The following is a 72,089-nucleotide window of genomic DNA, read 5'->3' on the forward strand; positions in this document are numbered from 1 at the left end:
CTATTACATTCTTAGTCAGAGGCTGTTGAAAAAAGATTTCGTGGCCATATCAGCGTGCTTGGCACTATCATAGTCGATATGTATGCAAAGCAGGGGCCTCTCTCCAAATGCAATCACCTATGCGTGCATCTTGAAGGCATCTGGCTCTACGCAAGATGCTGATATGGGCACAAAATTCAGTCAGAGGCTGTTGAAAAAAGATGTTGGGCTTCGCATTGTCTTGGTCAATATGTATGCCATGTGCGGTGCGCTAGAGAAAGCACGGCAAGGAATGCCATCTGTTTTCAGCAGATGCGAAGCAAGGGCCTCTCTTTGGATGCAATCAACTTGCATGCATCTTGAGCTCTAGGCAAGATGCTGATATGGGCACAAAAATTCACAATTATATTGTTAGTTAGAGGCTCTTGGAAAAAGATGTCGTGCCTGGCACTGTCTTGGTCGATATGTATGCCAAATGTGGTGCACTTCAGAAAGCACAAAAAGTGCTTGAGGAGCTTCATGTTCGGAATGTCGCCTCTTGGAATGCATTGGTTGCAGGATTATATTGTTGATCCGAGTAGGTTGAAAAAGATGTCGTGTTTGGCACTGTCTTAGTCGATATGTATACAAGTTATGGTAGGCAGAGCAGCTTACCCGGAAGCGTGGCAACCACCTACATGTGAATCCAATCAAGCTTTGACAACTCGGTAGTGTCCTTCAGTGAAGCCTAGTTTTCCAAAAATCTCACATTCTTAAAGGGCTTCGGCTATGCCCTCCTTTGCATGGTCCTCTTGCAATCTGATTTCCACTTCCGGACTATTCCCTTTGACATGCAGGTGCAAGATGCTGATACGGGCACAAAAATTCAGGCTAATCTTATTAGTCAGTGACTATTGATGAGAAAAGATATCGTGCTTGGCAATGCCTGCTGCACGTTTCACAAGAAGGGCGTGTGTGGTCTTATGGAAGGCGTTGACATGGGTGAGAGAATTCACGATAAGAGTACTAGTCAAGGGCTGTTGGAAAAAGGTATGGTGCTTGGCAGTGCTTTGCTCGATGTCCTCATGAAAGCACAAAAAGCTCTTTGTCCAAAATATTATAGTGCGTTGATTGCATGATATACCCATCAAGAACATTCTGTAACAGACCAAACCTCCCTTGCCACAATGTCGTGCATCTTGAAGGCATGTGGCTCTACGCAAGATGTTGATATAGGCACAAAAATTCACAAAGATTCTGATGTTGAAAAAAGATGTCGTGCTCGGAACTGTCTTAGTCAATATGTATGCCAAATGTGATGCGATTGAGAAAGAACAAAAAGTGCTTGAGGAGCTTCCTATCCAGAATGCCGCCTCCTTTGAATACACTAATTACAGGATGTGCGCAACAAGAGCAAGGCCAAAAAGCTCTAGGCCATTTTTAGTGGACGCAAAGCAAGATTAGTCACCTATACTTTGGTCTTGAAGGCTATGCTTACATCTTGAGGACGTTCCTGTAAAAATGTCCCCTCTTGGAGTACACTGATTGCGGGATGCGATTAACAAGAGCAGGGCCAAAAAGCTCTAGGCCATTTTCAGCGGATGCAAAACAAGTGTATCTCTCCAGTTGGCAATCACCTATGCATGCATCTTGAAGGCATGTGGAATGCATATGCTTGCGCCTTGAAGTCCAATGGCCTTACACGAGCCGTTGACATGGGTGAGCATATTAACGAGAAGATACCTGATCCAACAGCTTGGTGAAGGATGTCATGCTTGGCAATTCTTTGGTTGACATGTATGCCAAATGTGGTACTGTCACGAAAGCATGAAAAGTTTGTGATGGGCTTTCTTTCCAGAATGTCATCACCTGCAACATGTTGATTGCAAGATATGCCCAATATGCCTATCGCAAGGGTATCAGAATCCACGATGTGATTGCTAGTCGGGGGCTGTTGAGAGTACGATGTTATGCTTGGCGGTGGTTTGATCAATATTGTGGTTCCCTCTTACGAAACGTAATGATTGGCACTGCCTTGGTCGACATCTATGCCAAATATGGCAGGGCCACGAAGGCCTGGGCTGGTGGGCTGTTTCCAACAGATGCAAAGCAAGGGCATCTCTCTAGATGCAATCACCTATGCTTTTGTCTTGAAGGCATGTGGCAATGCCTTGATGTCCGGAATGTCATCTGTGCCAGGAAGCTCTTGCTGGCTATTTTCAGGATGCAAAGCAAGGACATTTCTCTTGATGTAATCACTTATGCTTGCATCTTGAAAGCATGTGGCACTACATAGGAGCAATGATCATGTATGCGAGATGTGGTGTACTTGAGAAAGCACCAAAAAGTGCTTGAGTATGCTTTCGTCTTGAAGGCAGGTGGCACTACGCAAGATACTGATATGGGCAACAAAATTCACGATGATATTCATAGTGAGGGAATGTTGAAAACAATCCAGACCTTCCTGGACCCTCAATGCCAAGATTCCTGACGAGATTCGTGTCCGAAATGTTGTCTCTTGGAACATATTGATTGTGGGACATCCCCAACAAGCGAAGGGCCAATAATTTTTGGGTTGTTTTCAGTAGATGAAAGCGAGGGCATGGAATCACATATGCTTGCATCTTGAAGGCATGTGGCACTATGTAGGACTCAACTATCATCTCGTGGGGCACATTAACTGCAAGATATGCCCCTCATTGCTGTGGCAAGAAAGTTGTGGATTGATATGTCCTGGAGGTCAAAATCCAGATGCAAAGTGAGGGCCTCTCTCCAGCTGCAATCACCTACGCAGGCATTTGGAAGTCATGTGACTCTGTCACGCTTTTTTAGTCAAAATCCAGATGCGAAGTGAGGGCCTCTCTCCAGATGCAATCACCTACGCCGACATAGATGCAATCACCTACACAAGCATCATATGTTGCAAGCTTTTTTAATCACACGTCGATCACAGGCATTGACGACTTGCTCCTTGTCAGGTGTTCTGTTCGCAATGTCAGCAGATGCGAAGCGAGGGCCTCTGTTTAGATGCAATCACCTATGCATGCATCTTGAATGAAGGCATGTGACTCTATACAAGAAAAAAGATGTCGTGCTTGGCACTGTCTTGGTTGATATGTATGCTAAATGTGGTGTACTTGAGGAGCTCCATTTTCGGAATGTCTCTCCAGATGCAATCACCTACGTAGGCATAGATGCAATCACCACAAGCATCACATGTCGCAAGATTTTTTAATCACACATTGATCACAGGTGTTGACGACTTTCAAATCTATCATGCTCCCTGTCAGGTGTCCTGTTCGCAATGTCAGCAGATGCGAAGCGAGGGCCTCTGTTTAGATGCAATCACCTATCCATGCATCTTGAAGGCATGTGGCTCTACGCAAGAAAGAAGATGTCGTGCTTGGAAATGTCTTGGTCGATATGTATGCTTAATGTGGTGCGCTTGAGAAAGCACAAAAAGTGCTTGAGGAGCTTCCTGTCCGGAATGTCACCTCTTGGAATGCACTACTTGTGGGATGTGCGCAACAAGAGTAGCGCCAAAAATCTCTAGGTTGTTTGCAGCGGATGCAAAAGCAAGTGTATCTCTCAAAATTCAGTCACCTATACTTTCGTCTTGAATGCTACCCTTACATCTTAAAGGCATATGGCTCTACGCAAGTGCTGGAGGAGCTTTCTGTCTGGAGTGTGGACTCTTGGAATGCACTAATTGCAAGATTTTTCCCACGTGGGCAGGGGCAAAAAGCTCTAGTTTGTTTTCAGCTAATGCAACATGAGGGCCTCTCTACAGATGTAATCACCTACGCATGCATCTTGAAGGCATGTGGCTCTAAGCAAGATGCTAATATGGGCATAAAAATTCACAATTTTATTGTTAGTGGAAGGCTGCTGAGAAAAGATGTCGTGCTTGGCACTGTCTTGGTCGATAAGTATGCAAAGCAAGGGTCTCTCTCCAAATGCAATTACCTTTGCACATATCTTGAAGACATGTGGCTCTACGCAAGATGCTGATATGGCCACAAAAACTCAAAAGTATATTGTGAGTCGGAGGCTATTGAAGAAAGATGTCGTGCTTGGTAGTATTGTCTTGGTCGATATGTATTTCAAATGTGGTACGCTTGAGAAAGCACAAAATGTGCTTGAGGAGCTTCCTATCTGGAATGTCGTCTCTTGGAATGCGCTGATTCGAGATGTGCGCAACAAGAGCAGGGCCAGAAAGCCCTAGGTTGTTTCCAGTGGATGCAAAGCAATAATCCTTCATCCACGTGGCATCGTTTTTTTTATGGCCTTCATCAGTTGACTTGTCAAGACGTGCAGCTATTTAGCTATTCCTGCTCTAAACTACAGTTTCGGCCCTCTGACGTCTTTCTCATCGCAAACTGAGAAATCGTCAGAATTACAGCCTTTCCGTGAAAATAGGAGATCAGCTTCCTTTGTTCTTTCTTGGTACCTTCATAGAAAAACCACAAGATGGGTAATCACTTCGAATCGATGCAGGATGTTGGCAAGGAAGCTCATCAAGGCTGTTCTAAGCATATGCAAGCAGAAGGCCTTTCTCCAATGCAATCATTTATGGAAGCAAGCACCTATGCTAGCATCTTGAAAGACTTCGTAATATGCTGACATGGGTGAGAGAATTTATGATGAGAGTGCTAGTCAGTCACAAGCTATTGAGAAACAGGTTGTTCTTAGCAGGGACTTTCTTTATATGTATGGCAAATGTGGTGCCCTTACAATGTCCACAGAAAGGCAACAAATCCACTAACAACTCTAGGAAGAAGCAATACTCGTGAAACACATCAAGCAAACTCACAAAACCATGAGAAGTTCTCATGTCCAAACTGTCATCACTAATACAGATAAGCCCAACGTGGCTGTTTCAATATGAAAGATGTTGGTGAGGCTCGTATTTGCTGCTAATTGTGGCTAGAGCAGATTGCACACAAGTTTGTTTAGACTCGTATTTGCTATTGATTACTTCGCCATCTATGCATGTTCATGTGCAGTTTCGCTTTAATCCCCACGATGTTGGAGCAAATTGCAAAGAGTTTGATGAGGCCGGCTGGAGAAAATTGCACACGAGTAATTTGATGAGTTCGGTTGGAGCAGATTGCATGCAAGGTTCATGAGGCTCCTATTTGCTTCCTGTGATCTGGAGTGTGGATGTAAGATTTTTCCCACAGGGACAGGGTCAGAAAGCTCTAATTCTCTTTCAACAGATGCGAAACGAGGGCCTCTCTCCAGATGCAATCACCTATGCATGCATCTTGACGGCATGTGGCTCTACGCACGATGCCCAACATCATTGATGCAAGGAAGTGCATCAACGAGAGACATTCAATCCCGCGGTGAGTAAGCATTATTGTTTTTTTATTTTTGACACTGAGAATGCAATTAATGAATGCACTGAAAATTGCACACTGTCGTGGGAATGGCACGTTCCCTCGTATTATAAAAATTGGGGAGGATTGTGCAAACTCCCCCATGTAAGGAGACTTGCATGTTTTCTTTTTTTTTTGAAACATGAAAATGGAACAACAAACAATTAATAACATTGATATCTTCTATGATCACGAACATTGAGCTTGACAAAATTGATATCTTCTATGATCACGAACATCGAGCTTGACAAAATTCTAACCCTCCTTGTGGTTTTTTGCGAGGTACCCCGTTGAAGCACTACGATCGATATCCCATTTTTACAAAGAACGTCTCTGAACCACGACAACCGGTATCCCAAACACTCTCAGGTAAAAAAATCTAACACGCTTTGATGAAATCTCTCTTTGTGCTTCATTTTCTCTTGGATAAAAAACTCTCTCTCTCTCTCTCTCTCTCTCTCCCTCTCTCCCTCTCTCCCCTTCGTTTTGAAGTCTCTCCTCCCATTTAATAAATATCTTAGACATAAATTAATAGCATCAAATAAACATTTTTTTTTTCATTTGAGAAGTGCTGAAATGGCATATATAGTTTTCAATATTTTACTTAATCTTAATTCGATACGAACGCAGCTAACGAAGCAATCTAGTTAATAATCACGTTGATTTACTTATGCCTACGTTTTTTGCTTTCCTTTTTGGGTCCTAAAATAAGGGTTATCACCAACCTTTATGGTGTATCAAGAAAACGATTATTAACTTTGTGCACTTTTGTTTAGAAAGGAGAGGAGGGTACTATTTGTTTGTTAGAGCCGTTCTGCCTTCAAAATCCTTAGCTTAACCAAGTGGTGTCAATCCGCGACACTTGCTAATCGAACTCGACGTTCTAGCCGTAAGTGAGGACATCGTCAAATTTTCACACATGTTAGTGATGGGGAAAAGTTTCGAAATAGAGCTAGCCATGCCAATGGATGTAGGCGGTGGCTCTGTCTTGAGACCGATGCAGGATACGGAAATGTCAGGCTCCAGCTCGCCAAAGGTTTCAACCATGAAAGAGGACAAAATTGGCCCGACTGAAAAAGTTACCTCTGAGGAAACAAGAGAGAAAATGGGCTTAGTGCAAGGGTTCAAATTCGAGGTAAAAACCCTCAAAGACGGGGTTCCTCAGGGTCCCATCTGTGCGAACGCAAATAAAGCGTCAGGTGCATCTGTTACTTGCAGGCCAGGTATATCGTTTGCTAGCATACTCAAGGGGCCTAACTCTAGGGATTATGGAAAAGGCTCAGCAAAAGGGATGTCAAGTGAAGGAGATATCAAAAACCTGTAGATTGCAAAAGCTAGACTTCAACAAGAGCTCATGGAAGTCAACAAATGATTGAAGCCGGCCCTAACAACAACAAAAGAACTTGCTCCCATACAGAATTCAGTGGGCTGATAGAAGATGGGTTGACAGATCGAGCCTTCTATGCTTTAAAAAAATCTTTGCCACAGCAGGTGGAGGTTGCCGAGGCTGTTACTGTTGCGATTCCACCAACACTTATTAAAAAACAGCTAGGCAGGCAAGCTAAGCTAATGCTTGTATTTGGATTCAGTGGAAGAATCTCGCACAGGTTTGAGATGATTCAATGGCTTCAGGACCCTCAAATTCTTGGTCATGGAGGAGCAGTTGAAAGTACTTCCTACCTAGCTAAAGGTTTTTGCTCAGTGAGATTCAAAGAGGCCTCCGATGTGGAAAAGATCCTTGACAAAGGGCCCCTAGTATTTAATAGGACTACGGTGTGTGTGGTGACTTGGGAGCAGTGTTTGACTCAGCTGAATCTCTACAAGCGTTTCATCCGGTCTGGGTGGAGTTTGTGGAACTGCCTAGCTGGCTATGGGATAATCTCAGGATGCTTGTTAGCCAACTGGGCACTCCCTTATTTATACCTAACAAGAGAGGGTTTGGCAGAACCTCAAATAGGGTTTGTATAGGATGGGATGAGTCTAAAACGCCACCTAAAAGCATGGTTATCAATGTCGGAGCTGGGCTTGTTACTATTCTGCTAAACTTTGGAACATACTTTGGGGCATGTTTTAAATGCAACTTTGGTCACTTCGCCAAGGATTGCCCCTTGAAGTCTAATGATACTACAGCTCCAGCAGCACAGGTCCCCAATAAAATGGAATCCCCAATGGGAGGGCTGGAGAAGCAGGGAGACAATAACGAAGGGACAAATGCAGAGAAGTATAAAGGAGAGATGGTATGTGAGAAAATGGATACGAAGATGCAGGAAAAGATCGTGGAGGAATCGATTCCCATACAACAAGCTGCTGAAGGTACAAGAAATAATAATAGGATCATTACTACCTCTGCTACCCCCAAATTTATGACAGTGACAACGGCGACGGCTGTCCAAGTCCCTGGTCTGAAAAGAGCCAAAAGAGTGAAGGCAGTGGCAAGAGACTCCAAAGTGTTGCAAGTAGTGAGAACACTTGAGGTGAAAGGATCTGATTCATCCTACACCCCTTCCAAAGGAGGGGGGTTCATTGTTCCTCTGCACAATCCATTTGCAATTGCAAGAAAAGAAATCCTCTGACTTGGAACCCCCGGATTCTCCTGAGACCAAGGAGAAGGGGGGGGGGGGGGGGGGGGGGGGGGGGGGGGGAATGATTCGGATGCTAAAGAATTCTTTCCTCTATCCCAATGAACCCCTTACTAATGATGGAGTCTCTCACTATCCAATCTTGGAACATAAAGGGGTTGAAAACCCGTAAGTAGAGTATCCTATTCTGGAAGGAAATAAAAAAGGAGAAGTCAGTCAACTTTTGGGCCATCCAAGAACACCACCTAGATGCCCATTGCAAGAGAAAGCAAGTGCTAGGAAAGAAACTGGTATTCTACAGAGAAGGAAATAATGGCTTCAGTGGCATCCTCGGCATTGTGGATAGAGAATTGGAGCCAAAGTTGGTTCTTAACCACCCATCCGGCAAAATCCTAGGGATTAGAATCAAATGGGAAGGGCATCCCCTCACCATTGTGAATGTGTACGGCCCTTGCAATGCAAACGATAGAGCTAAACTATGGATGCATCTCAGAGATACCCTTATTGAAGGGGAGTGGCTGTTGGTTGGCGACTTTAATATGGTAGAAAAGAGCAGGGATAGAACAGGATCCTCCAGTATGTTGGCTGGCTCAGAAAGGTCTAAATGGCAAAGTCTGTGCGAAAAGTGGGGAATGATCGACTTATGGGAAGTTGGCCCATGGAACAGCACGCTTGGGTTCACCTACACAAGCCTCCAGTACGCCCGCACTGCTTCCAGACTGGACAGATGCTATTGCTCGCACGAAGCTGACTGGATACCGACGTTGATGGAGATGAAGGTAGTCCCAACAGAAACCCTTTCGGATCACATTACTCTACATATACATTTTAAGAAGAATAAAGAGGAGGAGCAGACCCCAAGAGGTGAGAAAAAATTATTGGTATAACAGGGGCACACCTATTCAAAGACCCTCTTTTCAGGAATCTAACCAAGAAAGCACTGGGTAAGCTAAAAAAAGATGTCGACCTCAACAAACACAATGCGTGGGACCTCTTTGCTCGGAGCATCCAGAAAGCAATCAAAACCTCGGGCCCCTGAATCAAGAAAGCTAGGGAGGATCATCTTTTTCATCTTACAACGGAGGTATAATAGCTTACCTCTATAAAAGCAAATGGGCATGCTACTAAGGACGAACACAAACGATGGCTCGAAGCCAAATCTAACCTTTCTAATGAGCAGTTAGAAGATATAAAAAAGGATCGGCTTCTGTCCAGGGAGATATTTCTGGAACCTGAAGCCTCCAATCAAGCTCAGTTTTTTAGGGCTTTAAAAATCAAGAAGAGCCGAGGCCACGTCCGCTCGCTCGATGATGAGAAAGGGACAGCAGTTCATAACCAGGATGAAATGGTTGGTCTGATGTTGAGCTATCTCAGTCAAATCATCGGATGGCTGGAGACCCACCAGTCCCAAGAAGTGGAAGAAGCCAGAGGGACCTTACTTCAGAGTGTCAAGAAGGAAATTCTCCACTCAGAAGCTAATAGCTTGGAATGGGCATTCTCAGAAGACGAATGTTCACTAGCATTGCAAGCCCTTGGCAAGAAAAAGTCCCCTGGTTGGGATGGGATGACGGTGGAATTCTATAGAGAATTTTGGGATGATCTCAAGGCCCAAATCACAAGATTGTCCAGTAAAGCCATGGTCGAAAGCCATGGTCGAAGGGCCGTTAGAGTTAAGTGTGAAGAGAGGGCTTATCAAGCCCATCCCAAAATAGATCTGTTGTTCTAAACTGAAACATTGGCGCCCTATGACGATGATGTCGGTGGCCTACAAAATTATAGCTAAAGAAGTGGCCCTCAGACTAGCCCCCTTACTAACCAAGATCATCTCTCCCCATCAACATGGTTTCATCAAAGGAAGGTTCATTTACGATAACATCTTGGTAGCAATGGTGATCATAGAATACGCAACTGTCACAAAGCAGGAGTGTATTCTGCTGCAGTTGGACCTGGACAAGGCCTATGACAGAATAACATGGACATATCTAGAAGCTGTCATGGAAGCTTTGGGCTTTGGGCTGCGCCTATGTCAGCTGGTACGTGTAATGGGGACTGGAAGCCAGTCAGAGCTCCTATTTAACGATAGAATTTTGGGCTCTTTTGAGGTCAAAAGGTCTATTAAACAAGGATGCCCTCTGGTCCCCTACTTTTCGCCATAGGATCACATCCTCTAATCACGACGCTCGAAGCTAGTGTTGAATGAGGGGAGGTGCAAGGCCTTGTCTTATCTGGGAATAGCCAACTCCTGGCAAACTTTTTGCAAACGATTCTCTCCTCTTCTTGAAGGCATGCCCCCAGGTCATTAGAAAATCTATGGAGATTGTACAAATATTCTCAGTAGCTTCGGGGTCCCATTGTAATATAGAGAAGTCAAGGATGATTTCCCTATCGAAAAATGACTCATTTAACCCTTCTATCTGATCGGGGGAGATTGTCACAAAAGGGAATATCTTTAGACATCTGGGAGCCCCCTTGGGGATGGACATAGCTCACAAGCAAAGATTCGAGTGGGTGCTAGAAAAAATCAAAACAAAAATGAGTAGGTGGGAGTATGCTCTTCTCCCATTCCCAAGTCGGATAAAAGTGATGAATGCCTTTATGATTCCTTATATTGCCTTCACTAGCCCGCTTCTGAAGATGGCTAAGTGTCACTAGAAAGAGTTCTTAAAACCAGTAAAAGGATTTTTATGGAAAAATAACACGAAATCTTCTAGGCCATGGCAATGGGCCCGTTGGGAATCACTTGCTCGGTCGAGGAATCAAGGAGGCCTCGGAATTCTCAACCCTATGACCCATGCAGAAGCTTGTTGCACCAAATTTCTGGTTTCCTTGGCTAAACAAGATCAAGTTTGGGCTGTCATGATCAGAGATATGATAGAAGCAGCTAAACTTGGCTCGAAGGGTGGAAAGTGGAGAGGGGTGGAGGTTCATGACAAACTGTTAGCCCCGGCGTGGTCTACTTTAAGACTGGGGGCGGGGTAGCTCAGGAGAATTGGTAAGAAAATGCAATAGAGCAGCAGGAGACTTAAGGTGGGGAGAAGAAGCCAGATACTTCAAGAACTCCATCCTACATTGGTCCCCCTGGCTCTCCAAAGTTGTGGATCCGCCACAAAGTCCCTATTGGATTGAGACAGCCAAGAAGCTGAATAATAAGGGTCTGAACCGACTTGAGCACTTCTGGGACAGTGGCAACAAGAGTTGGAAAACCATTGACCTTATGGTTACCCAGTACCAACTTAATAGCTTGGAGGTCTTGCTTGTCCACAAAGTGATGAAAGAGCTTGACAATCTAGTATGCCAATCTGTGATTCGGAGTTGGACTGGAATGCCTGGAAATGGCTCAAAAGCAGTCTCTTGTGGAAACCCCATACTAAAAGCATCTATCAGACAATGATGCCAAAAAAGAATTGGTCTAGCCTCCTTAACAAGATATGGAAAAAGAAATGGCCAGAGGAAAGGTGGGAGCATGTAATGGTGAACATATGGAAGCCAAAGGTTCCGCAGTACATGAAGGTTTTCTTATGGAAGGTTATTTGGGGTGCTATACCGACGGCGTTGAAGATTCAAGAGAGAGAGATTGGGTCATATCGATGCTTGGCGTGTAGGGTAGCTAGTGAAGATCTGGCCCACCTATTCATGGACTGCCCAGCTATCAAAGGCCTCGTAGGGAAAGTATGCAAGTGGGTCCAGAGAACATGGAAAATTAGTTTTTTCAAGACTGACCTATTTCTTAGAGGTAAAAATTCAGGTAGTCCTGCACTCCTCATCAACACTCAGATCGTCAGATACTTCTTCTTTCATAATATATGGCAGACAAGGAACCGCCGTATTTTTGAAGGAGGTTTTGAGGTGGCAAGCTTCGCAGAAATTATACAAGAAAGCAAAGTGCTAATATGGGCACACGGGCACAAGCATCACTCGGAGGATTGGTCTAGGACTACTTGTGCCTTGTTGTCAGCAGATGGAATGCCTAGGATGGGGGCAAATCTTGGCCATCGATAAATAAAAGATCTCAGAATGACAAGAGTATGGACCTTCTGTATGAAGGTTGTGGAGGCGGGTTCGTAGGGGTGGCTGCCCTGATAGTCGATGTAATTATGATCCCTGGATGTTGTCATGGCTTAACATGAGCATGACAAAACCTTGTAATTCTTTGGGGAGCTCAATATAATCCACTCACAATTGTGAGTTTTCCAAAAAAAAAAGAGTATTTTTCTAGCATTGAATCGGAGGAGAAACGTTCGAGAAAATAAAAGAGGGATGACGTATGGACGAGGTAGACGAATGTGCAAAGAGATCTTTTTGCATCGCACATTGAGTGGGTCTTCTCATTGCTTGCAGTTGCTAGAGACCAAAATGTGGACGAGCGTAGTGAGCAAGCAAAGGAGCTTACCTTGCGACTCTCAGGTAGAAGCATCTCCTCATCAGTGTTGTGTGTGTTGCGAGAGAGAGAGAGAGAGAGAGAGAGAGAGAGAGAGAGAGAGAGAGAGAGAGAGAGAGAGAGACTGATTTGACAGGGCGTCCCTGAGTTCTAGCTCCAATCAGGGCAAGTGCTTGTAGGTTGTTGTGGAGGTAAGGCAAACCAATCCCCAAACAAGTTTGCTGCTCCCAGTTGAAGCATTGACGCCCCATAAGTATGATGCCAGTGGAATACAAAATAATTACCAAAATTGTCGCCCTTAGGCACTCTTCCCTACTTGACAAGGTCATCAGCCCCCACCAACATGGATTTGTAAAAGGAAGGTCAATCTACGACAATATTCTGGCAGCATTGGTCGGCATATAGTTTGCATCATTAGCTAAGCAAAAGTGTGTACTATTGCGATTGGATTTAGATAAAGTATATGATAGGATCACATGGTCCTTTATTGAAGAGGTCATAAAATCACTAGGCTTTGGGTTGTGGATGTGTTGATTGGTCAACACATTGAGTGTTGGTAGCCAATCTGAGCTTCTGTTTAATGAGCGGATTGTGGGGGCTCTCGAGGTAAAAAGACCAATCAAGAAAGGTTGTCCACTAGCTCCTTTATTGTTTGCCACTGGATCTCATCCCCTAGTGACAATGCTCGAAGATAGTGCTTCAAGAGGGGAGATTCAAGGGCTATCACTTCCCAATAATGACCAAATTTTGGCTCAGTTGTTTGCAGATGATTCCTTGCTCTTCCTCAATGCTTGTCCTCAGGTGATCAGGAAGGCTCTAGAGATTGTGCAAACATATGCCATTGCATCAGGGTCGAAGTGCAATATTGAAAAATCTAGATTGATCTCCCTCTCAGAAGATGACTTGTTCAATCCGCCAATGTGGAACAGGGATATTGTGTCCAAAGGGACGGTATTTAGGCAACTGGGAGCCCCTCTGGGATGGATATAACCCACAAGTAAATATTCTCATGGGTGCTAGATAAGATAAGGATCAAGTTCCATAGGCGGGAGTATGTGCTTCTCCCTTTCTCGAGTAAATTGAAAATGATCAATTTGTTTACGCTCCCCTATATAGCATTCGATGGCCCGCTACTTAAGATAGCCAAATGCAACTAGGAGTTCTTAAAATCGGTGAAAAGATTCCTGTAAAAAAACAACAATAAAGACTCACTGCCATCGGAGTGGGCAAGCCGGGAGGCCATAGCGAGACCAATAGAGCAAGGCGGTATCGGAATACTCAACCCTAGTACTCACCCGGAGGCCTAGTGTACCAAGCTTGTGGTTGCAATCACGAAGCAAGACCAAGCCTGGGCCATTATGACAAAGGCCATGATGGACAATGCCAAACTGTGCTCGCAAGGTGGCAAGTGGAAAGGGCTGGAGCTGCACGACAAGCTGCTTGCCCCTTGGTGGTCTAACTCGAAACTTGGGGGCTTAACAGGCGAGCTAGCTCGGGAGCGCCCTGTTGAGCCCTGCATGATGGACAATGCCAAACTGTGCTCGCAAGGTGGCGAGTGGAAAGGGCTGGAGCTGCACAACAAATTGCTTGCCCCTTGGTGGTCTAAGATGAAAGGGCGAGCTAGCTCGGGAGCGCCCTGTTGAACCCACATCTTTCTAAGGAATGTCCGACGAGGGCGGGAAAGATGTGCAAGTGGGTTCAAAATACATGGAAGATTGGGTTCTTCAAGAACGATCTCTTCATGGGTGGGAAGGTGTTTGAGAGCCAACCACTGTTAATCAGTACACAAATTGTCAAGTTCTATTACTTCAAACACATCTGGAAAGCTAGGAATTGTCGACTATTCGAGAATATCCTCTAAACAACTAGGTTCACAAAGATCATTCAAGAAAGCAAGGAAGCGATTATAGCCAATGGGAAATGGAGGAACTCTAAAGAGTGGAACAAGGTTGTGACTGCTGCAATATCTGAACCACATAGGTAAATGTTTGTCCTTTGTCTAGCCAAGTATTCCACCTTTGTCGTGGGGTGGCCCCTCTTTCTTTTACCCGATGTAATGATAGTTACTGGAAGATATCACGGTTTCACACGAGCATGATTAGTAATTGTAATTCTTTTGGGTTGTAAATATAATCCACTCTCATGAGTGTGAGTTCTATAAAAAAAAAGAAAGTGAAGGTGAGTTTAGGAAATGAAAAGACTCATGAAAAAAAAGAATTTTCATTTCCTTATAAATAGACTGTCGATTGCACATTAATACATTTGTGTTTTTGTGATGCTTTATTTTTCATTCAGAATTTTCTTCTTTTTAGAGTGACCTTGCACTATCTAGGTAGTGAATATATATTTTTTGAATAGATAGCATATAAGATAATGAATAGACCTTTCACTATGTAGGTAGTGAATATATAATTTTTTGAATAGATAGATATAAGATGCATTTTTAATCTGTTTGCATTCAAAAAAACAACATCTCCCCCACCCCCCAAAACAAAATTCATTGTGGACATTGGGCTCGTTGAATATATTTGTGATCAATTTGGGTAAGCTTCCAAATTAATTGATAGTTTGCCTATTTAATCATCATAACTTCTTCAATACAAAACCAAAAGTCAGAGAGATTCCATGCACAGTCCCAAAAGAAAATAAGCACAAGTAGCTTTAGCTATCTCCATCGACCCCCCTCGCTCAATCTGATGCGCTCTCATCATCTCCCTTCCTCTGCAGATTGATGTATGTGATACTCTACCTTGGTCTTCCCTCCTCTGCAGACTCACAGATCCTTTCCAATGGCATTAAAGACACCTTCACCACGGATAGAGCACCCCCCATCGGCTACCCCTCCCCTACATAACCACGCCCAATTGCCGTTTCCTCCTTCTATTTGTGGAACACGTGTGTGCCTGCCATGGCCATCGTACCTCACAAGTCCAAGAGACACAAAAAATTTCCCCATCTGCCTACGTGCCTTCCCACCATTCACTACTTGCAACTGCTAATCGCACAATGACAAGGCTCACAGATTGAAGACACACCAACAAAATATCCCTCTGTATGCCCTTGTATGCCTAACAGACAAGCTGGCACCTGGCATCCCTCCCCTGTCTCCTCCACGTGCCTTCACCTCTCTTTTCTCCTCCAAGGCATAGGAGGATCTACCTAGATTCCAGTTAAAACAAATGAGTGCAGCATTGTAGCAACTGTCTCACGGTCCACTTTCATAAACTAAATTAATTTCTTGCGGAGACTCATAGGGAATCATCTATACTATCTATTAAGCAGGCAAGGATTCCGATAGGCCACATGGTGCAAGGGGAGGCCAATAGTCCATCACACAAATTGCAGAGAGTGGCCGTGAGGCGAATAGAGATACAGCGAGGCCTTCATGAGAGAGAGAGAGAGAGAGAGAGAGAGAGAGAGAGAGAGAGAGAGAGAGAGAGAGAGATTTCGGTAACCACCACCTTGGCAGCAATCTTTCACGTTGCGATGCAAGAAACTTCCTCTTCCAAGATTGGGAGAGTATGGTGCTTCTCTCTCTCTCTCTCTCTCTCTCTCTCTCTCTCTCTCTCTCTCTCTCTCTCTCTCTCTCTCTCTCTCTCTCTCTCTCTCTCTCTCTCTCTCTCTCTCTCTCTCTCTTCCTTCGAGCTGCGGGATGTTTGCTGGCAAAGAACGTAGGCAAGGGAGTTCTCTCTCTTGGCCCTGATGCAGTGCACCTGATCTCTCTCTCTCTCTCTCTCTCTCTCTCTCTCTCTCTCTCTCTCTCTCTCTCTCTCTCTCTCTCTCTCTCTCTCTCTCTCTCTACACCTATAGGCGGCAAGGGATGCAGAGAAAAAACTGGGAATGAAGATGACGATGCCATAATGCTCCCATAGAATGAAGAGGATGACACTAGTGCTCTGGCCTACGAGCCCACGTCAACAGCTAGAAGTTTCAAAACTTGAATCCCACCATTTTCCCACCTGCTACGTATCGAGCAAGAGTCAATGCTCTCTCTCTCTTTGTGTGTGTGTGTGTGTGTATATTTTCGTGCAGAGGACGGGTTCACCTTTTAGGTTCAGGTTCACCTTCCTTGCTGTCGTTCTCCTCTGCAACTTTTGTGTTCATCACAACATTCCCCTGAGGGCATGGTCACGGGAGGCTTAGTTATCAGTCATTGATAACTATGCCAACTATGCACAGACAAAGCATTTAATGAATAACTAAGACTCTTGCATGGTCACGTGACGCTTAGTTATTCATTCATCCTCCCAACTATGCCTTGAGCTTCACAACTATGCCAAACTCAGCATAGTTACAAAGGGTAGGCTTAGTAAGTCATTTAATGCTCCTTTTAGCCTGTGACCAAGAATGAGGCTTAGTTATTTGTTCAAATAACTGTTAACTTAGCCTCATGTGACCATTGCCTAACTCTCCCAATCATGTCTACATCATCATAAACTAGTTGATGCTCATGGATGAAGATGTGAAGCCTAACCATGATGTGTGTCAAGAGGGTGTGACCTTCCCAGTGGCCACCACATCCTTCAAGTTCGTTGTTGTTGCACTGCACTAGGCTCCATCAAACGGCTCGCCACGTGGCTACATATTCCGACTCCTCTTTAAAACTCTGAGTCGCCAATCTTGACTACGGTCACTCATGGTGAGCCTCCTCTCCGACAATGGCCGATTAGCCATTGAGAACTTGAGCGTTGAAACTTGAAAACCGTTGGGAACTTGGCCGTTCAAATATGATGATCATGAGAGCAAGGTGATGGCCATCACGAGTTTCATCCAGGGTAAGTAGTGGGCAGTCTGGAGAGAAAGAGCGAAGAGAGTAGAAGAGCATTACAATAGGCCCAAGTTTGTGTGTGCATGCACGTGTGTGTGTGTGTGTGTGTGTGTGTGTGTGTGTGTGTGTGTGTGTGTGTGTGTGTGTGAGAGAGAGAGAGAGAGAGAGAGAGAACCTTTTATGGTGTTGATGGAGGTCCTTAATGTGTTGCACCAGCATGACAACAACATGGTCTAGGGATATATGGCAAGACTCGAAATGCACATCGAGTGCCAACAATTGTCAGTGCTACACACAAGTTCACATAATGCAATGCTAACAAACAAGAAACAAAGCACTTCCAAACTCGGCGAGCCTTTTTTAGGCTCGCCATGTGGCACAAGAAATGCACTTTGAACGAGTTGGGCCTTGGTTGTGTGGACCTTGGTGCAGATAATGGTTGTGTAGACCTTGATGTCATCGAACCTCACACTCGAAGGACGTTGGGGAGCACAAGGGGGTGGGTGCATGGGTAACAAAGATCATTGGTTGTAATGAGGGCGAACTTTATCAAGATAGACATCATAAACCAAGTGAGCTTGCTGCAGCGTCTGCCCAAAGAGAGAGAGGACCACCCACGAGAACTGGATACAAGACTGTGTGTGTGTGTGTGTGACAACACCCATCCAAAGAGAGAGCAACTCAGAGTTCTGGCTTGTGTGTCATAAATTTAATTTGTGTCATGGTAAGAGCGAGTGAGACCTGCCGGTAAGCGGGTCGTGCAAGCTAGTCAAATTGAAAAGCAAAAGGAAGCACCTGTCCGTATTCCCCCCCCCCTCAGGTCCTTTCACCACGGCTTCCTCTGCATAGTGCTCCCTTTCTGTCTTGACTCTCCACCTCCCCCTCTTTGTCCTCATTCTCCTCACACACACTATCATTGATCCTCACTTTGCCTACCTTTCCTGCCTGGCACTGCAACGTTGTCGAGAAATTTGCGGTCTTGCCAGGAAAGCACCGGGCTTATGGCTGTGAGAGTTTGTGAGAGAACTCAACAAAAACTATATAAAGGAGTTAAACCATAGATGCCATGAAGACTAGGGTTTGGAAAGAAGTGCAATCAAAGAAAACGCACTCTTTCTCTCTTGCACTCACACACACAAAGAAAGAACACAAAAGAGAATGTCAAAACAATACGAAGATGAAAACATCAAGGCTATGGTCATATCGTATCATGGGTAATATGAAAGGGTTAATGGATGAGTTAATGGCATTCAATCTTGGCTCACCAAATAGGCTACGAATTGTTCTTTGGAATTGTAGTTTTGTGCTTACCATAATATATATATTTTGTCTAGTGATTGGGATTAATTGTGTGTACAAATCCTCTTGGTTCATAGCAAGATAACTACGCTTACATCAAAAGAAAAATTATAGTTTATGAGAGGTAGTATGATGGGATCCGGTGATAGAAGTATTTCATTGAGCCTTTCAGGGCCGAAGAGAAACACTATACGTTGTTGAAAGTGTATTTTACGGCTAATCCATACGTTAATTCTAATAGATCGTACAGAGTGAAAGCGATAGAAATGATCATCATGTGGGTTATTCATCTAGGATAGTATGTGAGAAATATAGATATGAGAGAAGTGAAGAGATGAGAAATTTCCCTCCCAAGCCCTATTCTTGCCCGTAGCCAATAAGGATACTGCGGGGAGAGATGTACCTGTAGCAAAGAGAACCTAGAGAGGATGAATTACTAAGAATGAGAGAGATAGTTTTGGTTAAGGAGATGAGATTAGATACATATATATATATGTTGGATTAGAGATGAAAATGAAAACAACAAGAAATCAAGAAAACATCAATGTAGAACACATCTTACTTGAAACCCTTCGGCACCATTATTGATGGGAGCGAGAAGAAGAGGGGAGAATTCAATGTTGATTGATACACCAAGTACAACACCTTCTTTGATTAGAGTTGATCTTCCAAGGATAGCGTACAAGAATGGCTAGTCTTTCTCTAGGAGAAAGTGTAGGCTTGGGCTTATGTTAATGGGGCTAAGTACAATTAGGCATTACTACTCACTCCCTCAAGAATTCCTCTCATCAATGGCTTGAATGCTTGAGTTCCTTTTCAAGGAAGAAGAGGTCCCCTTTTATAGGTGAAGGGAACCCCCAAGGGTTTACACAAGAAGAGAGGAGCCAGTGTGAATAGGAATTGGAAAAGTTGGAAATGAGCTGTCCCTGCATGATGTGGGCAGACTGGGGTCCAGTATTTTGATCATATCTCCTCAACCGTGGCTCAAAATAAAAAAGTAAAAATATGGGCAAAATATTCAGCTCATTAGCTATGATTTTCATTTTAAAATCATTTTCCAATTCGGACTGCAACCTTGTGTAAAAAATTCATCAAAATAGGGTCCATTTCTGGCAGCAAAAGTCTTCCCGTGGTCCCCTTAGCCTAGACTTTCATTTAATTCCAAAGGACACCTCATGCCATATGAAAGCATGACATTGCTCCTTGACAAAGTTTTGTAATCATGCTTGCAATAATGCATTAAAATAAGTGTATCTTTGAAATCATGCCACCTAGTGTCCCACTAGGATTTGATTCCCTCCTAGTAGCTATTTAAAAAGAAATATAAGAAAAGTATAAAAAATACATAGAATATATATATATATTCGAGTTTACCCTAGATATAGGATCTAGCTAGGGTGTGAGATGATAATGAGATAGTAGAAATAAAGAATCAATGCTTTTTGCCCCAAGTTAAAGAGGCAGAGCTATTGAGCTTTTCCCATAGTATTTTCTGATGGTAAAGTAAGGATAGGTTACCCTTGAGATAAATAATAGGATGAGATAGAAGGCTTATTATTATACTTAAATATGCATATGTACATTATAGGAAAGATAATTATGTATCTAAAAAGTTACAAGATAGATCTTGTAGCATGCGTTTCCACTATGTACGTGTCACAGCACGACAGCCACCCCCTCTAAACCTGCACATCCTCCGGTATGTGCCACATTATTTCTTTGTAAGATCAGCCCTCTTGTACATCTTCCTTGCTTTCTTCTTCATTGGATGATTCCAAATCTTCATCTTCACTTTGATCTTTACCTGTGGTTTGCTCTTCTTCCTCATCAACATCTTCTGGATCATTGTCTCCTCTTCTCTTAAACATTTTGATCCTTTTTCCTGCAATGGGAATCTTTACTTATGTACCATCTAGTTCAGACAAGCTGTAAGTAGCATTTTCATGCACATGCTTTACAACATACGGTCCAAACCATCTTTTTGAAAACTTACGCATGACTGTGTGCTGGTTATCAAAGCTACTATCATACACTAAAACCCAGTCACCTTTGTCAATTGCTTTGCCCCTGAGTCGATGTCACTTATCAAAGTAGTCCTTGTTTTTCAACCTTGCATTTTTGAGTCGTTCTTTTGCAGCTTCAATGTCTCCAGGTCTTCTCTGTAGTTGTCTTATACGCAGTGCAAGGAGATCTTCCCTGCTAAGCCCCTCTTGCCAAGGTAGTACATTCCATGTGGGAATTGTATCTTCAATCGGCATCACTAGCTTTTGACCATACATTAGCTCCGCAGGCATGTAGCCAGTTACTGAGCTATGTGTTGTACGATCAGCCCATAAATCATATGGTAACAGTTTTGGCCACTCACCAACTCTTCCTTCACAAGCCTTGGCCAAAGCTTTGATGATATGAGGATGCCCTCTTTCACTCTTTCTATTGCCTTCAGGGTTGTAAGCTGTGGTAAGAGAAAGCTTGATTCCTAATCTAGAAAAGAACTCCCTTGCTTCTTCGGCATCCAGCTCACCTCTATTTGCAGTGATCTTTCCCACACAACCATAACGGAAAATCACCTCATCAAGAAGGAATCTGCACACAGCTTCTGTGGTTTTAGCTCTTAATGCTCTTCCTTCAACCTGATTAGTTAGGTCTTCTCGTGCAAGAACCAAGTATCTCATCTGCCAGAGTCCTAAAGGCATTGTGACTAGATCCACAACCCATTTATAGTGCATGGCTAGTGGATATGTAGGGTGCAATCCATCACGATGTCGAACATTTGAATACATTTGACAAGTTACACATGACTCTACAAACTGAGATACATCTTTATACATACCCTTCCACCAGTATTTTTCTTTCAACTTGGAGAAGGTTGCCCACACACCCCTGTGTCCAGCCCATAGACTCTCGTGAAACTCTTGCATGAGCTTTACTTGAGTCTCTTTTTTACATATAACCCGTTGTGGTGTAGCACCCTTTTGTTTAGGATGCTTCCACAAGTAACCATCCCTCAAAAAGTACCCATATGCTTTCTTGCGTATCCTCTTGAATTCTTGTTCAGACCAATCATCCTGTTTTGTTAGAGTACTCAAGTAGCTTCCAATAAGAATCCAATCACCTTCATAAAGCTCTTTCAAGAATGATTCAAGTAGATTAGTCATGCAGACATTGTTACCTTTGACATGAGAGATAGAATAGAACTTTGTACCTACATCATCTCCCTCATCAATCATTTGTGACTCATCTTCATACCTTGCCCTTGATAGCATATCTGCCACTGTATTGTCTTTACCTGCAATGTGCTTAAACTCGGGATTTAAGGACTTAATGTAGGAAATCCACCGCAACATAGCAATGTCTGGTGTTGAGCAGCTTGTAATCATCCCAAGAAGTGGTAGACAATCTGTTTCTACAACCACACATGCACCAATTAGGTACTCTTTCCCACTTTTCGAGGCTGTAGCCATACCTCATAACTCTCTCTTTATCTGTGGATAGTTTCTTTGGCGAGCACTTAGTACCTTTGCTCCAAATCTTACCACATACCTGTGTCCTTCTTTGTCATCTTGCCCTATTGCCCATCCAATCCCTGTAGGATTGGTGTCTACTGACACAATTACTGGCCTTTGACACTCATAGTCTACCTTTCTCAAAGTTGTTGTTGATTGGAGCAACTCCTTAAGCTTTTTCATGGATTTTACATGTGCTTCTATCCATTTAACTTCTGATTCTTTCTAAGCAGCTACATGTGCATAATGTGGAATCCAAATAACATAGAAGACACATACTCCCAGAAACCTTCTAACCTCAGTGATGCTAGTGCACGTTTCTTTCATTCTTTGGATGGCATCTACCTTTGTTGGACAAGGTTTCCTACCATATGGCCCGCACATGTGCCCCACAATAAGCACTTCATTGACACCAAACATAGACTTTTTCCCTGACAATGTAAGATTCACTTCTTCCAACCTAGACAAAATTTTATCACAATCATTTATGTGATTTACCACAAACCTGCGACATCCCTTGAGATCCAAAGCTTCATCTTTGTCACTTTCTTCACATCCTTTGATAGGCAAATCATCAATGAAAGGCATTGTGATTTGAGGAATAAAGTCACGTAAGACCTTATTCATCCCATTCATCATATGTGCAACCGAGTTGGTTGCTCCCTGTGGCAAGGTACACATCCTTACCAAACCCAAAGGTGTCCTCATGGTTGTCAAGTCTGTGCTTTCGATTGCAAGCTGAAATTGATCATACCCTGAGTAGAGATCCCCCATTGAGTAGATTGCCCTCCCTGCAAATGCCTCTGCAAACTCATCCACAATTGGACCTGTACCTACATTTCTAATTGTCACCTTGTTCACTGGTTGCATATCTTGGATGAAGCGTAGAGAACCATTCTTCTTCGAAACTATGAACCACCTGTTTGAGTATGGAGCACAAGAAGGCTCCAAAATTCCCATTTTGATTTTCTCATTCAGTAGCTCTACTAACTTTGGCAAATGAGCCTTTGGAACCGGAATAGACCGCAGATTCCAAGGCACATGAGGTATTGTGAAAATTACCATAGGAGCTACAATAGAAGGATCAACACATCCTATCTCATGTGGCTCAAATACAAAATCCTTACCATGCTTTGAAAGCATTTCTTTGAAGCACTTTGTCTCCTCCTGTGTTAGAAACTCCTCGCGACCAATCTGCAAGTCTTGGAAAGACTCCTTTGTGAAGGTATGCCCAATCTTTTTCGGATTCCTCAAACTTGGTTGTAAATAAGCCTGCTCAATCTTTTCCCTGTTGTTGGGTGGTAAGGGTGAAGCTACTGGTTTCACCTTCTTTGCTACACTCTTGTATTTAGTTTCAACATGGACTTCTGGGCCAACTGTTTGGCTTTCTTTAAAGGCTTCTATTACTTGATACATTTCCATAGAGCAAACTTCCACAACTTCATTTTCAAGATGCAAATTAGACCCCATTATAGCATCAAGCTCACCCATAGTATCTACAAAAGAAACTTGTTCACACAAACCCAAAACATTTTCAGTAGGCTCTAGCAACCCACTCTTTTTCATACCTATTTGTACATTATGCACATATTGCCTCTCACATCTCTTCAAATCTTCAAGTTTTGTAAAACATACTGATCCATTCTTTGTTACCAAGGAGCTCGTTGAAAACGCTTCACCTATTTTTGGATCAGGTGAGACCCTTTTTCTTTCTGTACCACTGCAATCCCGCTTTACAATGGTACTTGGCCAAAACCCATCATTTCTCTATGATCATGAAACTCTTTGCTCACCTTTGGTAGAGGATGTTCTCTGAGGTTGTCACGATTTTTTTCATGGTTCACACAAACTGTGAGAAATTGGACAGCTCGTTTACCATCTTTGCTACGTATCCTAGCATATGCTGAACCATCATCCATTACCTTTGTTTCTATTCGAACTCCCACAATGTAGGGCTGTCCAAGGATGAGATGATATGAAGATGTATCCTGTACAAAGAAGTTTTGGTCAATCTTTACATCACCTATTGTTACCTTCACACCTGGACATGCTGCATACAATTCACCGGATGAATTGTTTGCCACTTTTACCATCCAGCCATGATCTGTGTCCATCGGCCATTTGCGCTTGTTGTAGAGACTCTTTGACATTATTTTTATTTCTGAACCATGGTCAATCAAGGCAACAAATGGCTCTTCAAGATCACCTACCTTGACCAAAGTTTCTGTAGTAGCCCTTGCCCAATGACTTCGTGAATAGTAACTCCTAGGAATATCTTCAACTTCTTCATCATCATTTGAGAAATGCACTTGCTTCACTCTCCCACTAGATTGGTAGCATCCTACCACAGCTCCATCATTCTCCTTATTTTGCAGTTTCATCCCTTGTGTCTTTGAGGTTTCCTCTTCAACCTGTGGACGAGAAACTTCAGCAAGGGTTTGCCTCTTCATCTTGATGATGTCAATGATCTCCTCATGGAATTCACGCTTTGCAATGCCAAGAACTTCTCCCAGAGTAAACTCAATCTTGCTATTCAAGATCCTTTCCTCCAAGACTTTCTTTAAATCTGTAGCAACATCAATATCAGATTGTAGTTTATAAGTTGGGCCTTTTGTCTTACCTTTCGTTGCCTCTTTCTTCTTTCGTGTTGTAGAATCCTCCATGAGTACTTCAGGTGGAGATGCTCCTTGTGTTGAGGGTGTTTGAGAAGGCATTGAGTCGCTTCTTCCCCCACTTCTAGAAGCTCTTTTTGATGGTACTTCATCAGCATTCTCACGTCTGCGCTTCTCTTCTACAATTGCCTCATTTTGTTGGCATTTTGTAATGTAGGCATGCAATGACAATGACTCCACTGGATCATTCCATCCTGTTTCTAAACATATGCAATCACCTGCTTCATGTAGAATCTCTTTTGTAAGTTTTCCCTTTTTAGCTAATTGCATGACATTTGGCCAAATTTGACCATGATGGTCACTCACCTCTTCATCACAAAAATGTTCAATTTTTACTCCATAAGTAGCTGCCTCAACTGAAGAGGTGGCATGCTTAGTTGCCATATCTTCAACTAAGGTTTGCATTCCCCCCTTCCCAAAGTTAGTTCTCAAGGGTAGACCTGTCTCTCTTAAGTGGATTTTACCATCCTTAAAAAAGACAACATCTTTTGACAAAGCATCACTAAAATCATCACAATCCCTTCTTACATGGTCTGTACTATCACACCAAATACATCTATTAACAAACCCTTCTTTGGGCTGTTGTCTTTGTCTACGAAGTGGCCCTGATGGTTGGCCTTTTTCTTCAAGCTTTGCAAACTTCACCTTCAAGTCACGCATTCCCTTCACAAGCTCATCTAGCATGGACTCATCAAACTTAGGAGCGATAAAAGTAGGCTTTACCATTTTGTCAAAAGTTGAGGTGGAAGGACTTGTAGTGTTTACTACCATCTTGTCCCTTCTTCTTTGTCGTTTGGCAAGCAGTGAGACAGCACCTTCAACCTCATTCCAGTTGGTCTTTAGTCCTTGCTCAGCATCTTTATCTTCAAGAAGAAGCTCCAAATTTTCTTGAAACTCTTTACCTGCAGCTTGTAAGAAAAGATCTGTCTTCTCTGCATCTAGTGTGGCCCTTTCTGTCCTGGTGAGTTGTGCATAGCGCCACTCAAATTCCCTAAGTAGCTTTGTTATTGATAGTCCTTGCTTTGACTTGACTACCCATTCTAAGAATGTCCTTTTGGTCACTCTCTCAGAGTCCTCCATGAAATATTCCTCCTTTAAAGCTACTTTGAGTTCTTCCCAATTTCTCCCATGCCCATCTTGAATTACCCTAACATGCTCTCTAATTTTTGGAGCAACAACTAGCTCAAAGCTTTGAATCATCTCACCTTCTGACACGCGATGCAGCTCCATCTCCTTCACATACTCGCCTAAGTACTTGGTTACATCTTTGCCATTGAACTGATCCATTCCATTGACGACTGCTTGTATGGCCTTCGTTGCTGAAATCTCCATTCTTTCAATGGCATGTTGTTGTTGCATGAACATTGCAAATGCTTGAAACATTTGCATTGTTGCTAGGTCAAAATGCATACCCTGTTGCTTAACATGATCACCCATGGTTACCCACAAAATCTCACCCTGGCAGTTTCACGTCGGGTTCACCAAAAATATGTCGAGAAATTTGTGGTCTTCCCAGAAAAGCACCGGACTTATGGCTGTGAGAGTTTGTGAGAGAACTCAACAAAAACTATATGAAGGAGTTAAACCATAGATGCCATGAAGACTAGGGTTTGGAAAGAAGTGCAATCAAAGAAGACCCACTCTTTCTCTCTTGCACTCACACACACAAAGAAAGAACGCAACAGAGAATGTCAAAACAATACGAAGATGAAAACATCAAGGCTATGGTCATATCGTATCATGGGTAATATGAAAGGGTTAATGGATGAGTTAATGGCATTCAATCTTGGCTCACCAAATAGGCTACGAATTGTTCTTTGGAATTGTAGTTTTGTGCTTACCATAATATATATATTTTGTCTAGTGATTGGGATTAATTGTGTGCACAAATCCTCTTGGTTCATAGCAAGATAACTACGCTTACATCAAAAGAAAAATTATAGTCTATGAGAGGTAGTATGATGGGATCTGGTGATAGAAGTATTTCATTGAGCCTTTCAGGGCCGAAGAGAAACACTATACGTTGTTGAAAGTGTATTTTACGGCTAATCCATACGTTAATTCTAATAGATCGTACAGAGTGAAAGCGATAGAAATGATCATCATGTGGGTTATTCATCTAGGATAGTATGTGAGAAATGTAGATATGAGAGAAGTGAAGAGATGAGAAGTTTCCCTCCCAAGCCCTATTCTTGCCCGTAGGCAATAAGGATACTGCGGGGAGAGATGTACTTGTAGCAAAGAGAACCTTGAGAGGATGAATTATTAAGAATGAGAGAGATAGTTTTGGTTAAGGAGATGAGATTAGATACATATATATGTTGGATTAGAGATGAAAATGAAAACAACAAGAAATCAAAAAAACATCAATGTAGAACACATCTTACTTGAAACCCTTCGGCACCATTATTGATGGGAGAGAGAAGAAGAGGGGAGAATTCAACGTTGATTGATACGCCAAGTACAACACCTTCTTTGATTAGAGTTGATCTTCCAAGGATAGCGTACAAGAATGGCTAGTCTTTCTCTAAGAGAAAGTGTAGGCTTGGGCTTATGTTAATGGGGCTAAGTACAATTAGGCATTACTACTCACTCCCTCAAGAATTCCTCTCATCAATGGCTTGAATTCTTGAGTTCCTTTTCAAGGAAGAAGAGGTCCCCTTTTATAGGTGAAGGGAACCCCCAAGGGTTTACACAAGAAGAGAGGAGCCAGTGTGAATAGGAATTGGAAAAGTTGGAAATGAGTTGTCCCTACATGATGTGGGCAGACTGGGGTCCAGTATTTTGATCATATCTCCTCAACCGTGGCTCAAAATAAAAAAGTAAAAATATGGGCAAAAACTTCAGCTCATTAGCTATGATTTTCATTTTAAAATCATTTTCTAATTCAGACCGGAACCTTGTGTAAAAAATTCATCAAAATAGGGTCCATTTCTGGCAGCAAAAGTCTTCCCGTGGTCCCCTTAGCCTAGACTTTCATTTAATTCCAAAGGACACCTCATGCCATATGAAAGCATGACATTGCTCCTTGACAAAGTTTTGTAATCATGCTTGCAATAATGCATTAAAATAAGTGTATCTTTGAAATCATGCCACCTAGTGTCCCACTAGGATTTGATTCCCTCCTAGTAGCTATTTAAAAAGAAATATAAGAAAAGTATAAAAAATACAAAGAATATATATATATTCGAGTTTACCCTAGATATAGGATCTAGCTAGGGTGTGAGATGATAATGAGATAGTAGAAATAAAGAATCAATGCTTTTTGTCCCAAGTTAAAGAGGCGGAGCTATTGAGCTTTTCCCATAGTATTTTCTGATGGTAAAGTAAGGATAGGTTACCCTTGAGATAAATAATAGGATGAGATAGAAGGCTTATTATTATACTTAAATATGCATATGTACATTATAAGAAAGATAATTATGTATCTAAAAAGTTACAAGATAGATCTTGTAGCATGGGTTTCCACTATGTACGTGTCACAGCACGACAACGTGCTGAAACACTTCAGGTTCTACAATGCACACATCACACACCCCGCACAGAACGGGTCTACAGCACACACAATGCTATATATCCAACACAGCCCCCTTACAGGAAAAGATTGTTGCCATTGCAAATGGATCGTGTCTCTCTCCTTTCCTCTCTCTCTCTCTCTCTCTCTCTCTCTCTCTCTCTCTCTCTCTCTCTCTCTCTCGGGATAGTTTCCTACGTCGTTAAATTACTCTTCTTCTTCTTCTTCTTCTTCTTCTTCTTCTTCTTCTTCTCTCTCTGCCCTTTGGGTTACCTCGCTACACACCCTTCCCTTGAATTCAAAGTCCGCATGCCTTGGAGCTGCTACCATAGAGAAATTCCACAAAAAGATGGCATGCCCCTATGTCCCCTCTGCTAACACTCAAATGATGATGAGGTTGAGGATAGCGAGTGAGCCAAGCATTGAAGCGGGGGGATATGCAGGTGACAGCCTCACCCCGTGCACTCCACGTCCTCCCCAGCTCTCGACTAAATCCCCTCTTCCTTACACACCAGCCTCCTCCTGTCTGCTGAAACAACGCAGTATTATTGGAAAAAAGGTAGCTCTCGACTATCATCCCTCTTCTCCTACACGCTAATCTCCCTTCGTCTGCTGAAAAATGCAACGTCTTGGCCCCTATAGGTGGTCCTTCCCTGTCAACTCCAACTGATCAACACTACCTCATCCCGCTGTCCTTGAATGCGTCTCTCTCTATTGCATGCTGCAAATCTATAATATAAATATATATATATATATATATATATATATATATATATATATATATATAGAGAGAGAGAGAGAGAGAGAGAGTAGCCCTCTGTGTCATTGTGCAACTTTGCTTCCCATCCGTTCTGGTCCATGCACGTGTCATCCGTGCCCTTTTTGGCCTGCTGTCCAAAGGGCAAAGGCTATAGAGATGCCTTTTCTTTTTGCTCATTAAAATAGAAAAAAAGCTAAGTTGTATTTTCAAGTATTTTTTGATAGACTAAAAATACTGATTAATTGAAATAAGATATTGGGCACTCATTTAAATGAAGAGTGTGTAAATATAATGATGTACATGTCTTGATTTTTGAAATATGAAATCAATGCTCATTTACCAAGGAAAGGATTTTGGGTTGCCAAGCATGAAATGTTGAAGGCCTTAGAGGTTAAATGATAAAGACTTAGCATAATGGATAATGGATGGCTCCACAAATGGAAAGAGTCACCTTTTCATTTTGAGAAGTTCTTTCATCTCTCTTTTCATTTTAAGAAGTTCTTTAAGTAGTTGAAACTTGAGGTAATAGACTAAAGTTGTCATTTTTGTTAATTGAAATTTTAAGGAAGGGATCTATCTTTTAGAGCCTTAATCTCTAAAGAGTTTTTATTTTTATTTGTAAGATTTTAAAGCTAAGTCTAAAGCTTAAGGATGTAGAACATTAAAGGAAGGTCTCCAAAGTTATTTTTTGAAGAAGGTAAAACTTTGAATTAAAGAAAGTGAAAAGGTAACATGGATTTTTTGAAGAAGGTAAAACTTTGAATTAAAGAAAGTGAAAAGGTAACATGGACCCACAGGTAGAGAGGGGGTCACCCTAAGGTGCTAGAGTTTTAGGACTTAGAACTTTAGAGCTTTTAAAGTGGGAGTTATAGCTTAGGGATCTAGAGTTTTAAATTTGTAAAGGGGTCTCTAGAGCTTAAGGATGTAGAATTTTTAAAGTGAGGTTTAGAGCATAGGGTTTTAAAGCTTAGGGATGCTATCTTAATTCAATTCTATATGCTTATGGTTTTTTTTATAAAAAGCTTAGAGATTTATTGCTTTTAAAGCAGGATCTAGAGTCAGATCAAGGCTTAAAATTGACACCTATTTTTTTGTCAAGGGCTATTTTGCCTATCAAAACAAGTGCTTTATAAAAGCCTCATGTCATTTGACATGCTAGAATCTTGAAATTGCCTGTCATTTTTTGTGTTTATACCCTTGAGTTAACATTATATATGGAAAATTATATAAGTTGATCGCATTACACAAAGCATATGAAAGGGGGTTTGAAAATTTGCATGTCAAAAAGAAATTTCTACTATGCCTGGCAGGCCTGGTGATTTTATCACTTGTTCTCCTTAAAGACCCTCTTGGCATCTAAAAGGATTCCTATTAAAAGAAATAAATAAATAATGTTTTGGTTTGATTAATAAAAATAATCTTAAATAAGATATTTTAGCTTGAGTCAATAGCACTATAAGGTCATTATAATGCTTATTGTCAAGAAATACAAAGGTAGGCATTTCATTACGATAAGGAGAAGGCGAGATTTACTTTGACAAACTCCACCCATATTGGCCAGCACAATGGGAACCCCTTAGCTCATTCCATCCACAAAGAACTTGGTATTGTGGCAAACAAGTGTTGTATTTGTTGTGATATCTGAAAACTCCAACCAGAAAATATGGCCATAAATATGGGGATGGATTTACGGTTAGTTTTCTTAAGTTCGGCACGTTCTTTGGAGCATGCTTTAAATGCAATGACTTTAGGCATTTTGCAAGAGCTTGCCCATGTAGTCTGACCTGTTTAGTAGAACCTAAGAGAGATGAAAAAGGCCCAGTAGAATCTGATCAAGCAAATATGGGAGTTGAAACCCCCCGTAAGAGGCTAGTGTGCTTTTTGGGAAGGACAATCAAGTTAGCAACAGTGAGACCTTAGAACTAAATGTGAAATTGTAAGAGCATTTATCACACACTACTACCAAACCCTTTCTCTATTCAAAAAACAAGACGTGTAGTGAACGACAAGGTGCTTCAAATGTTGAGAAGTCCTTTCCACATTGAATCAACATATAGATTGTCAAGAGTAGGTATAATAATATTTTTTATGGATTGATCGCTCTACAAACATACATCGTGTAGTTGTTCAATGTTACTCTCAAAGAGTGCAATGGTGTTCTAGAGTTTGTGGCAAACAAAATAAGTGTGAGCTTAAGAAAGAGACAAAGGTTGAATGATTCACAATCACACTCATGAATAGAGCACTAGATGCAAGCATTGCAATTGATGACCCTATAGACTTTAGTGTACTCTAAGCACAACATTTTCCCTTTTGCAACATTAAAGATGAGCTGATATTTTGTTTATAACGGGAGTTGTATGCTTTTAAATGTGCATTCCAAATACCATAAAAGTATCCTTTCAAGTGCTTGCCGAGAACTTCGATATATAAATGGTTTTATCATCAAACTGGCATCTCAAAAATAATAAGCAAACAAAGAAATGAAAAGAAATTGGATGTTGAGGACATGGGCTCCTACACAATAGAGTGGCACATGGTTGGAGACCTAAAGACCTTGTAATACATGTACAATGTTCCCAAAGTAACAACAAGCAAAAGCCCTTGCTTGTATTGCATGGGAGGGGCTCATAGCCTGGACAAACCGTATTTGAGAAGAGTTTTGGATAGGCATCTTCAAGACCTTAACTTCTGGCTCATTTTGGATATCCCACTATCCAAGGCACACATATGCACAATGCATGCACCTTGTAGGATAATAGAAAAAGTAATGTTTCTCTACATCTATTTTGTGTGGGACACTCGACTTGCCCCTGAAACAAAGAGCAATCTCAACCTTATCGACAATGTTCTCAATGGATTTTCATGGAGGTCATGTTAAGATAGAGCAAAACGCAAAGAGGTCTAAGAATGGTTGAGACATTCCAAAGAAGCTATCCATTGGTGGTGTGGTATCTTAACTCTTTCTATCAATGCTTGCAATTGAAAGACAACATAAAAGTCATAGTGCACAATAAAGACTAGTGTTGAGATTCAACATGTGGAAAGTTTTGCACAATGTAGTGGTTCATCATGTACAAAAGGGTGTAGGCGGACTCGCAACGTGAGGGTATGGAAAGCTTCGATGCAATATTCAAGTTTTGTAAATTGAACACATGGAATGATGCCAACTATACAAATTTCCAAGAGGCTTTGAAGACCTCCACAAGACATTCATTAATGCCTGGACAAATCAACATATCACTCACTACATGGTAGTGTAATTGGTTTGTTGATATAACAATGTTTTGATTTGCAAATATGTTTCCTTTTAATGTTTGTGCTTGCTTTGTGTGTAGCACACTATATGCAATCACATGCCTTGGTTCACAAGGCAATATGGAAGCTTGGGTATCCGGTCTACAAAGAGCATGGTTAATTGGTTATATTAGCCACAATCAACATGGAAATGGTGCAGAAAATTCCAATAGCTTAGAGGAGCTACATCAATTATGGATGTATCAAAAACTCATGCATAGGTCACACTAAAAGGAATAATTCAAAGACAGCCAGATTGTCAATGTAGTGAGATTCACCAAAAAATTTGCAAAGGAAGATTTTTTTAAAAAAAGTGTCACCCAAAATGCATTGCAAAAATGTATATCGCGATCAGATATGATAGATTTAGGCATTCCATGCAAAATAAAATGCTTAAGAAATAGTAGAGTTGCTTGCTTAGATGAGAGGGTCTTCTTACAAGGAAGAAAGTAAGCATTATTAAATCTTTCTATGATGGTCCAAATCATATCATTTTGTGCACGAGTGAGTGGCAATCTACTAATAAAATCCATAGAAATGTGTTGCTACGGAGAGTCAAGAATAGGTAAAGGCATCAACAAACCCTATTGCTTACCATGATGACGCTTGATTCGTTGATAAACAAAACATTGTGCAACATATATAACAACATTTTTGCTTAGGAAGGACCAATAAAATTGAGATTCTACTACGTGAATAGTTGTGGCAATCCCACGATGGTGCATATAAGTTGGTTCATGGCACTCTTTAAGGACAAGTTAACAAAATGCAAGGGTTATACACAATCATTTTTCAAAGAACAAATACCCATCATGAAAAGAGTATTGTGCGTGAACAGAAGATGTATGGTTACAAAAGTAAGCATAAATGCCAGCAAAGGTGGAGTCATGAGCATATGTATCAATCATATTTGAAAAAGTTTTAGCAAACACAACAAAATGGTTATTAATCGATGGCATGTGACTTAGCACATATTCAATCCTATTTTCATGTCCTAGTTGATATTGAATGAGTGGATGAAAACTTTGAATGAATGATGCCCATTTAATGTGACGATTTAAGATAGACGGTTGTAAAAGCAAATGACAAATACTTTGTCGATCAGTAAAACTCAAGAATTCAAATCCCATTAAGTAATGTTTTCACAATTTCAATGCATGCATAACAGTTAACAATTCTTTTTCGTAAGTGCTATAATTGAGTTCATTGGGTTTTGATTCTACTTTCATATGCAACGGGTGATTATCTTGCACTAATACAGCACCAATACCACGTTGTGAGCGGGATGAAAACACACACAGCGCCTCTATAACGACCCGGCACACACTCTTGGGAAGATACACACACACACACTATGGGGCACCACTCGGCTTAGACAACACACCTGGCCGAGACAGGGAACACACCTCTAGAGTGAGAGGAGAGAGACTATCCACTTGCCCACTCCACACAGACACACACACACACACACACCCAAAAAAACTCAGCTCAAAAAAGGATAATTTCTGATCATTAGGTACAATTGAGCTTGGGCCAACACCGATGGGGCAAATAGCTCACACAACATGGGTAAAATAAGCCAGATACCATCACAAACTAGAGCAGAAACTTCGCTCATAGGAGAAACTTACACAGAAAAACAGCAGGAAAAGAGTGAAGAATTTGACAAAATGGACAGCGCCATCGCGTCCGGAACGGCCCAAAACCCCAGTCTACAATGTCAAAGTGCTCAAATCCGACCTCGGATGAGCAGTTTACGGCCAAAACAGGCTCCAAAAACCCAAAAAACACACCTGCGGCTGTTCCTCCTCTCTTCTCCACGTTTTTTCTGGTCTTCTCTCAGTTTTTTCAGTTCCCACACTTAGCTTTATTAGTTGGGCACCCTTGGCCTTTTAGATGACCTCAAACGGACCCCGAACATGCCAAAAACTGACCTCGCAGTGCATAGTTGTCACCCTGCTGCATCCATGCGCACACCTGGCACTCATTTCGTTTCAATAATGTGTCTCGCAACCACATGAAGTGGCCCCAAAAAAAGGTCCTCATGATGACCTTTCTGCATAATTCTCACAAGCAAACACCCACGTTGTGTCCGTACTTCTCCGCGTGCAAGTATTGACCCCGTTCGCCCTCCTGACGCCACTAGATGCCATCTGACGCACCTGCTTACTTCATGTCATCGACCCGCGGATAGCTTCCTCGAGAAGTTTTACGTGCTATCAACTCCTCGTTATTAGAAAAAACACACTAGTATTGATAATAGTGAAAATCGATGCACTATGTACACCCTGTCCTACCTGTACACATGTGGGCCCCACATAACCACCTGGCTCTGAAAAATGGGCAATTCTTTATTTGATGCACCATGCATGTATATGTACATATGCGCAATCCCTTGCTCCAAAAAACTCCTGACAACGTCCACTAGTATCAATCATAACCAAAGAGAAGGGTCTTTTGAAATCAAGAATTTGTAAAACAGGGACATGTGTGAGTGCATATTTGAGTGTCTCAAAAGAGTTTTGATGTTGAGCATTCCATGTAAAAGATGCGTTCTTTTTCAAAAGGTTTGTGAGTGGTAAACCCAAGTCTACTAAATTTCGTATAAATTTTTTGTAATGACTACACAAATTAAAAAAAGAACAAATCTCATGAATAGATTGAGATCTAAGCTATTTCTTGATGCATTGAGTCTTTTTAGGATCCACACGGATTCCTTCATCAAAGACAATGTGACCTAAGTATTCAATCTCAGTTTGAAGAATAGGATTCAAATAAAATCCATAACAAGAGAATCTTGGGTGGTCATAGTTGGTTGACTCAAACAAAAGAAAAGTTAAAACATAGTTGTAGATCCAAATTATATGCAAGAGTCAAATTGTAAAAAGAAAAAAAGAGTATAATAAAACAGTTAAGATGAGATCTATGTATGTTGAACGAACCAAAAAAAAAATCAAGAAGACCTCCAGCGATATGCGAAGCCTTTGAACAATCTAAAATGGTGGATAGAAGCAATTGAGAGAGCGTATTCTTCTTTTGTTGATGATTATAGGCACTTTGATTGACTTTGAGGTTGATTTTCAACACTTTGTGATTGTTACTTGAGTGTGAAAGAGATGCATGAATTGTCTTTGTTACTTTTCTTCAATTGCTTGCATCGTTTTCTCCAAAGTAGATTGCTCATAGTTGTGATTGAAACTATTGAGATAAGAAAGCTTGTTGTTCTTGCATTTTTTGCAAAGAGAGAGCCTTCCAAAAGCAATCTTCTTGAGAGTCTTCATGCCTTTTTTTCATTTGTCCACACAAAGCTCTCATACCACTATTGGCTTCTTGAAATCTTTCCAACACTTTCAACACAACTTTGATTCATTAAATCAAAATAAATTCAATAAAATGATTGAATGAATAATCACAATATACATAGAGAACCAACATAAACAAGAATCAAAACACGAGACACTATATTGGGTACCAACCATCCACTTCAATCAATATGAAGTCCATGTTGAAACTAAATACAAGAGTGTATCAAAGAAGGTGAAACCAATAGCCCTTCCCACCCAACAACAAAGAAAAGATTGACCAAGCTTCTTTGCAACCAAGTTTGAAGAATCCTAAAAAGATTGGGCACACCCTCACAAAGGAGTCTTTTCAAGAAATGCAGATTAGCTGTGCAATGAGTTTTTAACACAGGAGGATACAAAGTGCTGTAAGGCTTTTTCATTTGAGCCACATGAGATAAGATGTGTTGCTCTTTCTATTATTGCTCCTATGGTAATTTTTACAATACCTCATGTACCTTGGAATCTACAACCTATTCCGATTTCAAAGGCTCATTTGCTAAAGTTAGTAGAGCTATTGAATGAGAAGATCAAAATGGGGATTTGGGAGCCTTCTTGTGCTCCATATGTAAATAGGTGGTTCACAATCCCAAAGAAGAATAGTACTTTACACTTCATCCAAGACATGCAACCAATGAATAAGGTGATACTTAGGAATGTAGATACATGTCCAATTGTAGATGAGTTTCCAGAGGCGTTTGTAGGGAGGGCAATCTATTCAATGGGGGATCTCTACTCAAGGTATGATCAATTTCAACCAGCTATTGAAAGCAGGGATTTAACAACCATGAGGACACCTTTGGGCTTGGTAAGGAAGTGTACCTTACCTCAGAGAGCAACCAACTCAATTTCACATATGATGAATGGTATGAACAAGGACTTATGAGACTTTATTCCTCAAATCACAATTCCTTTCATTGATAATTTGCCTATCAAAAGATGTGAAGAAGGTGAGAAAATTGAAGAATAATCTACAACATTTCTGGCTAGTATGCATGTTATATGCGGAAAGCCTACTTTGCAACTTGAGATGTGCAAGATAGAAGATTCTTTTGAATCCATAGACCCAAAGCTTATGTATTGATTGAATGAAGCTTTGGAACGATTCTCAATTACGAATGCTAAAGGTACCTAGAAATTTGGTTTCATGCATGAGCTAATTTATCCAGACATTGTTGATGTTGACCTTATGCAATTGCTCGATGAGGCTCTACTAGATTTTGAGCATGTGCACAATAGGTAAATTTATTTTGATGCTTCTTGGGAGCCAAATGAGGAGGGTTATTCCAGAGAACTAGTATGTCCAAATATCCATGACCAGGATTCCATTGCTAGAGAGGGTGCATTACCAATGTTCCCACCTCTCATAGATGACTAGAAATCAATTAAGTAGGTTGCACTAGGGATATGGCAGTATCTAGTGCTACTTAATTCTATAAGGGAATTGATGTTACTAGATACTACCAAGGGACTCGATGCTATGTTTTGATCCAGGAGGAGATAGAGATTTGCAAGATCTGGGATGGCTGATATATATCCCATATGATCCAGGTGGTGTTCATGATGGTTTATGGATTAATGGATGCTTATGTTCTATTGATGGAAATTTTTTGTGTTTTCTTTATGATCATAGAGGAGGATATAGTAGGAAGATAGAAATTGAGATATTGTAGATGATATGCTCACAGTGAGCAAGTGGTTTACAAATCTATACTTAAAGACTTGATGAAGTTGGTACATACCGGAGGATGTGTAGGTTTAGAGGGGGTGGATGTCATGTTGTGGTGTGTGTGCTATAAGGCTAAGTTATCTATCTCATTTACCTATTAAACTTCAGGGTAACCTTCTAAAATTTATTGCCGAGATTTACGAGGATAAAAAGTCTTAACGATTGTAAGTTTTTTTATCTACTTCAATCTCATATTTAGATCCTATAGCTATCACGATTATCTAGATCCTACAATTATAATGATTATACTATATTTATCATATATTTTATTATCATATTTTATTTTCTATTTTAAATTAATATTGTTTTTTATTGGAATGCTTACAAACTCTTGGACACTTCTTTCAACGATCATGATCTGCTTACGTACACCATGATGTGTGTATTCTTGGAGCCATAAGGAATTTCAAGGTTCAAGGTCATGCTTACGTGCACCATGATGTGTGCATTCTTGCAGCCATAAGGAAGTTCAATGCAAAGGGGCTCATTTGAAGACTTTTGCATACAAAAAAGACATGTTTTTGTGACGTCCACTTCCCATCCAAAATTGAAAAAGTGTTTTATATGGAAGTTGTATCTCCTCTTGAGCTGACTAATATGCTCAAATTCTTTCATAATTATTGGAGCTATAGACGAGAAGATATGATCAAAATTTTGGACCCCAATCTGCCTGTCCACACCATAGAAGAACATATCATTTTTAACACTCCTCATCTCCTGTTCACATTGAATCAAGTGAAACTCTTGAGGGTTCTTCCCATCTATATAAAGAACCCTCTTCTCCCTTGTAAATAAATCAAGAGTTAGTGAATGGAGTGATGTTAGTGGGAGGGAGTGAGACATAGAGAGGACCCTAACTTCTATGTATGCCTTGGGGAAGCTCTAGCTAAATTGGCAAGCACACACATACTTTGACAAGCCTATGATCATCTAATGTACACGTCTTTTGCTCATCAATAAAGGGTTTTGATTGTCCTAAGAAGTTGTCAAAGGCTACTAATCGTTTGCTTCTTTGACAAATCAACAACATACTTGTGGGAGTATTGTGTAAAGTGTTACTCTTTACATTCTTTGTTATTATTTCTCTCTATTTATCTCCCTCTCTAACCACATATCTATCTCTCCATTTATATCCGTCGTATCTATCTCTACATAAAATCCTCTATCTCTATCTTTATCTTCCTCATATCCTTTGCTACCTCCTCTCAAGCTCTCACAGCTAGAGGTCCGGTACCTTCCTAGCAAGCATGCCAACTTCTCGATAATAGGGGTGGTCGATAGTCGATGGCTGGTGGCCAATGGACACATATACACATGGGCGACTACCTCTCATGTGAAAGGGTAGCCCATAGAGGCTTCTTTGCATCTATAAAAGGAGGCCTCTTCTACACATGATGTACAAGCAAGAAATGCAAGCTAGAGAGAGATTCAGACGAGACGACCGTTGAGGGCTCCTAAGATCTTTGTAAATTACTTCAAGTTTGAAGTATAAAGCTAGTGAGTAGTTTCTTTTCCATGGATGTAGCCCACACTTGGGTGAACCACATACTCTCTCTTCTCTACTCTCTCTCTTATGTGTGTTATCTCTCTCTTCAATAAGTACATCACTCTAATTGTTACAAACCACTTAATCCTAACATCATAGCCCTTGATGGGCCCTAGCTTAGTCCCTTGTCCTCACAATGGTCTTTAAATAAAAGAAAAAGGTATGGTCTCACAAATAGTACGATGTTTCTATTGATGGAAGGATGTATGATAATATCCCTATTGTTTATTGCTCATGAATGTTGTTGTATATCCGTAAAAATGTGAAATGTTTTGGGGGGTTGCATGTATATAAAGGTGAAGTTTATGCTACTTATAAGGAAGCTTCCATAGCTAGAGGGGTGATGAATGATGGTTACTTTACTTGGAAGAGACCTCTTCTTTTAAAACTAGAATGCAATTATGGAAATTTTTTGCAATGATATTAATATTTTGAGCCATTGCATATGGTTGCTCTCTAGGAGAGATTTTGTATTGAACTTTGTGAGGACTATGTTTATGCTTTAAAGATGTGTATTTTTTATGAAAACATACGATTTGATATGGCAAAATATCAAGCCATACTTAATAGAGAATGCTCCATGCAACAATATAGCAAAAGGCTTTGTGATTATTTATTACCTAAACTAGGTTAGAAGATTAATAGGGTTTTAGTTGGTGTGAATATTTGTAAATGAATTGTATGAAGGTTGTTATCAATATTGGTGACACTCACAAGGAGTCATTTCACACTTCAAACATTGTGTTCAACAAATTATTACAACTAGCAAACTCATAGCATTAAAATGATATTGATATTAACTTGAGCTTTTGATTACTTGAAGATTGTATCACATTGCAATGTTTTGTTAAAGATCCACACAATGGAGGGAAATAGTTTCCTCTATGTTTTTGGTGGTCTTGTTTGAGAGATCACATATTATATTATAAGAGTTTCTTTATGGCGAAATTGATTATCATTAAGTTGAGGTTTAGTATGGAAATATTAATTAATTCTAAATTATCAATTTTGTACGCAATGATTCATAGTTATTTTTGTCGAGATCACTACCATCGAGGGTTTATCATCATAGGTGTTCATGAACTATTGTAACTAAATATGTCTATGGGAGTTCTTGGCTACTACCATGCAATCATTGTTTTAAGATTAAGAGCTTCATCAAATTTGAGTCAATATTTGATTTGTGGATACCAAAGGCCACTCAATGCACTATATATGGGGGTTGCTCGTGATTGCACTACATCATATTGATTGAGGATATCCGCTCAAATGGATACACCCCCTTTCATACTCTATAATCTATATAACATAGACCCCTAAACATATAGAGTCCCTGATGTGGTCTCTAAGAGGCTATGGCTTGAGTAATAACTTTTTTGTATTGTTTTTTTAAAAATTATATTTATCTATGATTTATTTTGTCAACGTATCTCCATTTGTGTAATCTTCAAAGTCTTTTGTGTCTCTCATCATCAATCCCCCCTGTCCTTCTCAGTCTTTCAAAGCTCTCTTTCTAAACAAAAGAAAGTATGGCATGATTTTTCTACAGTTTCTTCCTACATATTCAATGATGCACCTGCTTACATTCAAGGTATGTAGTAGCTACTTTGACATTTACTTTTAACTACTTTTTTTGATACACATTTTCATTATTCAAATTTGTATTTAGGCCTTTTGTACATTAATACATACATATATTTATTTGTTTAATTATTTATTTATATTTATTTATTTATGTATGTATGTATGTATAGAATTTACTAGAACTATGCATGGTGAAGCTTAGCATTCTAAAACAACAGAACGCAAGACAGGACATGTTAAGATGTGAAATGAAAGGTGAAATCACAACATCCATTTAAAACCAAATTAACATTTAAGGTAAGTCTCAATCATCACTGAAAACATTGAAAGTATGCCTAAGGTGGTGGTCATGCGAGGCTTCGTTTTCAGTTATTTTCCTTGGAAACTAAGCCCTCGCAATGGTCAGGTGCGTATAACTAAGCCGGCATAGTAGAACTATGCCTTTACTACCCAATTATGCAAAGAAAGGCATAGTAGCAAACGTTCACCAGGGGTTGCCTTTAGTGCCCTCTTGCCAGGTGCTCTCATGGCTTGCTCAAATCCACTAGCCATCGATCACAGTCGCACAGCTTTTGTAGAGGAAGAATAACGACTTGTCTTCATCCAAAACTATGCCATGATTGCCTCTCTCTCTCTCTCTCTCTCTCTCTCTCTCTCTCTCTCTCTCTCTCTCTCTCTCTCTCTCTCTCTCTCTCTCTCTCTCTCTCTCTCTCTCTCTCTCACACACACACACACACATACACACACACACACATGCACGCTGGATCTTGGCGGCAGTTTTTGAGTTGGCTATCGGCAGCAAAATTCACGTCCTATTGGCAAAAAAATTGTGTTGCTTGCAAGTACAAAATTGTGCGCATGGTGAGCAACACAGTTCACAAACGCCATGCATCTCTTGCATCCTTGTGCCTTGCTATGGCTACTACTACCACCATGCCTCCAATATGTAGTAAATAACATTCTGATTCGTACTCTCTCTCCCTCTTAAGCATCAAAAATAACCCCAAGCCCCCCCTTCTTCCTCTCTCTCGCTCTCACTCTTTCTCTCCCCCATATGTATAGGAGCAACTCTCTACCCTCGAATTTCCCCTAACCATCATGGAGCATTTTTCATTTGACCTCAACAGCCTCTTGTCTGATGTGGAGGACAGCCAACAAGGAGAGGACTTCTCATGGTCGCAACTCTCCCAAGTAATTTGATCACAGCCATCTCTCGCATTTGCATTGCAGCCTTCTCTCCCGAACGCATCACAACTTTCATCCCCAATCGCGACAACCTACACCACCCGTTTGTCGTCACCCTTGGAGTGCTTCCTTCCATCCAGTCAGGGAATCATGCCAATTGGAGTTTCATTTTTTGGCCCTCCTCCATGCTTGCCCAATCCACCACCTTTGCCAACTCCACTAGCTCCATCAGCAACAACTGATGACATCATGGCGACACCTTCAGCTAACAAGGACAACACTAGGAGGACATCGTCCATCAAGAAGGGCTCTACATATCTCATGGTGAGCGTGTCAAGAAGAATTCAAAGAATGAAACACAAAAGGCTCGTCGTAATAAGCTCTGCGCAAGTGACTCAATTGCCAATCATGGCAATTGGAGTTTGGAAGAGGTTCGTGTCTTGGTGGATGCAAAACTCCGTCTCGATGAGTTCTTGGCTGATGCACAGGGTAGAGAGCGGGTCCTGTCCTTGGACGATCGGTGGCGCAAGGTAGTCGAATGGTGCAAAGAAGGTGGAGTGACACAAACACCATTACAGTGCATGGATAAATGGGAGAACATTTTCCCAAAGTTTAGGAAAATATGGGATTGGGACAGGGTTGTGCCTTTTGGAATGAGCTCTTGGGGCCAAATGGACCCCGAAGAGTGGGTAGCCAACAACTTCCCAAGGTATTACGATGAGAAGATATACGCAATCCTTTACCAAAGATTCTCAAAGGACTCATTAGTTGATCCAAGTGACAACCCTATTGACAGTTCAAAGTCAAACTTTGGTAAGCTTCTCTATGAAATGCAATGCCAAATGTTTTGCTTGTTCCCTACGTCATTGTTATTTGCGTATAATTGAATGCATTCCTATTTCTTGTATTCTTGAGAGAATTGCAATCCACCACCCTCCCAAGGTGAGGACTCATCATCAATCCTAGGTGATGATCCTAGTTCGAGTGGCAAGAAACGAGGACAAAAGCAGGGGAGGGTTGTTGGGGTGAAGCACGAATTTCAAGAGATATCCGAAAACTTAGTAGAGAGCATGGAGAAGACTGCTCAGCAACTCTCACTAGAGCAAAAGCAACAAATTGAGGAGCTATTAGCTTTGCAGGAGCGCTAAACCAAGGCCGTAGAAGAGCAAACGGTGGTGCTTCAAGACTCCATCTCCACACTAACCAACTTGGTGGGTGCCCTTCTAGCTAAGCAAGGTTAAATTGGTGGTAACGGAGCTCTCTCTAGTTTGTGAACATACTTCAGTTTATTTATGGATGTGAGAAAGCGTTTGTTGTAAATTTATAGTTGGACATTGGAGTTCATTACTTTTGCAATGGCTCCTTCTAAAATGTATTTTGGATGTAATGTGCTAACTTCTCTCTCTCTCTCTCTCTCTCTCTCTCTCTCTCTCTCTCTCTCTCTCTCTCTCTCTCTCTCACACACACACACACACACACACACATGCTCTCCATGATTCCGACATTATATCAAATCATGGTTGAAGGTTAAGGTCTCTATTATATGCCATGGTTTGGTTTAAATCCTCCTTTATAATAATAAACCATAATCCTCACTAGTGCCAACAAGTGCTCAACAAGCTTTTGCATTGTCTAGCGAGTCAACATGGGTCTCAGGCTGTAGCTATACAATTCCATTTTTTGCTTAGGTGATACACTGATGAAGCATCTAAGCCTTTTGTCTCACTAACTTGCTACTCTTAAGGCTCCACTAGATGAACATGAGAAACGGTTCTACAAATTTAAAAAAAGTTTTTTCCCATCTTGTTTATCCTTGTCAATTATTATACAAGCATACAAAATGGTGAGTCAAAAATTTTCTACACACAATAAACTAAATAGAATTATCAACAAAAGCAACACTGAATGAGAAAAATGCCATGAGAAAACCTCATTTTTAGGCCCAACAAAGTAGGCTGTATGCTACACATGGTCCAAAAAATCACCCACAAGATCAACAATCATTTGAGAAGACTGGACTCTATGAATCTACATCCCACATTGGGCACAATATACTTCCTCAAGATACATGGATGCACTTTCCATATTTATAGCATTGAAAGGGACATACTCATGACAATCTGCAAGATTGTACATGTTGAGCGCTTCATCTGTGTCATCTGTATTTGCGAAACCATGGGCAATTGCCATATTGTCTAAAATACAACAAGCTGTTATGACTCTTGGTAGACGAGTAATATCTGGCTTACGGATTGTGCCATGAAGAATGCACCATGTGCTTTCAAGCGGCCAAATGCTCGCTCAACAACCATATGTGTAGAAGACAAGCGAAAGTTGTATCTAGCTTGCATAGGAGACAAAGGCTCCTGGAAAGGTATCAGAAGCCAAGGAAGCTTATAATACCCCCCCGTCTCCAATAATGTACTCTCTGATATTGTAACCCCTCCCTGTGAAGCTTGGCCCATGTAATATAAATGGCCTATTAACTTTGAGAGTAGCGGAAATTAGAGAAGGTAATTTTGTGAAATTACTTTGTGAGCATAACGGGTGGACTTAATTCATGGTAGCAACATAAACATAGCATTTAGTTAACTTTTCATGAACAATACTTTTTCAAGAGAGAGAGTTTAGAGCATGACAACAATTGAGGACCGGATTTATGTGGACACGGTCCCCCCTCCAATAGGCATTTGTAATTTAGTTTCTCCCATCAAGAGAGACTTGTTACAATACAATCTTTGTGTTCCTTGTGAACTAGGTGATGCAATGAAGATGGAAAGCTTCCTGCATCACGAGCATAACATAAAATTTGTGGAAAGCATTAACTATACCAAGCCTCAGTCCCAAGACCTCAAACACCTTCGAAGGTGGAGAGAGCTAGCAGGGAATGAGGGTAGGGAAGAGGAAGAAGAAACATTTCATAGAAGAAATAATTAGTTCCTCACTTATCATCATGTTCTTGCTAGCATACACAATAGCATAGTAATGAAGATGGAGAAGATGGCAAGCTTAAGCATTGAAGCATGGCCCTTGGTTGGATTTGCATTCCATAGCCAAGAGTGTTGGTGTAGGCTCTCAACTTCTCTACTTGCTTGGAGAAGGAGGTAGAGCTCTTGCAGTTTGCACTTCACACAATGAGAGTGTGTGTGGGAGAGTATACCCCTCAAGCAACCCCCTAGCTTGCTTTGGTCGGACCCCCTTTGTAGCTCATGCTTGAAGCTCATTGGACCCCTCCAGGCCTAGTTAATCACAAGCAAAAGTCATATCAAGCAAGCATGCTAGTCTTGGGACAAGTGTCTCCCTTTCCCCTTTGAGAGAGAGGACTTGATAAATGCAAAAACAATTAATTAAATTAACTAATTTATCATTGGACCCCTTGGGAGGCCAACCAATAGGCTTCAGGCACACCATGAGGGCACCATGAGGAGGAGTTTTACAAGTGTGCCTTTTGCTTTCTTTGTACCAATCTTGCCTAGTCGGCAAGCATGACAAGCACCTCAAGCATCTTAGTCATCAAGCACCTCAAGCACCTTAGTCATCAAGCACGAGAAGAAGCTCAAGCATCTTAGTCAGTAAGCACAACAAGCACCTCAAGCTTGGGCTAGGTTCCACCTCAAGCTCAGTCCTAGCTTACCTAAGGTCAAAGGACTTTTAACACTAACCTTTGGAGGTCTTTGATGAAGCTAACCCTAAGGTCTTTAATCTCCATTAGCTAGCCTTGCTCTTTGACAAACCATCCCTCATTTGGACCCCTTTACCATTGGCCCCGTGTTGAGAAAGATCTGAAAGCACATATCTATATTCTAATCCTTGTTCATGTTTATTCTCCCACATTAAGTGATCAGTTTAATATGAGAAAATCATTTGGGTTGGTTAGATATTAGATTTTATGACATTACCCCTCTCTTGAAATCATAGTCGTCCTTGACTATGAGGTAAAAGAGATAAAGCCTTAGTCATTAGTCAACCTTTCTTAGCGGGTAGAGGATCCCTTTTTACCGTACGACATATTTCCAAGATGGATGACTAATCCATTTGGTGCTTGGGAGACATAGCTTCCGCAACAATGTCTACTCTTTAGTCCATTTCATTCTCCCAAGTAGAGTGACCAATTCTACTTGGTGTTTGAGAGACGTTGACATCACAAACATGATTTTAAGCATGCATACTATTTAAATTTGTGCACAATGAAAAGAGAACTAGTCTTATAAGACAAAAACATTGATCATTTGAAAGAAATTTGTACATTTGCTTACTCTAATGTAGCATTGTAAGCATTGACAAGGTTCATACTATCCTTAATCTGTAATTCCTTCATCCATCTAGCATCTTCAAAATGATAATTTTTTGGGGTTGTAGCACCTCTTCTTGGTCTTCAATTTCAGGAGGGTCTTCAATAATTGGTTCACTTGGTGGCTCTCCTTTGTAGGGCTTAAGTAGGTTCACATGAAAATCATTGTGTATGAGCCAATGGTTGGGCAGCAACTTGAGTTTATAAGCCATCTCATTGATGGGCTTCAAGATTTGGAAAGGACCATAGTATCTTTTTGCTAGCTTAGCATAATAATTTTGATGGCCCGGAGAATTTTTGCCCGTTGTTTGCCTCAATCAAGCCTTAGGAAACTTAAGTAAGACCCAATCATTTTCTTTGAAGGTTAAGCACGTGTCTGTGCTTGTCCAGCGACAGCCTTTTACCTTTGTTAAGAGATGGATATAGTCTCCTTAATCTTTTGAAAAGACTCTTGTAGGTCACGGCTATACTCATCAGTAGCGAAAATCTTCCCATGTACTTTGAGTAGCAAGGGACTTTTAGATCTTCCCACAATGATTTCAAAAGGTGATTTTCCCATAGAAGTATGTACATATTATTGTAGGCATACTCTACAAGAGGTAAGTACTTTTCCCATTGTGAGTGTTGATCTACTTCGATAAACTAAGTCTTTAGTAGATCAAGTATCATAAGATTGGCTATCCATTTCTGGAAGATAGGCCGAAGAGAAATTCAATCTTGTCCCTAGATTTTCAAAGAGACCTTCAAAAAAAATTATTGGTCATTCTAGGATCTCTATCTGACACGATGGATGTTGATAATCCATGGTGTTTGAAAATTTGTGATATGAAGAGAGTTGCCATTTGGTGTGCCTTAATAGTCTTTTTGACAGGAATAAAGTGTGCTTGCTTGCTAAACAAGTTCACTATTGTCCATATTCCTGTATTCCCATGGATAGACTTGGGTAATCCAAAATAAAATCCATGGATATACTCTCTCCCATGGTGAATTTGGGATAGGCAATGGCTGGAGTAATCCAGGTTTCTTCCCTCTATCATACTTGGTCTTTTGGCAGACTACACATTTTGAAACATACTCTTGTATGTCCACTTGTTAGCGGCGGCTAACACAGGCTACACCAAATATGCATCAAGCAGAAGATATGCTATGGTTGTGCATAATATTTCCAACTCACTTTGAATAAGTCTTGGGCTCACTTGGAGTTCCAAAGTTATATATGCTAGTTAGAGGGCTCAAGGTTAAACCCATAGTAGAAGGGATTGTGGTGAAAGCCTTTAAAAGGAATCCTTTATGCAAGGAGGCTTCATTCTTGAGTATCCACTCTTGAGGATCCACTTTTGAGAGCTCCCTCTCTCTTGAGTGTTCACTCTATGGCCTAGTCTTAAGCTTAATGCACATGCTTAAGAGGTAAGGACTAATACATTGTGATTAAAGTAAGTTCTTCTTGATTAATCTAATTCTTATTTTCTCATTAGTCTACTTCTTCTCTACATTTCATTATGTCATGAAGTAGTATTACACTCTCATTATTCTAGATTTGAGAGAGATATGTACTTCTTGCTATTAACCACTCCTATTCTTCCATAAGCATTTGATTTGAGAGATTTAGCATCACTAATTAGGTTGATTAAGTTTCGTCTTAATCTTGTAATTAGTATGTGTGCCCTATTATTTGCTTTTGTGTAGATAGGTTTTATGAAGCTCTAGCACCATTCACCTTGTGAGTGTAGCTATTGATGAAGTGTTTGATTGACATGTGGTAATTAGTGTGTGCTTATCATTAGTGTGCTTGGGGTCTCTAGTCTATGGTAAGTCAGACTTCGGTGGACTTGATGTATGTAGGAGTTGATTGATTAGTGATTAGAGTAGGTTTAGAGTTAGTCTTGCCATGGCTAATATCTACTTGCATTGGAGATGTGATCTCTCGAATCCTCTATTTTTATTCATCCGATGCTCGTGCTTCCATGCCCTAGCCGGGTTGCCGATCCACGATGATAAGCCACTTTTGGTCTGTACAAAGTAGTGCGTATATGCACGGTCATATGTACAAAAGGATGTAAATACATGAATTTGGGAGCTTTGAAAGTAGTTTCAAGTTTTAGAAATTATGCAGCGTGTGCACACTGTAAATAGTCGTGCGTGTTTGCCGGCAGAGTCAGATACACGTATGTGCCTGGGTAGGGTATCGAAGCCTTGGATATGGTTACAAATGGTATATTTTGGCTCTAGGGTATGTGTTTGGGCTTTTTAGAATGTAAATAATGCAAGTAGGAGGTGTGAAAACCCTCGTCCTGCCCGAGAAGTTTAATACATGCAATAATTATCTATATGCAGCGCCTGATCTGCAGTGATGCATGCCCCACCCTAGAAGTGTTCAAAAATGGTATTTCGGGATGTGGAAATAAGATTTTGGTATCAAGGGACAAGACTACAAAATTTGGTGAATTTTGGAGTTCGTTTGGGGTTTTTCCCGCGAAAAATGCCCGTCGAGGGTCAAAATTGGCCAAAAGTGAGCCAAAAAGGGTCAAAAAATGGTCAAAATGGTGTGAAAAGGCTTCAAATTGACACATCACTCACGGTTCTGTGAGTGTTGAGGCTGAAGGAGAATTTTTGAAGCCAATTTTTGACACTTTCACCTCTCTGTGTGTGGGAGGAAGCAGGGTTCCTATAGGTGGTCTAGTGCAGTCCCATCGGGTTCGCGTCCTATTTTCGAGTGTGTGGAGGAGTGAATGAGAGATTTCTCTCTTCGATTTTTCACTTGGGAGAGTCTATGGTTTCCATGGATGTGTGTGTGCAAGGAATTGAGGGAAGAAGGTGCGGCTTTCTGCAAGACGATGTGACCCTGTATCGGTGCCATTAGGGTTGGGGCTACTACAAAAGAGTCCAATAGACTGGAGTTTGGTGAAGCTTTTGAAATGGTTTGAGAGAGGCCTTTTGTGGCTGGAGTTTTTGAGTTTTTGATGGTTTTTCTTGTATATTATGGTCACCATCAAGTGTGATTTCAAGTGTTGATCTACTCAACTCACCTTGTAGTGCTTACGCGGCAGGCAAGGGCTTGTAGGTCGAGGCATTTGGAGTTTGAATCGATCTTGTGGGTAGATTTATTAGAGAGCTATTGAGTGGTGGTGAGTGAGGTGAGGAATTTAAGTAAATTCCTTGTATGGTGTTGTGTTGTTCGGGTGTGTGAGTGTGCGCACGACGTCTTTGCCTCCATCATCCTTTGGCGATCCCGCTGGGGAGTGAAAATTGCCGGTTGTGCACCCAGAATTTGGATTTTGAGCAGTGATGTATGCACATTTGGGATGTTGAAGGGAATTTCAAGATGGTGGTGCCATTCCAACCATCTATTTTCACACAGTTTGCGAGGATGCAGACGATTGGCTTGCATCATATGAGTTTGATTTGACATATTTATGTTGTGGAGTTCCAAGTGAGGTGCAAAAGCTTGCGTGCATCAATCTGGTGGTCAGAGGTAATCCAAGAGAATGGTATGAGGGCTTGTCACAAGATGATAAGGGAAATTGGGACATGTTTAAGAGATGCTTTTTGAAGCGGTTCAAGAAGGTGATTCCTCACCAAGATGCATGGAAACAGGTCACTAGGTTGTTTATGCAAGAGCACGAGTCTGTTGCAGATTTTTGGTCAAGATTTGATGATGCTTGGAGAGTTTGGAAAGATGATCTATTGCATGTGGAAGCCATGTCTAAAGAGGAATTTTATTCTGCATTTACAAATAGCCAAAGAATACAAGTATTCACAAGTTTGTTGCGGTCGGTCCTTAAGTTGAAAGTGCAAGAGAAAGAACCCAATTCCATGCGTGAAGCATTGAAGAGCTACAAAAGGAGAGAAAGTTGTGTATTGCTACAAGCATGAAGTGCCCTTTGTCAATACGTGGTATGGATAGTGTGGATGACCTTTATGTGCATAAAGTCAGAGTTGCAAGTGCTCATGTTAGCAAGGATAATAGCTTGGAGACAAGTGTGTATGCCCCTATGCGCAAATTCAATGCAAATAAGTATGTGAAGCGATTTTGGAGGGCATACACATGCCTATGGTGAAAAATGGCAAGGACATAGTAGATGAATGCAAAATTTTGAGCACTAGCACGGGAAGTGAATATGATGAAAGGAAAATTGATGAGAATGAGGTAGCCTATGATGGGGATACATCCGATGCTGATGAGAGTTGGTGTAGTGATGTATGCAATGATGACATAGAGTTGCTAGATCCATTGAAGGATATGGTAGCCTTGCACAAAGAGCAATGTATATTTTGGGAAGGGACTTTGCAACAACATGGCATGGATGTTTGCATTGATGATGAGATGATGGGCTATGGTCAGGGAGTTTCCACACCAAGCAAAGATGACGTAGGAGATAATGATGCTATGATGGTTGATGTGACCTTGGGTCCATGTGCTTTACCAGAGCTCGGGGTTGGGCAACGCTCTAGTGGTTGTGATGCAATGGTATTGGGTCATGAAGGTGATGGGAATGAGTTCTATTTGTGCAAGGATTTGATGCTAGTGTCATCTCCAAGGGATGTCCGTGACAATATGCGACCTGCGGTTGTTAAGTATAAACTTCTTGAGGATGGGGTAGACAAGGAGGTTCAAGTGATCTTTTGCTTGCATGATGATTTGATGGAGGCAATTCACATGATTCAATGTATGGATGGGCCATATCCTTTTATCTACAAAGATCCTGATTGGCAATTAGCGAGTCTTGGGGCTAGTTGGCATGATGAAGACTTGGTTATGATGTGTATGTGGCTTTGTATGCATGTTTCCATCTTTTCAAGTGCAAGATGCCTTATGTGGAAAAAGAGGATGCTAATGATAGTGTTTTTGAAGAGTGTTTTCAGTTTTTGAGTGGATTTGTTAATGCTTGGAATGATGATCTCTTGGAAGTGGGAAATGGAGAGCAGTCAATGCATCAGGAAGATATTGTGAGATTTATGATTGTCGATCTAGTGGGCTCTAACTATGAGATGCATTTTGAGATATTCGTGGGTTCAATTGGTTGAAATAAAGTATGGTACGACATGGCATGTACCAACCTTAGAGAAGATTCATATCATGCATGGGCTCCAGGTGGGTCGTGGCATTTTGGCAAGAAAAAGGATGCTTTTCTCTTTGATAGGGGTGGCTTTGTTGAGCATGTAGTTGGTTCTATGCGGATGGATAAGTTTCCCATGATCTTGGTCACTTTTGCAACCTTATGTCACTGTTTGATGCAAGTGTTGAGCATAAATGCTCAACTAGGGGTTGGGCAATGATGATAAGCCACTTTTGGTCTGTACAAAGTAGTGCGTATATGCACGGTCATATGTACAAAAGGATGTAAATACATGCATTTGGGAGCTTTGAAAATTAGTTTCAAGTTTTAAAAATGATGCAACGTGTGCACATTGTAAATAGTCGTGTGTGTGTGCTGGCAGTCACATACATGTACGTGCATGGGTAGGGTATCGAAGCCTTGGATATGGTTACAAATGGTATATTTTGGCTCTAGGGATGTGTTTGGGCTTTTTAGAATGTAAATAATGCAAGTGGGAGGTGTGAGAACCCTCGTCCTGCCCGAGAAGTTTGACACATGCAATAACTATCTATATGCAGCGCCTGATTTGCAGTGATGTGTGCCCTACCCTAGAAGTGGTCAAAAATGGAATGTGGGGATTTCGAAATGAGATTTTGGTATCAAGGGCCAAGCCTACAAAATTTAGTGAATTTTGGAGTCCATTTGGGGTTTTTCTCGTGAAAAATGCCCGCCGGGGGTCAAAATTGGCCAAAACTGGGTCAAAAAATGGTCAAAAATGGTGTGTGTGTGAGTGGGAGGAAGCAAGGTTCCTACATGTGGTCTAGTGCAGTCCTGTCGCGTTCGCGTCCTATTTTCGAGTGTGTGGAGGAGTGAATGAGAGATTTCTCTCTTCAATTTTGCACTTAGGAGAGTCTATGGAAGTTCTAAGGTTTCCATGGATGTGTGTGTGCAACAAATTGAGGGAAGAAGGTGCGGCTTTCTACAAGACTATGTGACCCTGTATCGGTGCCATTAGGGTTGGCGCTACTCCAAAGAGTCCAACAGAGAGGATTTTGGTGAAGTCTTTGCAATGGTTTGAGAGATACCTTTTTGTGGCTGGAATTTTTGAGTTTTTGATGGTTTTTCTTGTAAATTTGGATCACAATCAAGTGTGATTTCAAGTGTTGATCGACTTGAATCACCTTGTAGTGTCTGCAGGCAGGTAAGGGCTTGTAGGTCGAGGTATTTGGAGTTTTAATTGAGCTTGTGAGTAGTATTTTTATTAAGCTCTTGAGTGGTGGTGTGTGTGGGTTGGATTTTAAGCAAATACCTTGTGTGGTGTTGAGTTGTCTCGGTGTGTGAGTGTGCGCACGGCGTTGTCAGGAGTTTTTTGGAGCAAGGGATTGCGCATATGTACATACACATGCATGGTGCATCGAATAAAGGATTGCCCAATTTCCATAGCCAGGTGGTTACGTGGGGCCCACATGTGTACAGGTAGGACAGCATGTACATAGTGCATCGATTTTCACTATCACCAGTACCAGTATGTTTTTTCTACAATAATGAGGAGTTTATAGCGCGTAAAACTTCTCGAGGAAGCTATCCGCGGGCCAACGACATGAGGTAAGCAGGTGCGTCAGATGGCATCTAGTGACGTCAAGAGGGCGAACGGGGTCAATATTTGCACGCGGATGAGGACGGACACAACGTGGGTGTTTTCTTGTGAGAGTTATGCAGAGAGGTCATTATTTGGACCACTTTTTGGGGCCACTTCACGTGGTCGAAAGACGCATTATTGAAAAGAAATGAGTGCCAGGTGTGCGGATGATGCAAAAAAGGTGACAACTATGCACTGTGAGGTCAGTTTTTGGCCTGTTCGGGGTCCGTTTGAGGTCATCTAAAAGGCCAAGGGTGCCCAACTAAAAAAGCTAAGTGTGGGAACTGAAAAAACAAAGAGAAGACCAGAAAAAACGTGGGGAAGAGAGGAGGAACAGCCGCAACTGTGTTTTTGGGGTTTTTGGAGCCTGTTTTGGCCGTAAACTGCTCATCTGAGGTCGGATTTGAGCACTTTGACATTGTAGACTGGGGTTTTGGGCTGTTCCGGACGCGATGGCGCTGTCCATTTTGTCAAATTCCTCCCTCTTTTTTTGCTGTTTTGGCTGTGTAAGTTTCTCCTATGAGCGAAGTTTCTGCTCTAGTTTGTGATTGTATCTGGTATCTTTTACCCATATTGTGTGAGCTGTTTGCCCCATTGGTGTTGGCCCAAGCTCATTTGTATCTAAACATTAGAAATTCTCCTCTTTTGAGCTGAGTTTTTTGGGTGTGTGTGTGTGTGTGTGTGTGTGTCTGTGTGGAGTGGGCAAGTGGATAGTCTCTCTCCTCTCACTCCAGAGGTGTGTTCCCTGTCTCAGCAAGGTGTGTTGTGTAAGCCGAGTGGTGCCCTATAGTGTGTGTGTGTGTGTGTATATCCTTCCAAGAGTGTGTGTCGGGTCGTTTTAGAGGCGATGTGTGTGTTTTCATCCCGCTCACATTCTTTTGGCGCCCCCACGGAGGATCTTCTTCGAGTACCTTCTGCTTCGAGATTCGAGACTACAGGCTACAAGTTACAGGTTACAGATTACAGATTACAGGTTACAGGTTACAGGTTACAGGTTACAGGTTACAGGTACAGGTGATTCACACAGGTACAGGTAGCTGGAGTACAGTGATATACTATAGCAGTGGTGTCACTTGCAGTTGTTGTGGGTATGCATCATTTGGCGCCTGTTTGAGCGCATTGTCTGCTGGATTGTAAGTTACTTGTGGAAACTACCATTGTACGCATTTGTGGAGCCATACTTGGTTGTATTGGGCAGTCCCAGCCATTTCTGAGACTTAGTCTGGAAGATAGTCATTTCTGAGACTTGACTATATGCGATTTGCATTAGCCTTCGTGTGAGGGTCGATAGCGTGAGGTTTTTATTGAGCTAGGGGATTCTCAAATGTAGAGATCCTTTCGGTGATATAGGTAGCTGGAGCACTCTTTTTGTGACCTCGCCATAGGCTATGTACTAGTGAGTCCTACTTGATGCTCGGGTTCTATTGTTGACAGTTTATGCATACATATACAGTCTATATTTTGGGTTCCTACTGCTCTATTTCTGGGAAAACTCTGCCAATAATTTTCCAAGTTATGATGGCTGGTTTTTTGGTCTTTTGAGCCATTTATGTTGTTATGCTGCTGAAATTTTGGCAAAATCAGAGGTTAAGTCAGGTGTGCCTTCTTGGGAGCTTCATGGTTGGCTTTAATGGATGATCAAAATGGCCCTCAATTCACTCCATTTCATTTAACTCAAAGAATCCAGATAAATGTTCATGTGTCTAGGAAGATTTTTTTCTAGCAGCGCATAGTCTTTATGTTCGGGCCAAGAAGATTACGAGAGATCTTGGAATGTCCTTTGCCTGTTGTAATTCCGATGATCAACTATGAAAACTCATTTGATGTGCATGTGTTTGTCCTTATCTAAAGTTGAGCTCCATTGAAGTTTCTAGGGATTGGGTAGTCAAAAGTTTTGGGTTCTTGCACGTGGGTTCAAAGGGGTTCTCAAAGCATTGAAACTTGGGTAGCCATGGCTTTTTCTTATCCGGAGTTTCATGGAAGAAGTGATGAAGATGTGGAAGAATTTTTGGAAAAGATGGAGGTTGCCTGCATTAGCAACCAGATTCATGACCCTGCGCAGATGTTACGCCTTCTCCAAATTTGTTTGAAGAGTGATGCACGAGTTTGGTCTAAAGCATTTGAAGAGGAGTTGCGTGTGGCTGATCCACCTGTAAGGTTGAGTTGGGACAATCTACGACATGGGTTGGAAGTGGATTTTGTGAAGATAGAAGATCCTAACAAAGTGTGGCAAGAAGTACACGCTTTGGTGCAAAAGGAAGGTGAGCCAGTAGATGCGTACATACGTAAGTTTTCATTGGCATGGGAGCGAATGTGCAAGGCCTTAGCACCACAGGTACCCCCACCTGACATGATGAAGAAGGACAGGTTCTTAGCTGGTCTTTGGGAGAATATACACTGGAGAGTGGAGCTAAAGAAGCCTAGGACATATGAAGATGCACTAGAGGTAGCAAGGAACAAAGAGTGGAAGCTAAGGAAAATGAGCCAGTTAGGGGTGGAGTCTTTGCCAATGAGGTCAGAATTTCAGCCTATAGAGTCTTTACAAGGTCGCATGTCAGGGGTTCATCATGAACCAGTGGTTCCTGTTACTACTCAGGTTATGCCAGCAGTGGTCACTACATCAGTGCAAGATGATGGGCTAAGGCAAGACATGAGGCAAGTGGTAGATTTGATGAAGAATCTCAGCCTAAACATGCTAGGTCAAGTGGGAAATAATCGAGGTCGAGGGAGGTTTGCAAATCAGCCAGGAGGTGAAGAAAGGCCTAGGAATGGTGTTGGACAAAGCAATGGTAGGTTTTGGAGGCAGACGCCGACATGTTATAATTGTGGAGAGTTGGGTCACATCAGCCCGCAATGTGACAAGCCACCAAGGATGGGGGGAGACATGTATCCATTGCCAAGACAGGTGCTAACTAGGTCAAATGATTATGGCATCGAAATTAAGGGAGACGAAGGAACCAGTGGACTGACCCAGGAGGAAAAGGGAAAGACAAAAGTGCTAAGTGTAGTCACCTTGGAGAAGGCATCAAAGCTAGAGGATACATTAGTGATGCCTATTGGAAAGAGGACCACAGAGGATAAGGAAGGAAGAAGTGCCCCAGGTCCTAGTAAGAAGAAAGGAAAGAGCCATGAAGGCGAGGATGTCAAGGCCAAGAGGAAAAGGAGAGCTCGTCGAAAGTTTAGTGTTTCAGATTTTCCACTAGGGGATGGGCAATTAAGCTATGACTTGAAGGAGGATCTGACGAGCAGGAAGGCAGATGTTACTTTTGGGCAGCTTATAGAGATGGTGTCTAAGCTAAAGCGACAGTGGAAGAGGATGGTTAACCCAATGGAGAAAGAGCCAGAGAGAGGTTCAGTAAAGGTGTTGGCAATGGATGAGCTACCAGACATTTGTCCAATAGTAGATGTGTGGCATAAAAGAAAAAATTTGGGACAAGGTTATGTGGATGGCAGAGCCCAAATATGCGTCATAACACACTCATGCGTTGAGAAGATGGGTCTCACAGTGGCTGGGGTGTCAGGATTTCGGATCAGATTGGCAAACCATCAAAAAGTAAAATGCTTGGGTGTTGTAAAGAGCTTAGAAGTGGAGGCATATGATGCAAAGGCAGTGGTTGATTTTCATGTGATGCCAGCAGGGTTGGGAGCATATCCTATTATACTGGGCAGACCATGGTTACGTGCAGTGGGAGCTGCTCAAGATTGGCGACATGGTACGATTAGCCTCTATGGAAAGACAGGTACCAAGAAGCTTTATAATATGGACACAAGGAAATGATTAGAGGAGCTTTATGAAGATGAGGATGAGTCTAGTGATGAAGACTCTTCCACGGTGACAGATGAGGACAGTGATAGCACTACCAGCAGTGATGAGGATGCTGATGTTGCATTTCTTTTGATGGACAAAGAAATCCAGGAGATTGGTTTAGTTGCATTTGCGAATGAGGTTGAAGATGAAAGTGAAGGGCCTTATGAAGTGATTGAAGGGCTGATGAAAACCAAGGTTGAGATGTCAAAGAAGCAGGAATTGATGACACAAATGATCAGTGGAGACCTCTCAGCTATGGAGAAGGATATATATTTGCACATGCTGGCTAGTTTTCCTGATTTGTTCATTACTTCATATGAAGAGATCAGAGGGTTCAAGGGCAAAGAGATGCATATAGAGCTGAAAGAAGGTGCTAAGCCAGTGCAGCAAAGGCTAAGAAGGATGGGTCAAGAGCAAATGGAAGCCTTGCCGGTAGAGGTGGACAAGTTATTGAAGGCAAGGTTCATAGTTCCAGTGGACACCACAGAATGGGTGAGTCCAGTTGTAGTCAGTCCAAAGAAGGATGGGAAGTGGAGAATTTGTGTGGATTTTAAACCCTTAAACGCAGCCACTAAGAAGAACCCATATCCTCTTCCATTCATCGATCAGATCTTGGATTCAGTGGCAGGTTATGAGAGGTACAATGTGTGTGATGGTTTTTCAGGCTATTTTCAATTGAAGATTGCTCTTAAAGACCGCACAAAGACAACTTTTATTACGCCATGGGACTGCTATTACTACACATTATTGCCATTTGGGTTGTCAAATGGACCTTCCTTCTATCAAGAGAGAGCAAATTGGGTGTTGGAACCATTCATTGGTAGTTGTGTTAAAGCTTTTATGGATGACTTCTGTGTCTATAGCAGTAGGGCTGAACACCATGAGAAGCTGCAGATGGTATTGGCTCGATATGATGAATGTGGAGGACAACTAAATCCAAAGAAATGTCATCTAGCACAGCCAAGGGTGAAGTTATTGGGCCATATGGTGTCAGAAAATGGCATTGAGGTCAGCTGATCCAGATAAGGTTAAGTCTATTATTCTTCTTCCATCACCTACGAGTACGAAGCAATTGGCAACCTTTATACACAAAGTGAAGTACATGGCAAGGTTTATTCCATTGTCTTCTCAGATTCTTTATCCATTACAACAAGTAGCACAGCATGATCCATTGCAATGGGATGACAAGTGTGAAGAAGTGTTTCAAGAGGTGAAAGAGGTGTTAGGGGGTTTGTCAGCCATGCAGGCTCCTGATTGGGAGAAAGTTTTTTATGTAAATCCCTCAGTAGGGGATGATGCCATTGGAGCCATGCTATTGCAAAAGGGGAAGGGCAGCCATTATATGAGGCCAGTGTATTGTGCAAGCCGAGTGAAGTTGGTAGCGGAGAGAAAGTTCTCAGAAGTACAGCTAGTGATGGCCAGTGTAATATTTGCTTGTCGACGATTTCGTCATTACTTGCTACCACGGCCTTTTGTTTTCTTGACGAGTTATGCCTTTTTGCCACAGTTAATTAATGGTACTAACATGTCAAATGTGGTGAAGAAATGGGTAATTGAGCTTTTCTAGTGGAAGATAGTACAAGGGCTACCCTAGCTGATTTGTTGACCTACAAGGAGAATCCCCTTATTGTTAAGGAGGAGGTGGTGAGAAAGGTAGTTGAAGAAGTGCCACAGATCAGCAATGCACATGTGTTGTTCTTTGATGGTTCATACAGAAAGAGCCATGATGCAGCTTCAGGGGGTATAGCACTTTATGATCCAGAGGGGAAGCTAGTATGCAAGAGAGGGTTCAAATTGGATGCTCATAGTAACAATGAGGATGAATATGCTACTCTGGAAGCCGGATTACACATTTGTTTGAAGCATGGAGTTCGAAGGTTGAGCATAAAAGGTGATGCCTTGTTAGTGGTGAAGCAAGTGCTGGGTGTGTGGAAGAGCAAGAACACCTCATTGAAGGAAATGTGCTTCATAATTAAAGGTATGTTAAAAAAGTTCGAAGCATGGATCATCAAACACATTGAACGTGCTCTAAATGGAGAGGCACATGAAGCAGCTCAAGGCATGATTGGGGATCTATTTGTGTTGAGGACCACTTTACCTCTTTATCATGGCCGGGAAAGTTTGGATCAAGAAGAGGAGTTTTTGCTAACAGGAATCATTCCAAAGGAGATTCAGAAGTCTAAGAAGTATGTCTTTGTGCGTAGAGCATACAGGTACAAATTGATTAGTGATGTCTTATACATGAAAGGGGCTGATCTCGTGTTGAGACGTGTACCTTGGCGGGAGGAGATTTACAGAGTGTTGGAAGAGAATCATGAAGGCGCATGTGGTGGCCATTTTGCTCTAAAGATCACCTTGCATAAGATATTGCAAGAGGGGTATGTATGGCCTAGTTTGCACAAGGATGTTCACCATTGGTGTAGGTCTTGCAATAGGTGTCAAGCATTTGGGAAGAGAGTGTTGAAGCCAGAGCTACGAAAAACCATTATGGCGTTTGATGTGTTTGAAAAGTGGGGGATTGATGCAATAGGCCCGTTACCTATCACAAGCAGGGGAAAAAGCTATATCTTGACGGCAGTGGACTATCTCTCTAGATGGGCAGAGGCTATAGCAGTAAAACAGATCACTGCAAAGGATGTGGCCAAATTTGTGTATGATGAAATATGTTGCAAGTTTGGGGTGCCATTAGAGCTACTTTCAGATAAGGGGCCAGGATTTAGAGCTAAACTGCTAGACTTCTTATGCACAAAGATGAAGATTAGACACCAACATACCACTCCTTATTACCCGCAGTGTAATGGCTTAAATGAAAGATTCAATGGTGAGTTGGTACAAATTCTTTCTAAAGTGACAGAGCACCAAGGAAAGAATTGGGATTTGGAATTGCCTAGTGCATTATGGGCTTACCGTACTTCGGTGAAGACAGGTACTGGGTTTACTCCATTTCATTTGGTGTATGGAAAGGAAGCACTATTACCTGTGGAGGTAGAGTTGCCTGCGGTCAAGATGTTAGAGAAGTTTCTTGGGCCGCCTAGTGATGCATTCAAAGAGAGGTTCTTGCAGTTACAAGAGGTCTAGTTGGATAGGATGAGCGCATTGGAGCATTATGGGCAGATGCAGGATAAGGCTTTGGTAAAGATAAATGAAAAGGTCAAAAGTAAGGGTATCAAGAAACATGGCTTGGTTTTGCGCTACAACAGTAAGCTGGATAACACCTTCCAAAAGAAGTTTCAAATTAAGTGGGAAGGCCCTTTCAAGGTAGTGGAGTGTTTCCCGAATGGTACATATCAGTTGGCTAACCTGGATGGGTTTCTACATAAGTCAAGGGTAAATGGATTGCATCTTAAATTTTATCATGCCAGGTTGATGATGGTCAAGCAGGATGAGCTGTATGTGGATCAAGGAGTGTTGGTGAGGGATGAGGAGACCTGTGATGCGGTGAGTCTCATATCTCTTTTTGCTGCTGCTAATCATGAATGATCTAGCAGGCTAGGGGATGGGCAAATTATGTTAGGAGTTTTTTGGAGCAAGGGATTGTGCATATGTACATACACATGCATGGTGCATCGAATAAAGGATTGCCCAATTTCCATAACCAGGTGGTTACGTGGGGTCCACATGTGTACAGGTAGGACAGCATGTACATAGTGCATCGATTTTCACTATCACCAGTACCAGTATGTTTTTTCTACAATAATGAGGAGTTTATAGCGCGTAAAACTTCTCGAGGAAGCTATCTGCGGGCCGACGACATGAGGTAAGCAGGTGCGTCAGATGGCATCTAGTGACGTCAAGAGAGCGAACGGGGTCAATATTTGCACGCGGATGAGGACGGACACAACGTGGGTGTTTTCTTGTGAGAGTTATGCAAAAAGGTCATCATTAGGACCACTTTTTGGGGCCACTTCACGTGGTTGCGAGACGCATTATTGAAAAGAAATGAGTGCCAGGTGTGCGGATGATGCAAAAAAGGTGACAACTATGCACTGCGAGGTCAGTTTTTGGCCTGTTCGGGGTCCGTTTGAGGTCATCTAAAAGGCCAAGGGTGCCCAACTAAAAAAGCTAAGTGTGGGAACTGAAAAAACAGAGAGAAGACCAGAAAAAACGTGGAGAAGAGAGGAGGAACAGTCGCAACTGTGTTTTTGGGGTTTTTGGAGCCTGTTTTGGTCGTAAACTGCTCATCCGAGGTCGGATTTGAGCACTTTGACATTGTAGACTGGGATTTTGGGCCGTTCTGGATGCGATGGCGTTGTCCATTTTGCCAAATTGCTCCCTCTTTTTCTGTTGTTTTGGCTGTGTAAGTTTCTCCTATGAGCGAAGTTTCTGCTCCAGTTTGTGATTGTATCTGGTATCTTTTACCCATATTGTGTGAGCTGTTTGCCCCATTGGTGTTGGCCCAAGCTTATTTGTATCTAAACATAAAAAATTATCCTCTTTTGAGCTGAGTTTTTTGGGTGTGTGTGTGTGTGTGTGTGTGCGTGTGTGTCTGTGTGGAGTGGGCAAGTGGATAGTCTCTCTCCTCTCACTCCAGAGGTGTGTTCCCTGTCTCAGCAAGGTGTGTTGTGTAAGCCGAGTGGTGCCCTATAGTGTGTGTGTGTGTATATCCTTCCAAGAGTGTGTGTCGAGTCGTTTTAGAGGCGCTGTGTGTGTTTTCATCCGGCTCACAATGTCTTTTGCTCCATCAATGGATTTGATCATTTTGTGTGGGTTACGATTAGGTCGTGCTACAACGCCTCCCAACATTTGGTGCCATTTTCGGGGATCAATAACCTAAGCTAGGGAGTTTAGGATGTATAGAATAGAGTAATTTCATTACTAATTTCTCGATTTTTGAGTGTGTGTAACTCAATTTTTGGTTTTATTTGATGAATTTGTGCAAGAAATTGAAGCTAATGTTGAGTTATGAATACCCCAAACCCCCAATTTCACTAATTTCATACTAACCCTTGCTAATTTCGCTTCAATTCCATGCTAATTGTACTAATTTCATGCTAATTTTCACTAATTTTGACTAACCTTGCTAACCTAACCACTAACATTTGAAGTGTAAATTATGTTAAATTACCTTGCAAGAGGTGGAATCATCACTCTAATCAAGTTAATTGTGCTAATTTATGCTTTATTTGATGATTTGAGTGTTTTATTTTTTACTTACAAAATGGTCAATTTTTGAGCCGATTTGATGGTGCACATACTTGTGTGTGCAATGACACGTCTTAGTGTGGAGCAAAGGAATAGCTTGGAGTGTAATTACGATGTAAGTGCACTCCCTTGCTTATGTCAATTCTTGATTGATTAATGTGGTTCAATGTGCTAATTATTTGCTAAAATTACGTGTGTAATTCAATTGACCTACACTTTGCACCTAATTTGATAAACTTGGAATGAAATTGATGATCAAATCTTGACTAATGAACCTTGGGTGTGCAAGATAATGCTTAATTCTCATCAAGAATTCATGTGTGTGCATAAAAATCATTGTGTATGTGCATGCACCAAAGAGGGAAAAAACTGTCAAAAATTTCAAGTGTGTGTGCACCTAATCTTGAATGTGTGCATACATAAAAATTGATGGAATCGATGATTTATGAGTATGTGGCCATGTAATTGATGTGTATGCTAGGCTAATTCAATCAATTGGATAAGCGTAATTGCCAAAATTTTAGGCAAAAATTGAGTGTGTGTGCCTATCCAAGACCACTTGATTTTCTATGATTGATGGTCAATTGGGGCACCTAAATGATTTTGATTGTGAAATAATCATGAAAAGTGTGTGCAATCATTAGGTGTAAGCCTAAATGCATTGCCAATTGAGCCAAATTTGATCGTTTGTGCTTAATTTTTGAGTGTGTGCATTGCTTGATTGGGTAAAAAGAGTACTAATTTTTTGGAAATTAAGCATGCATGCATTCACTTATGCTTGATTGAGTTTTCAATTTCGCCCTTGCAATGTGAAATTGATCGGTGAATTACATAAACTTTCTGACCTAAATTTGGGTGTGTGTGCCAATAATGGCATGAACAATCCAATTTGTGAATGAATAATTGGTAATTTTTAGTAATTATGATAATTAATTTGTCCAAATAGTTAATGTATGCATCACATATTGGCTTCAAGAATTGAGATTCATAACTAAATTAATGCTCAATTGTGGATATTTTTCACTCATGAGTAGCCATACAAGCCAAATGACAAATTCAATTGAATTTGGATGATGAGGGCCATTGGAGATGAGCAATTGATTTTGCAATGATTGATAAGTGGGATTGAATTTGCAATTTTGAGAAAATTGTGCCTTAATGAAGCATGTCCCCCAATTGATTACAAATTGATTCAAATTTGAATATGGCTCCATAATTTCTTGTGCATTCCAATCCATTTTGATATGAATGAATCATCAAATTGAGGCAAGATTGACAAGAATTGGGAGAACTTTGTATTAAAAAAATCAGTTATGAGAATTTTGACTCATTATTGTGTATGAAGAATGATATCAAGGAGGAATTCGAAACTTGTTCTATTTGTGAAAACCGAGTGAGTTTGATTATGGATTGCGAGAATTTTTGGAAGTGCAATTTCGATCTTGGACAATTATCATGTTACACTCTCCCGGTGACCTTGCTACTTTCTCATGAACACAGGCACATTCGCTACGTCATGGCCTACCATGTTGAGATGTCGAGCTCTACACCTTGAGCTGGCATCCACTACGGGTCTTGGTCGCTTACGGCATTTACTCACTGGCGCGTTAGGTGACCGACACGGAGGATCTCTGCCAGTGATTCTACGGCTGGACTACACTTATAGTGCCAGCCTAGTACGCTTCTAGCGAGTTCACACTTAGTGACCGCATGTACATATGTGCTACTTTTCAGCTTTAGCACTTAGTCATTTTGTACTCTCTTTTCTGTGAAGAAGAAGAAGAAGCTTTCCATCTCTGTGTGCTTTGTGCTTGTCTTGTGTAGCTCTCTTGCATCCTCATTCTTTACATACCATGGGAATGACTTCTAGATCTTTTTTCAAAAAACAAAAACCAACACACACACAACACATATGGCGAGCCCACTTGCTCGCAACACGACACACACACACACCGACTCACGTGGCTGAGTCTTGGCGTTTTTGCCACACACACACGTACACATGATTATGGCTGCCAAATTTGGTGCGCCAGCAGACAAAACTAACACACACACACACGCTTCTTGGCCACGTGCCATCCCTTTACGCCCTGCATAAAAGCTCGTCAACCACGTCACACACACACACACAACATTGTCTATGGCTGTTTTCTGGAGCTGGTCCACCCTGCTTGCACTACGTGACAACATGGCGAGCGTTAATAGCGCACACAGCTCCATGGGTGCCACAACAACTCTCTGCCAATGATGAGCTCCTTATCAGCTCGCTCACCACACACACAAACATGCTCGCTTATGTCGCTTTCTTAGGCTTGTATTTGCAACTTGCAACTCTTGCAATATCGCTCTTGGACATACCTGTTGGCTGCACCTCCGAGCCTCTGCTATTGAGCCAGCTTTGATTCTTACTCTCCCGCTTCATTTGATTTCAGAGTTGCTCGAGTTGACTTGCAAACACAAGCGCCATTCTTGGGGTCTCACTGTCGCGACTCGCGACTCATGTTTTGCATCAGTGCCTCGCCTTGCAAATCTGCCTCATCGACACCTCAGTCAGGGGGGAAGAAAAAAACAACTAAAAATAAGATTATAACCTCCCCAATTTCCTCTTAAATAAAATGTTTTAAAGAGGAGTTCCCATCAAACCTTCATAGACTTCTCCCCTTCTCGTCTCATAGAACGCTAGGATCGTCTCTCCAGTCAAGAAATCACAGCCCTATTTTTTGAAAATAAAAATGAAATAGAATGAGCTCTTTCTCACTGAATTTGACCTTCATGATCATATATTTTTTGGATTTTTAAAAAAAACATAATCTTCATTAATATCATGGCATGTAGCATCCGTTGAGCATCATCCAATATGTATAATTTCAAACATTTATGGAGAGCATGGACTGCATTAAAACTTTTGGGGTTGTGGCAAAACACATGATTTTTTAGTGCTTGTTATAAATGAAAAATCTTCAAGTAGCACTAACATTGAGCAGATTTTTTGAGAGGGGATTGGCTTACGACATAAAAATTGGGATTTTTTTGTCCACTCATGAAAGGGTTAAAACTTGAGGATTTCTTCACATGATGCCTCAATTATGGGTGCTAGATTGGTTGTGTAAGAGTCTAACCTACCATTTTTGTATACATTCATTGACCATGTATTTCTTTGTATAAAATGAACTCGTTACATGAGAGCAAGCAAAAAATCATCAACTGTGTATGCATCATGATTGTGTCAAACACTTATATATATCAATGAACTTCATTGCAAAAAAGAGGAAAACCTTGGCTTGAGCATAGGGTTTGGCATCATTGATTATTTTTTTGGCACTTGGGGTTTGATATCGCTTGAATCATTCTTCATGCTTGATTTGAATGTAAAAAAAGAAAAAAAATTGCATAGCACTAAAATGGGTCTTGATTGATGGCCAAGAGAAAGAATCAAAATTTTGCGCTTGTGATTGAACATGCGTTTAGTGCTTGTATTGAATTTTCAAATGCTTTCATGCACTAACAATTGAGTTGTTTTGAAGGGTTGTGTGGTAGGTGTGTGATTTCATTGATCCAAGAAGGGGTCATCATTGCAAAAATTACAAAATTTGGCTAGTTAGAGCCATTCCAATTGTTTGGATAAAAAGTTGTATATATGCTAGCTCATAGCTTGGTCAAAAGTTAATTTTTTTTCATTTTGAGCTAGTGTTTGCCCAACTTTTTTGAGCTTTCAAGTACATAATTTGGCTAGTGAGAGCCATTCATTTTCATTTCATCAAGCTGCAGTCATCTCTAGCTCATAGATTGCTCTAAAAATTGTAAAATTTCATGTGAGCTAGTTGTTAGCCAACTTTTTGAAAAGCTTTAAATTGTAAAATTCGGCTTTCAAGAGCCACTTCATTTCATCAAAGTTGCATTACTTTCAGCTCTTGACTTGTTTTAGATTCCATACTTCAAGTGAGCTAGAAACTAATTAAGTTTTGAATCATGCATGAGAGATGGTAAAAATTGTAAAATTTGCTTAGTTAAAAGCATTTATCTCTCTCATTATTGTTATGTATGCATAAATTTGCTACAAAGAGCACCATGTGCATAACCAAAGGCACTTTTTTCCCTTGGGTTTTTTCCCTTTGGCAAATTCGGATATGCAAGACCCTAGCTTTAGGATTTCATTATTGTTTTTGTGTGCATTTGGCTTTCAATAATTGGCTTTTGTAGCTTGTGTTTACACTTAGCTTCAAAAATCTTGGATTGTAATAAAAGATAAAGAGGCTTCTCTACAAAGGGGATGCTTGTTCAAGGATGCACAAAGAGCATGAATATGTGTAATCGTTCCATGATTTTGCTCTTTTGTTTATCTCTTCATTCTCTATGCTTGGCTTAAGTGAAATTTTGCTTCTAAGCTATGGTTCTTTCATGTTCAAAAGCTAGGCATACTAAAGTTTCAACACTTTGCTTTGTGAAAATTAACTCATAAAAAAATTAGGTTTTATGTGTGCTAATCAAAGGTAATTGCCCTTAACCTTGGGTTAATGTAGGATCATTTCTCATTAGTCCTAGATGCTTAGTAATAGTCTTAATACTCCAATAATTTTTGTTGAGCTTATATGTGAAGCTACTTAATATATGGCACCCTGGTCCCCTCTATATATACATCATCTCATGTGTGTATTCTACACACTTTGGGGTTCTATTTTTGTGCTCTCTCTCTCTCTCTCTCAACATGGTATCAGAGCAGTACGTTTTTGTTTTCGATCTTTCTCCTGATCAAAACCAATTTTGCAGAAACTATCCTTCAGAGGGATCGGAATTGATGTGGTCTACAACTTCGCAGAAGGAAGTTTTTTCAAATTCTGCACCAATTTTGAGTTATCATTCGCGGACTGCATACATACCTGAAAAGAAACTTTCGTTTTTTGTTCTTGATTTCTCTACTAATTGAAAACGATTTTGCAGAAACTGCCTCTATGAGGAATCGAAATCAATGTGGTCTACAACTTTGCAGAAGGAAGTTTTTTCAAATTCTACACCAATTTTGAATTATTGTTCGCGGACTGCGTACATACCTGAAAAGCAGCTTTCATTTTTTGTTTTTGATTTCTTTGCTAATTGAAAACGATTTTGCAGAAACTACCCGCTAGAGGGACCAAAATCGATGCGGTCTAGAACTTTGCAGAAGGAAGTTTTTTCAAATTCTGCACCAATTTTGAGTTATTGTTCGCGGACTGCGTACATGCCCGAAAAGAAACTTCCGCTTTCTGTTTTTGAGTTTTCTCCTGATTGAAAACGATTTTGCAAAAACCACCTTATCAAGTGACCGGAATCCATGTGGTCTACAGCTTTGCAGAAGGAACTTTTTTCAAATTCTGCACCGATTTTGAGTTATCGTTCGCGGACTGCGTACATGTCCGAAAAGCAAGTTTCGTTTTATGTTTTTGATTTTTCTGCTAATTGAAAACAATTTTGCAGAAACTACCCATGCAAAGGACCGGAATCGATGTGGTCCACAACTTTGCAGAAGAAATTTTTTTTTCAAATTCTTCACCGATTTTGAGTTATCGTTCGCAAACTGCGTACATGCCTTAAAAGCAACTTCGCTTTTTGATTTTGATTTTTCTCCTGAATTAAAAACGATTTTGCAGAAACTAGCCACTGCAGGCATCGGAATCGATGAGAAACTATTTGCTTAACCCATCGTAATCGATATGGTCTATAACTTTGCAGAAGAAAGTTTCTCTAAATTCTGCAGCAATTTTGGGTTATCGTTTTGGACTGCGAATATGTTTGAAAAGAAAAATTTTATTTTTTGCTTTTGATTTTTCTCATAATTGAAAACTTCTCAATTATATTTTTTCTTCATCAATCATATATTTGTTACTGACATAACTTTGTTGCAAAAGCCAGTAACATTTCGTTCCGATTCAGTCGAGCCGTTGATGATCGTCCAAATTCTATCGAGCTACTGTTGGTACATGATCTTTTGTTATATGATATACTCGTTCATTGATTCTCGTATAATTATTCTTTTAGAGATATAGTTTACGTCGTTTTATTGATAATTTTTCGTGAGTACCATAGTGATTTTGATGGTACCATGATGATGTTTTGTTAGTACTTTGTCATGGTGATTTTCGTTGATACCATGATGATATTTCATTGATACCATGGTTATTCTCGGTGATGCCATGATGATGTTTCGTTGATACCATGGTTATTCTCGGTGATTCCATGATGATATTTCGTTAATTCCATGGTGATTTTTGTTGATACCATGATGATGTTTCGTTGATACCATGGTTATTCTCGGTGATATCATGATGTTGTTTTGTTGATACCATGGTTATTCTCGGTGATACCATGATGTTGTTTCGTTGATACCATGGTTATTCTCTGTGATGTCATGATGTTGTTTCGTTGATACAATGATTATTCTCGATAATATCATGATGCTTTTCGTTGATACCATGATGATTTATTCATTTTTATTGATACAATGATGATGTTTTCTTACTACTTTGATGATATTCATTCATCACTACGTTGATAAATGTTGTTTTATGTAGTATATACACATATCATTTGCATCACATAATCACGCATCTTGTCCTTTTACGCTCATACTTTATGTACCATATGCTGTCGTGCGTATATATGTCGTCAAAAGAGTGGCGTCACGAACCATCTCTTATGAAATTATGAACGTAATTATTTCACTAACGATGCTAATAATTTCATGACTATGTTTTTTTTTTTGAGTCTATGATCTATATAGCATTGATCAAAGAATTGATTTCATGAAGAAAAACTTGGTGACAATAAAAGATTTATGAAGACATGTTTGGTGATGCCATATTGATGACAACATGAAGATATGTTGGTGATGCGATAGTGATGACAAGCTACACAGCAGATTCTTGGAGACACTTCTGATTACGAGCTAATCGATAGCCTTTACACCTCTTCATTGAACCTTTGTATTCATTATTGTATTTGATAGGATAGGAGTAATGTAACTCCTCATAAAACATTCATTGTAAAAGGAGTGATGTAGCTCCTCATAAAATATTCATTGTAAAAGGAGTGATGTAGCTCCTCATGAACATTTGTATATTCAATGATTTTTATAATATAACGGTGGGTGTATATAGAGCTGTGGGTTTTTCCCTTGATCCCCCAAGGGTTTTTTCATCCACAGTTAGGGACCCTTATTTGAGCGGGGGTGTTGAGCTTATATGTGAAGCTACTCAATATATGGCTTCTCTATATATGGCACCCAGGTCCCCTCTATATATACATCATCTCATGTGTGTATTCTACACACTTTGGGGTTCTATTTCTGTGCTCTCTCTCTCTCTCTCTCAACAATTTTTAACATGACCTAGGGCTATGATTAGGCTTTATTCCTTTAGTTCAATTGCCATTAGCATCTCATGATGGAAGCAATAAAAAAAGTGCTAAAAAAATGAAACAATGAAGCAAAAAAGTATCAAGAAAAAGTAGCAAAAATGCTACTAGACACATGAAAAGAAAATTTCTTTGTTATGTTGTGTCTATGTGAGGCCTAGCACCTTATTGGCACTTGGCAAAAGCGAGGGGATCACCTTGGCTCATAGCTGTTTGTGCGCGTTTATCACACTGTCAATGCAAGGAACTTGCCGATACACCATGTGTGAGCCACAAATGGCTCCAAGCACACAACAAGCCTAAACTAGTAAGCTCAAAGATGGCGTTGGTGTGTCACTCACCGCTCTACGCTTACTGTCGTGGAGGATTCCTCACCGCGAAGAAGAGGGAGACGCCGCTACGCCGCGCTCAACCGCATCATGGCCGTCGTGCCGCCGCAATGCTTGATCGCACTCTCTCTCTCTCTCTCTCTCTCTCTCTCTCTCTCTCTCTCTCTCTCTCTCTCTCTCTCTCTCTCTCTCTCTCTCACGCATACACACACACACAAGGAGATGAAGAAGAAGGAGATGGAGATGGAGCAAGAGCACTCTTCAATTGCACAAATGAGAGAATGAGTGATTTTTAGTTTTAGTTGGCTTTTATATGAGCTCGCACCATTCACACTTGGGCGCCCATGCTTAGCCAACTAATCCCTTGAATGTTCTAGTTAGAGTGCGCCTCTCATCAGCGATCCCTCTTCCCCTTTTCCTATTGGACCGACAAGCCCGGTACCTGACTCTACCAAGTAAATAATACAATGTTTGTCGTAGGTGATAGGGTATCTGTGAGCCGTACGGGTTAACATGCCCCCCTTCCTGATGTAGATTCCGTTCTCGGAAGCTATTGAGTTGAAGCTTGTTCGTCGAGGTGGAAGAGCATTTGAGATGAATTTCCTTAGCCTTCTTCACTCTCACTGCAAAATCAAACAACATTGGCACAGTAATTGCATTCTCATATACAATTAAAAAGAATATGCAATCTTAGGCAGACAAATTGATTGGTAGCAAAATTCTAAACCATTTGTCAGCAATAAACATTAAATTGCAATATAATCAAACACAAACAGTTGGAAAGATAAAAAATTAAACAAGTCTGGGGTCGCTAATTTAACGGTCGAAAGGCACTAAAGATCGACTATTAATACCATGGGTAAGCTTCTTAATTTTCTCTGGTCAATTAATTTTTTTAATCGCGAGAGCCAAGTATTTCATGTTCAAGGGCTGACTAGTGACTATACCTAGAAGACCTTGTAGTTAAGCTATGATAAAAGGAATTTCTCATGAAATCATCGCCTAACTGATTACCTTTTCTTTGACCTTCCAAAGTCTTGTCACAGAGATTCAATTTTGATGTGTGTGCTTATTTTGTATGCCTTGGGATTTTTGCTTTTCAAGGAAAAGCACCCACACTGGGAACCTCTAGGGCTCTAGTACCATAGGCGATACATGTGAGTGAAGTACCAAATCAAGCTGAGATTTCTCTTCCAGCTTAAGATTTTACATTGTGGCACTTTGATTTGTTTTTGTTTGTTCGTTTTCAGCATTTTAATTTTGTAACTTTTGGGAGGTCGTATAACACTGTTACACCTCCCCAGGCTATTCACACTAGTAAACTCCCTTTATAATACTTAAGCTAAAAGTCAATAGGGACTAAGACCACTAGAAAGCCCTAGTACATTTCACACAATGCTGTTTAAATCGGATTAAAAACCTAAATAACCATTGATTATTAGGAAGGCATTCCCCATGGTATTAGATGGACTTAGATTGAAGTACTTCTTCTTGATCTTCGATTTTTGGAGGGTCTGCAACTATTGCTTCTTTTGATGGTGCTTCTTTGTAAGGCTTATGTAGGTTCTCATGGAAATCATTGTGCATGAGCCAATGGTTGGGCAACTTCAATTGATAAGCCATCTCATTGACTGGCTTGAGAATTTTAAGGACCATAATATCTTTTTGCTAGTTTAGCATCATACTCTTGGTGGTCTGTAGGACTCTTGTACGTAGTATGCCTGAGATGAGCCTTGAGAAACTTTAGCAAGACCCAATCATTTTCCTTAAAGGCTAAGGCTCTTCTGTGCTTATTAGCAGCAACCCTTTTTGCCTTTCTTGTGAGATTGATATAACCCCTTTAATCTTTGTAAAAGATTCTGTAGGTCTCGGCTATATTCATTAGCAGCGAAGATCTTCCCATGTACTTTAAGTAGTAAAGGACTTTTGGATCTTCCTTCTTTAACCTCAAAAGGTACTTTCCCCATAGAAGTATGTACAATATCATTGTATGCATACTCTATAAGAGGTAGGTACTTCTATCATTGAGAGCATTGATCTACTTCCATGACATAGGCTTTTAGTAGATCAAGAATCGTTTGAGTAGTTATTTCACTTTGGTCATCCGTTTGTGGATGATAGGCCGAAAAAGAGAAATTTAATCTACTTCCTAGATTCTCAAAGAGACCCTTCTAGAAATTACTGGTCATTCTAGGATCTTTGTCCGACACTATGGGTGTTGGAAAGCCATGATGCTTGAAAATTTGAGATCTGAAGAGGGTTGCCATTTGATGTGCCTTGATAGTTTTTTTGACAGGCATAGAGTGTGTTTTTTTGTTAAGCATGTCAACTGAAACAATCCAAGTTTGCTTCCCTCGATCAAATTTAAACTTTTTGTATACTACGCATTTTGAAATATACTGTTGTATGTTTACTTTTCATGGTAGACCACCAGAAATACATTTCTACTCCTTGAAGAGTAAATTAAGGATTCCCTCTTTTCCCCGCATAAGGAGAAGTATGGGATTCATACATGACTTTCTTATTGTATGAGTGAGTAACACATAGCCTATTGCCGTTTGGAAGATAACCATCCTTCAATGTGAATGGTTCTTTTTTCTTCCCTATTACAAAGGCGATAATTATGTACTTAAATTTTCAGTCAATAGCATACTCATCTATCATAAAAGATAGATCATTGTGAGCTACTATAGACACCACATTTACCCTTGGTCGTTGTGAAAGTGCATCGATCACTTGATTGTGCTTGTTAGCAATGTGAACAATATGAAATTTAAAATGCAAAAAAAAAAATTCCCACCTCATTTGTTTGTCGGAGAGCTTGGTCTGCGCCATGAAGTTCTTGAGGCTTTGTGATCCATTTGTAGGATGAATGGAGTCCCCAAGGGATAGTGTTTCCATGTGTTTAGGGCATATAGAATAGCTAGTAGCTCTTTTTTGTATTTGGCCATTACTCACTTA

This window comes from Adiantum capillus-veneris, chromosome 6 (genome assembly GCF_014529385.1).
Source record: "Adiantum capillus-veneris isolate H3 chromosome 6, ASM1452938v2, whole genome shotgun sequence".
Lineage (NCBI taxonomy): Eukaryota > Viridiplantae > Streptophyta > Polypodiopsida > Polypodiales > Pteridaceae > Adiantum > Adiantum capillus-veneris.